Source organism: Abramis brama (genome assembly GCF_963993115.1).
Source record: "Abramis brama genome assembly, chromosome: 20".
Lineage (NCBI taxonomy): Eukaryota > Metazoa > Chordata > Actinopteri > Cypriniformes > Leuciscidae > Abramis > Abramis brama.
Window position 1 is genome coordinate 6,068,979 of NC_139982.1, and position 72,089 is coordinate 6,141,067.

The 72,089-nt window shown below is 41.1% G+C and overlaps 1 protein-coding gene and 1 gene segment (V, D, J or C); one reads left to right on the top strand and one right to left on the bottom strand.

The window, feature by feature from the left end:
• The first annotated feature begins 17,982 nt into the window (after positions 1 to 17,982).
• On the top strand, positions 17,983 to 18,656 carry LOC311071468 (immunoglobulin kappa variable 4-1-like). The segment is given in 2 exons: positions 17,983 to 18,084; positions 18,219 to 18,656.
• A 19,129-nt stretch (positions 18,657 to 37,785) lies between these two features.
• On the bottom strand, positions 37,786 to 38,659 carry LOC311070521 (uncharacterized protein). The gene is made up of 3 exons (XM_084094431.1): positions 38,402 to 38,659; positions 38,222 to 38,287; positions 37,786 to 37,980 (listed from the first exon to the last, which is right to left on the bottom strand). The coding sequence occupies exons 1-3, from the start codon at positions 38,577 to 38,579 to the stop codon at positions 37,844 to 37,846; spliced, it is 381 nt and encodes a 126-aa protein (XP_083950557.1). The 5' UTR covers positions 38,580 to 38,659; the 3' UTR covers positions 37,786 to 37,843.
• Positions 38,660 to 72,089: the final 33,430 nt, after the last annotated feature.

The following is a 72,089-nucleotide window of genomic DNA, read 5'->3' on the forward strand; positions in this document are numbered from 1 at the left end:
TCGCGCTTGTAGCGTTCGAGGCGGGGGGCGCGCTGATCACAGCGGGCAGCCTGCCCGCGCTCGACTCTCTTACGGTGGGTTGCCGAGGGAGAGCGAGCGGGGGGAACCCCGTGGGGCTTGTCATGTCCGTGAGTGAATGTGGGCGCGGGACAGCGGGCACATTTACTGCACTGAAAACACCATCGGCGTGAGCTGACTGTATGTGTGTTGGTTTCGTTTTTACAGAAACCGTGGGACATGCAGTGTGTAGTGTTTGTGGGCACAGGGTCGTGGGCACATACACTACGTTAAATGCACAATTGACATGAGTCGATTTTATGTGTGCGAGCCCTGTATTTTGGCGGGCTGTGCTTGTGTGTAGGAATGAACACTGGGTTGTGGGCATTTTTACTACACTCATAACACCATCGGCCGTGGCCGGATCTTGAGTGAATGTGGGCGCGGGACAGTGGGCACCCTCATAACACTGAAAACACCGTCTGCTTGAGCTGACTGTATGTGCGTTGGTTACGTTTTTACAGAAACCGTGAGACATGCAATGTGCAGTGTTTGTGGGCACTGGGTCGTGGGCACATTCACTACATCTAATGCACAATCGACATGAGTCGATTTTATTTGTGCGAGCCGTGTGTGGCAGGCTGTGCTTGTGTGTAGGAATGAGCACTGGGCTGTGGGCATTTTGCTACACTCATAACACCATCGGCCGTGGCCGGAATACCAGAAAATACACTCTTTATGGGATTTATCTGGGTTTGTGTGCAGGCAAACGGGCTGTGAAACCGGCTTGTTTTCTGCTGAATACACTGGAACAGTCACATTTTCTGGAACTGAACGAGCGAGAAGTTTTGGTGGAAGTTCGGCCGCAGCGGGACTTGAACACCGTCGTTTCCCTAGACTGGCTAGGAAAACTTTGAGTTGCCATAGAAACAGTGTTTGGGTGCAGGCGAGCGGGTTCTACAATATGCTCGTTGGCTGCAAAATACATCTGCAGTCGCCTTTTTAAGGGAACTGAAAGAACGAAAGCATTGACGGCATAATTTTATGTGCCGGCAGACACAGGATTCGAACATGGGTCTCTGGCGCGAAAGCCTAAGATTCCGCCACTGAGCCACAGGCGGGAATACACAAGCTTTCAGTTAGCGCGAGCATATAAGAGAGCGTCAACGTGTCTTGTGACGGTGTTTGTTTGCAGGCGTGCATGTATTACAACAGGCTCGTTTACTGCAATATTGACATTTCCAGTCGCCTGAACTTCAGAGGGGAATGAGAAATGTGTGAGAAATGGAGGCTGGTCCGGCCTCAGCGGGACTAAAAACACTCTCTTTTCTCCTTTCGCCAGCGACGCACGCGACGAGAGAGAGCGTCATCATGTTTTGCTTCGACATTTGTTTGCAGGCGTGCGTGTATAATAACAGGCTCGTTTGCTGCAATATTGATATTGCCAGTCGCCTGAACTTAAGAGGGAACTGAGAAATGTGTGGGAAATGGAGGATAGTCCAGCCTCGACGGGACTAAAACACTATCTTTTCTCCTTTCGCCGGTGAGTGACGCGTGAATGGGCGGGGGTAGCTTTCTTGTAACGTAAAGAAAAAACTAACCCCGTGACCGTCTGCTCCTGACATCCCCTGTGAACGCCGCAGTTTGCGCGGCTCGAACAGAGGGAGAGCAGGTATCATCCCCCACAGACACGGCTTCTTGGTCGATATCCATGACGGAAGCGGCGGCAGACGGCGGCCACTGTCCATCAGGAAGAGACTCTAGCGAAGCAGGTGAAGTCCTCAGAGTCACCGTAGGCATTAGCTTGCTGAGGGCAGCCACCGTCAGCGAGCGCGAGAGCTGCGTGATCCTCACCAGGAAAAGGGGCGTCTTGTTGCTCTTTTAGTGCAATGAGAGTGTGTGTCGCGGCGGCGAACACACACACGCACACAAAACACAGTAGCAGAGAAAGGATATAACGCCGGATAGCGCAGCAGGAACGGTGACTGAAGGCGGCGCGGCCAGCGGCTTCAGGTGCAGTGGCTCGTCCCGCTGAAAGGCTTTCTCAAACGGCGCGGCTTCTTCTCTCAGGATCCAGCGATGCGTGAGCTCCGCTGAAGAGATGAAAAATCAGTGAGCTAGCCTTTCGATGCTATATTTATAGCTCTAGGCCACGCCCGTCTCGGCGGGACGTGACGTATTGGGCGCGAAGCGCCCCCATTGGAGCTGACGTCACGATAGGGCCTTATCGATAGGCTGCTGCAGTTGCCGCAGGGCAGCCAATAGGCACGCGAGCCGTCTCGCCTGTGTCTGCATGCTGCCGCAACGCATTTTACATTATTTCAAAATTAAGGATAATTTTTTGGCTTCAATATCTCGCGGAAAAGAGATTTTTCCCCATAGCGTAAGACTTACGCAGTACGAGAGAACCTCTCGTAAGAGAACTGATTTATTTAGTTCTTGATTTCTCGTTGTTAACATGCTTTTAAAGGTGTAGCACAGAACTGAACTCAGAGAAACTGCTGCGTATGACATATGTTTAAAATGATCTACATTCATGATTCTCCAGACAAAACCTAGTGTCTTATCAGCCTGACAAACATAAACGAAAATATTTCACAATTAATAAATATGTACAATTAATCACTAAATGGTTCAATAACATTATTCTGAAAGTAAAATCTTCTATGTAGAGTTTATGAGTTTGTTATCAGCACAAGCTGTTGTAACTCCTGCCCACTTCTTTGCATTGTCAGCACATGCTTCAGTGCTCTGAGAGTGTTTATAGTGCTGTGAGTTTAACACTTCATGACTGAGAGCAGAACAGAACACACTCTTCATCATCACACAAGACTAAACTACAGCAATGAACACAATCAACATCTTCATCTGGACCATTGCACTGTTTATTCAAGGTTTGTGTAATACAGTTTTTACAATAATTATTAATTCTCCTAAAATGTGAAATATATATTAATAATTTTTATTTCTGTTTTCTTCCAGAGTGTAGAGGACAGATCACTGTAACTCAGAGTCCATCAATAACAGCAGTTCAACCAGGAGAAGAAGTCAGAATAAACTGTAAAACCAGCAGTAGAGTGAACGCCTGCTGTTGTGGAGGGACTGGATGTATTAGCTGGTATCTACAAAAACCCAGAGAAGCTCCTAAACTCCTGATTTATGGACTGAATAAACTCCAGTCTGGAACTCCATCTAGATTCAGTGGCAGTGGATCTGGCAGTGATTTTACTCTGACCATCAGTGGAGTCCAGACTGAAGATACAGGAGATTATTACTGTCAGAGTTTACACACCATCAACAGTCAGTATGTGTTCACACAGTGATAAAGAGTCGTACAAAAACCTCTGTCAGTCAGACGTCACAGTGACTGCACTGATACAGCTGAGAGAAACTGCAGCTGCTGATGGAGGATCACAAACTACACAATATCAATGTTTAGTTCAAAGTTTCTAAAGACCTTAAAAATAAATGTATCAGTAGCAATATATTTGATATGAAATAAGAGTTAGTGCTGATATTGATTATGGCACTGGGATGTTTTATTGTCAGTGTTTCAGATCACAGTATGAGAGCGATGCGGAGTGAAGCAGAAACACCAGTTGTTTTTAATGTGTTTTCTCTCACTCCAGGATTGATCTCAGTACTTTCTTTCATCAGTGGTCGTGGAAATAATATACATACTAACTAATCAGATTTGGTCTGAAAGGAAAGTTAGAAAGTTCGGTAACACTTTACAATAATAGTACATGAATAATCATGTACTAATTCCTGAATTAATAATTACTTTACTATGAACTAATGATGAGTTAAGACATGTATTAATGAGGTACTAACCTTAATTACGACATGAGTATCATGAATTCCTACATGAATATACCTGTCATGGGTAGTCAAAGGGAAGCGAGGATTCAATTGCAGGTAAGGAATTTATTTAAAATAATAAACAAGAACAGAACATAAACAAGAACAGAACATAAACAAGAACTCCCTCGTGGGGGAAAACAAGACAGGCCAAAACTCCAGAACATAACATGGGGGAAACAGAGACAACGATCCACACAGACTGCAAACAAGAGGGAACTAATAAAGGGAAACTAATCAGGGGGAACAGGTGGGAGAACTCAAACAATAATCAGATAACAAGTAGGGCGGGGCTAACAATAACACAAGCACATGGCTCAACATAACAGACACCCAAGTGCAGAACAAGACAGGACAGACATGTGACATAACCCCCTCCTTAAGGAGTGGCTTCCAGACACTCCACTAGAACGGGGGGGACAGACCAGGGCGGGACGGAGGGGACAGACCAGGGCGGGACGGGAGGGACAGACCAGGGCGGGACTGGAGGAACAGACCAGGGCGGGACTGGAGGAACAGACCAGGGCGGGACGAGAGGAACAGAACAGGGCGGGACGGAAGAGACAAACCAGGGCGGGACGGGAGAAACAAACTGTCGGGCGGCCAGGGTGGAGCAGATTGTCCATCGGGCGGCCAGGGCGGAGACTTTCCCTCGGGCGGCCAGTGCGGAGACTTTCCCTCGGGCGGCCAGGGCGGAGACTTTCCCTCGGGCGGCCAGGGCGGAGACTTTCCCTCGGGCGGCCAGGGCGGAGACTTTCCCTCGGGCGGCCAGGGCGGAGACTTTCCCTCGGGCGGCCAGGGCGGAGACTCTCCTTCGGGCGGCCAGGGCGGAGACTTTCCCTCGGGCGGCCAGGGCGGAGAAGACCCCTCGGGCGGCCACGGTGGTGAAGACCCCTCGGGCGGCCAGGGCGGAGAAGACCCCTCGGGCGGCCACGGCGGTGAAGACCCCTCGGGCGGCCAGGGCGGAGAAGACCCCTCGGGCGGCCAGGGCGGAGAAGACCCCTCGGGCGGCCAGGGCGGAGAAGACCCCTCGGACGGCCACGGCGCAGGAACTGGAACAAACACCACCGGCTCAGGCACTGGGACTGGCACCACCGGCTCAGGCCCTGGAACTGGCACCACCGGCTCAGGCACTGGAATTGGCACCACCGGCTCAGGCACTGGAACTAGTCCCACCGGCCCAGGAACAGACATAGGCACAGGAACAGACACAAGAACAGGCACAGGAACAGACACAGGCACAGGAACAGACACAGGCACAGGAACAGACACAGGCACAGGAACAGACACAGGCACAGGAACAGACACAGGCACAGGAACAGACACAGGCACAGGAACAGGAACAGACACAGGCACAGGAACAGACACAGGCACAGGAACAGACACAGGCACAGACACAGGAACAGACACTGGAACAGACACTGGAACAGACACTGGAACAGACACTGGAACAGACACTGGAACAGACACTGGAACAGACACTGGCTCCGGCTCAGGAACAGACACTGGCTCCGGCTCAGGAACAGACACTGGCTCCGGCTCAGGAACAGACACTGGCTCCGGCTCAGGAACAGACACTGGCTCCGGCTCAGGAACAGACACTGGCTCCGGCTCAGGAACAGACACTGGCTCCGGCTCAGGAACAGACACTGGCTCCGGCTCAGGGACAGACACGGGCTCCGGCTCAGGGACAGACACGGGCTCCGGCTCAGGGACAGACACGGGCTCCGGCTCAGGGACAGACACGGGCTCCGGCTCAGGGACAGACACGGGCTCCGGCTCAGGAACAGACACTGGCTCCGGCTCAGGAACAGGAACAGACATCACCGGCTCAGGAACAGACACCACCGGCTCAGGAACAGACACCACCGGCTCAAGTGTGTGTGTAGCCCACACACACCACATGGCTGTGGCCATAATGGCCAGTGTCGCGGTCACTGAGGGCTCAGGCTCAGGAACAGACACGGGCTCCGACTCAGGGACAGACACGGGCTCCGGCTCAGGGACATACACTGGCTCTGGAATAGGAACAGACATCACCGGCTCAGGAACAGACACCACCGGCTCAGGAACAGACACCACCGGCTCCGGAACAGACGCCACCGGCTCAAGCGTGTGTGTAGCCCACACACACCACATGGCTGTGGCTATAATGGCCAGTGTCGCGGTCACTGAGGGCTCAGGCTCAGGAACAGACACCACCGGCCCAGACACAGGCTCGACGGCGGCCATCTTGTCCGAAGACCCAGTCTTGGTAGTGACCTTCTTGTCCGAAGACACAGGCTTGACAGGCGTAACGTGAACAGGTTCAGTGGTGGCCATCTTGTCCGAAGACACAGGCTCAGCAGACGTGACGGGAACACTCTCGGCGGCGACCATCTTGTCCGAAGACACAGGCTCAACAGGCGTAACGTGAACAGGTTCAGTGGTGGCCATCTTGTCCGAAGACACAGGCTTGGCAGACGTGACGGGAACACTCTCGGCGGCGGCCATCTTGTCCGAAGACACAGGCTCGACAGGCGTAACGTGAACAGGTTCAGCGGTGGCCATCTTGTCCGAAGACACAGGCTCAGCAGATGTGATGGGAACACCCTCGGCGGCGGCCATCCTGTCCGAAGACACCGGCTCGGCAGACTTGACATGAACAGTCTCTGACTGGGCAGACGTGACGTGAACAGTCTCTGGCTGGGCAGACGTGACGTGAACAGTCTCTGGCTGGGCAGACGTGACGTGAACCGTCTCTGGCTGGGCAGACGTGACGTGAACAGTCTCTGGCTGGGCAGACGTGACGTGAACAGTCTCTGGCTGGGCAGACGTGACGTGAACCGTCTCTGGCTGGGCAGACGTGACGTGAACAGTCTCTGGCTGGGCAGACGTGACGTGAACAGTCTCTGGCTGGGCAGACGTAACGTGAACAGTCTCTGGCTGGGCAGACGTGACGTGAACAGTCTCTGGCTCCTCCGCAACGGAATCCTCCGGGACATTGGGGAGGCCGGAGGTCTTCCTCCTCCTCCGCCGTCTTCGATGGTGAGGTGCAGGTTCAGGTCTGGACGGAGTTAATGGTGGATGGAGCTCTGGGCTGGGCAGCGGCGATGCATTCTCTGGGCTGGGCAGCGGCGATGCATTCTCTGGGCTGGGCAGCGGCGATGCATTCTCTGGGCTGGGCAGCGGCGATGCATTCTCTGGGCTGGGCAGCGGCGATGCATTCTCTGGGCTGGGCAGCGGCGATGCATTCTCTGGGCTGGGCAGCGGCGATGCATTCTCTGGGCTGGGCAGCGGCGATGCATTCTCTGGGCTGGGCAGCGGCGATGCAGGCGGGTCCGATGTATCCCACCGAGCACGATGGTGGAGATACTTAGTGAAACCCGGAAAGTCTAAAATTTCCAGCCCCTTCATCTCCCACCGAGGCAAGGGATCATCCAAACAAACATTAAATAAGTCCTTAAGGACTATATCCCCAAGCCCGAGTCCCTCTGCTGCCGCGCTGAACCTCAGGGCGAAATCCTTCATCCTGGTCCCCTGCTGTCGGAGAGAAACCAAGTTGCTGATTCTCATGATGCGCTTAAGGTGAGGGCAGGAATCCTTCTGCTGAATCCTCATGGTGGTGGATCGTTCTGTCATGGGTAGTCAAAGGGAAGCGAGGATTCAATTGCAGGTAAGGAATTTATTTAAAATAATAAACAAGAACAGAACATAAACAAGAACAGAACATAAACAAGAACTCCCTCGTGGGGGAAAACAAGACAGGCCAAAACTCCAGAACATAACATGGGGGAAACAGAGACAACGATCCACACAGACTGCAAACAAGAGGGAACTAATAAAGGGAAACTAATCAGGGGGAACAGGTGGGAGAACTCAAACAATAATCAGATAACAAGTAGGGCGGGGCTAACAATAACACAAGCACATGGCTCAACATAACAGACACCCAAGTGCAGAACAAGACAGGACAGACATGTGACAATACCATCTTAACTACGCGTTAGTACATGCTTGTTAATTAATGTATTAATTAACATTTCGAGGTAAAGTAAATCAAACATGCTCTAGATCAGAAGAAAGATGTACTAAAAGGGCACAATGTTAAATTGTTCATAAATTTAACACCATCAATTGTCACATACATCAGTGAATGACACAAGATGTCTTGAAATATTTATATTAAACCTACTCATTGAACACACATTCCGTTTTAAGTGATTCCACTGCTGCCTTCAAGTGTGAAATACCTACTACACTAGCATATTCATTAAACAGATGCAATTTTCAAAATTAAAATCAGTGTTAGCACAGATGATGGTTATTTTCTGGATTTGTTTACTGTCTTTATATCATAATGCAGTCGGATGTTAGTCTTGTTTGCTGGCTCTTCTTTGGGGCCACTATTGCCCCTTCAAAATTTGTCCACTTTTTTCCTACCGTTCAGTTCCTTCTCCATCTAAATTCAGGCACAGCACCTCTGCTCTTCCACTTCTTTACAAACCACCGACAAGCACCAAATGATATCTGATTTAGAAGAGCTGAATATGTATAAAACATGTGTAATTGATACATTTTTGAAGATTTACTCTTGGATTTTCCAAGTAATTAATGATGAGTTAGTAATGATGTGCCCCCCCAAGTAAAGTCATGACATTATGATACATTAACAAATCATGAATTCATGTTACTTTCCAAGTAATTAATGATGAGTTAGTAATGATGTGCCCCCCCAAGTAAAGTCATGACATTATGATACATTAACAAGTCATGAATTCATGTTACTTTCCAAGTAAATGTGAAGCTGTTTCATAAAACACATAGGCCTAATATAAATTCTTCATATTGGAAACTCAATAATTCCCTTCTGCTGCATAAGGAGGTCCAAAAGAAATTTAAAGATTTGATTTCTAGTCATTGGTCTAAAGCCAAGATGGAAAATGCCTTCAGTACAAATTGGGAACTTCTAAAATTTGAAATTGGCAAATATATGAGAAAATATGGTTCATTGATGGCCAAAAGTAAAAGATCTGAAGAAACTAAAATAATAACGAGAATAACAAATTTGTCTCAGAAACATCCAGATTCTCTTCTAGAGGGCGAAAAATTAGAATTGGTCGACTTAACAAGTAAATTAGATGACATGTATAAGAAAAAAGTAGAGGGTGCCTTTATTCGTTCTAAAAGAAAGTGGCTTGAGGAAGGGGAACAAAACTCACATTATTTTTTCAATTTAGAAAGGCGGAATTTTGTTAATAACACCATTAATAAGTTAAACATTAATGGGGTTACAACGGATGATCATACAGTAATTTCTCAGTACTGTAGTGAATTCTATAAGAATTTGTATACCTCTAGTTACTCTCAGGTGAGTGCTGATGCCTTCTTGAATTCGTTGCAAATTAAACCCATTGGTAAACCTGAAAAGGACTCTTGTGATAAACCTATTACAATATCTGAATTGTCTGAAGCAATTAGTCATCTGAAAAATTCCAAATCACCAGGTACTGATGGTTTGACATCTGAATTATATAAATTATTTTCCAAAGAATTGGCTCCTTTTCTTGTAGAAGTATTTGCTGAAAGCATTGAGAGACAGTATCTTCCACCAACTCTAACACAAGGTTTAATTACATTGCTCCCCAAACCAAAAAAAGACAAGCTATATATTGATAATTGGCGCCCTATCTGTTTATTAAACAATGATTATAAACTGCTGGCCCTAATTTTAGCTAGAAGATTGAAAAAAGTTTTGGATTCCGTAATTGATGAATCACAATCAGGATTCATGAAAAATCGACATATAACGAATAATATAAGATTAGTGTTGGATGTCCTGGACTATTCAGAATTGATTAATGATAATGGGTTTATATTATTTTTAGATTTTTATAAAGCATTCGACTCGGTTGAGCATCAGTTCATCTTTGACACGCTTAAGAAATTTGATTTTGGTATTTTTTTTTCTGCAGCAATTAAAACCCTTTATAAAAGAGGCAACTGTTCTATTAAATTATTAAATGGTACTTCCCCTAGATTCGATATTACTAGAGGAATTAGGCAAGGGTGCCCTGTCTCTCCAAACCTCTTTCTATTAGTGAGTCAGCTTCTCTCTTCTCATATTAAATCAAGTCCAATGAAAGGCATCACTATCTTTGATAGAGAGATCAAAATAACCCAATTAGCAGATGACACTACGCTCTTCATTCAAAACGAAGACCAGATTTCAGTGGCTACTGAATTAATCTGCGAATTTTCAAGGGCATCTGGTGTATACTTAAATTTGGCTAAATGTGAGCTTATGGCCATCAAGGAATGTTCTGAAGCATCTTATAATGGTATTCCCTTAAAAACTGAGGTTCAGTATTTGGGAATAAGCATTACTAAAGATCAGCACAGAAGGTGTTTATTAAATTTTAATCCTATTGTTGAAAAAACTAAAAGGAAATTAAATCACTGGCTTATGAGAGATCTTTCTTTAAGGGGCAGAGTTTTACTTGCAAAGGCAGAGGGAATTTCTAGACTGACTTATGCAGCAATGGCTTTGCATCTTAATAAAAAAATATGCAAAGAAATAGATAAAATACTGTTTGACTTTATATGGAAAAACAAAATACATTACATAAAGAAAACAATTATAATTAATTCATATGAAAATGGTGGCCTAAATGTTTTGGATTTTGAAATGTTAAATAATACATTTAAAGTTAATTGGCTTCGTCAGATTGTCAGAAATCCTTACTCAATCTGGAACTTTATACCCTCCCATATTCTTTCTAACCTTGGTAATATACATTTTCTTCTTAGTTGTAATTATAATATTGATAAAGTACCAGTGAAACTTTCGGAATTTCATCGCCAGGCCTTTTTATCATGGTCATTGATTTTCAAGCATAATTTTTCACCACATAAGTATTATATATGGAACAATAGGGATATATTATATAAGCGCAAATCGTTATTTTTGAAACATTGGTTTGATAATGGCATCATGTTGGTGGATCAGTTATTTAATTCAGATGGTTTTCTTTTCACTTATAATGAGTTTTTGGCGCATTATAAGATTCCTGTAACACCAGGGGAATATGCAAAAGTTTTTGGTGCAATTTCTCCTGAAATCTGTATGCTGTTTAGACATCAAAAAAGAATTAATACTCAACAAATGTCCCCACCTACTATAGTAAGTACTTATGTAGGTAATATATGTTTTTCCCTTAACGCAAAGAACAGATCTATAAGAGAGTTATTTCAGAGAAATTCTGTGTCTTTGCCTTATATTTACTCATATTGGAATCGTTTTACAGAAGATATTGTGTGGAAAAAGGTTTGGCTTATACCTAATCAATATTTAATTACAAACAAAGTTAAGGAGGTATCATTCAAATTGATACATAGAATATACCCTGTAAAACATTACTTTATAAAATTTAAAAGTGATATTGATGTTAATTGCACCTTTTGTGACAGTTGCCCTGAAACTGTGGTTCATTTATTTTGGCACTGCCCATTTGTAAGACCATTTTGGCAAAATGTCTGTGATTTTATCACAAGAAACATTGATGACCAATTTATGTTGTTTTGGAAACATATTTTATTTGGTCTTTGGGAGAACAGTAGAATCAAGCACAGTCAGGTTTATATAATTAATTTTATTCTTTTAATGGCAAAATTTTATGTTCACAAATGTAAATTCTCCTGTAAAAAACCTTGTTTTATATCATTCAGGAAAGAAATTGAGCTTTATATTGATTCACTCCGATTTTCTATGAAGCAAAAAGCAATTAAAACATTGAAAATTTGTAAATGCTTTAATATCTTCATGTAAATTAGCAATAGCCCCCTAGTATGTATCTATATTGTATTTCAATGTATATACAAATGTTTGTAAAAAATTTTGTTGATAATAAAAAAAAAAAAAAAAACTTTCCAAGTAATTAATGATGAGTTAGTAATAATGTGCCCCGCCATGAAGTAAAAGTAACATTAATTCATGACTTGTTAATGTATCATAATGTCATGACTTTACTTGGGGGGGCACATCATTACTAACTCATCATTAATTACTTGGAAAGTAACATGAATTCATGATTTGTTAATGTATCATGTAATTTCTTGTCTTGGCCCTCCAAGAGTAAATCTTCAAAAATGTATCAATTACACATGTTTTATACATATTCAGCTCTTCTAAATCAGATATCATTTGGTGCTTGTCGGTGGTTTGTAAAGAAGTGGAAGAGCAGAGGTGCTGTGCCTGAATTTAGATGTAGAAGGAACTGAACGGTAGGAAAAAAGTGGACAAATTTTGAAGGGGCAATAGTGGCCCCAAAGAAGAGCCAGCAAACAAGACTAACATCCGACTGCATTATGATATAAAGACAGTAAACAAATCCAGAAAATAACCATCATCTGTGCTAACACTGATTTTAATTTTGAAAATTGCATCTGTTTAATGAATATGCTAGTGTAGTAGGTATTTCACACTTGAAGGCAGCAGTGGAATCACTTAAAACGGAATGTGTGTTCAATGAGTAGGTTTAATATAAATATTTCAAGACATCTTGTGTCATTCACTGATGTATGTGACAATTGATGGTGTTAAATTTATGAACAATTTAACATTGTGCCCTTTTAGTACATCTTTCTTCTGATCTAGAGCATGTTTGATTTACTTTACCTTGAAATGTTAATTAATACATTAATTAACAAGCATGTACTAACGCATAGTTAAGATGGTATATTCATGTAGGAATTCATGATACTCATGTCGTAATTAAGGTTAGTACCTCATTAATACATGTCTTAACTCATCATTAGTTCATAGTAAAGTAATTATTAATTCAGGTATTAGTACATGATTATTCATGTACTATTATTGTAAAGTGTTACCGAAAGTTCTTGCTTATAGAACTGTTATATAAAGTAATATCACATTCACAATCGTGCTGCTCTTCATGTCTATGGTAGAATCACAGGCGTGCTAATATTCAGTATAACTGCACTCTTGATCAAAGACTTCCAAATATTTCTTTCACTACTGGTCCCATCACACTCATCACCTCTGGCAATCACATTGAAATAACTATTAACATGCCTGAACTCCTGTAGTGAACATGAAACGTCTTCATTGATAACTGAGTACCAACAGACTTGGTCAGCGGTTTTGCGTCCGTCTGGCAAGCAACATCTCTGGTCTGGCTGCTCTGTGCTGATGTGCTGTCCTTTACAAATAAAGATTCCACTATCAGCGTGATAAAAAAATAACAACATAGCTGGACTCATGGTGCGATCACATGCTATCACAAACTTTATAAGTCTAACATGTTATTATGAACTTGACAAATTCAAAGGCAATTTGGAAAACAAACGCGTAATACTTACTTCTATGTGTAGCTGGATCACGAACAGTTGGCACTGCTACATCCTTCAGGAGCAACTTTTCTGCAAAACCTGCTTTATACTGAACCTCGTTCAAAAAGCTGTCCAGTGTAAAATGATTGAGCAGACATAAACGAATTTTAGTAGAGTTGAGGGAGCATTTTCTTCAAAAACAAAATAATTCCACCTCGTCTTCAGCGGCTCAGATTTCGGGAGTAAATATATAGAGCTATGTGGATTAATACATCCAGCTACACAACACCTACAACGCTTGGGAGACATTCTCGTCAGTGCAGCAATGGCGGATGTGTACAACTCGCTGTGAACTCGATCAGGGGGGTCTATGTTAAAATGGCAGTGTCTGTTCGAATATCAGCAAAATGTTCAGTGTAACCAAACACATAGATTCAATTGAATTAATGTCCAAAAACATTGTTGCAAGTAAAATGGACAAAATACAAATAAGCAGAAATCAAATCAGTTTCAGAAATGTTTCAAATGCATTAATGAGAATACAAATATTTGTACTTGGGTAAAAATGAGAAATACTAACATACATTTTAAAATTTAACTTGGTGAGAAATGATAACTTAAGTGATAAAGTAAATCCAAAGAAAAACAAAACAAACAGTCACTGGATACAATTTACAGTTATAATTCAGTCTAGATGTAAAGACTTAATTAAAATTGCATCATATTTTGTGAGGCAGAATCAGATAGATGCAGATTTGACTGTGTGTGAAGATCAGATGATGTGGCTGATTTAGCAGTGGCTGTGTGTAAATTCATCATCCCCCAACCACAGGTGAGGAGGTTTTACAATTGTGATGCACATTTGGTCCTGTTGTTGTAACAGAGCCAGCATGAGAGTGTGAGTATGAGGCGTGATCTGCCTCAAAATCTCTCAACACCAATGTTTCTGTTAAGGAGCATGAGGAAAGTGCAAAGTTCAGAGTTACTCAATCCTGTTGTGAGGAAAGCATTTTCATGGTTAATGCAAATTGTGATTAACATTGTAGCCACATGGCGATTCTTTGCTCCTGTAAATGGTTTTACTGCAGTTATATGGAAAATAGCAGAGTTTTCCACTAAGGAGACAAACAAATTCACCATAGTCACACATGCAGCTTGAAATTGCTATGCAATTCCAGTACAATTATTCAGTTTACACAAGATACATGGCCTAGATTCTTAGCATCTACAACCTTTAACCTAAGTGTTTCATACAACACTTACAGTAAAGCAATCATGTGTTTTAAAGAATAAACTCGATTAGCCTATGTGCACATTGTAGCACAAACAACTATAAAGTGTGTTCTTTGAGCACAATGTGTTACGCACAATTACACATTTGAAATAAACAGGATCATTGCCATTTGGATATTAAACTTGTTGCTATTGGGCTGCTAACCCACTAGCAAGTGAAGTTAAAAGCTGGAGGCCTTGCATGAACAATGTAGTTAACTCACTAAGAGTTTTACCTGTACGTGCAGATCACAGATTTTTGCCCTTAGAAAGTGGTTTTGTATTTTTCTGAATATAAGGTGGAGGTCTGCCCCTTCCCAGAGACCAGCATTTTTCCTCTGTATGGCCTATTTTCTGACAGGAACTGCAAAACCTGCTTTCTTCACCATAGGGATGTTTGCTACGTTCTCCTGGAGTTTGAGGGTTTTCGCGTCTCTATAATGCTTGTACACCATGCGTTCTGGTACATGACTCTGCGCTATTACGGTGTTGCATCACCTTAAGAACTGAAACAGACACACTTTCTTGGTCAGTTGCACATGCCTTTTCTGAACTAAATGTTTCAGATTCATCAGAGCAAGTCACTCCTCTAAAGCCTTGTTTATACTTTTGTCTGGCTCCGCAGCACGAGTCTCCGCAGACTGCGCGCGCACCTCCCCAAACGGAGGAGGCGTTTATACTTGACGCGCTCGCCGGTGTACTATTCTTTGACACGACAGGGGGCGACTCGAGTAATTGTCCTCTAAACCATCAGGAATCAGAGGTGAGAAGAAGAAAGCTACACACGTGACAATGTTTATTTTAGTACACCACTACCAATACCACACTACAAAAAGAATCGTGTAAAACCCAGTAAACCCTGAGATTATTACTCGTGACAATAAAACAAAATATATGGATATGAGAATGTGTATAAAACATAACTAAATTAACGATCTCTTACATATTTTCTAATTTCACTAAACATTTCATTAAGTTTCGTGAACATTTTTATTAAACATGGACCTTATGTTCATTAAAAATAATTTTTATGCTATTGTATGCTCATTTTTTAAATGTAAGCAACTCATTTAGACGTGCAAACTGGGTGCCGGTGTGGTGAGAAGTTCGAGCTCGGCCAGATTCGGCTCGAAGTCGTTCATCTTCGGATGCGGCGCCGCGCGCGTTGTTACAAAAAATGTCGCGCACACCGCCAGGCGAAATTGGGTCTTGTGAACCCAACGCGCACGACCGCCCACACCGCAATGACGTCATTTTTGCCGCACGCACCTTCGCGCTCGTGCGGACGCATCGAGTATAAACCAGGCTTAAGAAGCAAAAATGCTTTTTAGTCCCATCGCTGTTTAGCATTTTGAGAGACAATTTAGCATTTAGCTTAGCCTTGAGTTCTGCAATGGTCTCTTTGTGATTTTTACACTTTTCAGTCAGGGCTAACTGCTCAGCTAGTAATTTATCTAGCTGTATTTGAAGATCTTGAATCTTTGCCTCAGACTTTTGTGCCTCTGCATTTTTAGATTGCACTTCTTTACATTTAGCATCTATACTTGAAGATAGACACGTTGTTAACTCACGCAGCCGTATAAAACTTATGAAGTTTAAAGCCTCAATTATTTCATCATGTTTTGATTTATTTTGATGTTTGCCAATTGTGTCCCACCATTGGAGCATTTCCTCATCTGGACATTTAATCCCAATGTACTCTTTCTTGAGTTTACACAAGGTAGAAGGCTCAACTTCTTTGCTTCATAAAGCAAACAATACATCACTATTATCAGAATTTTTCCCTTCCATCCCTGAGGAGATCTGAATATTCACAATATTTACAAATTATACAGTAATGGGACTGTTAAAGCTATTCAACACCTTCTAAATTCTGTTTCATTCAATTCATGCAAATGGAGACTTTTCCTATCATACCATTAAACAATGAAAACAGACTTACCCATTCCATCAGCTTTAATCCATTCACAAAATCAGCTGTGAAAAAAATATCCTCATTCTGATGACCGATCAAAGTGAATTTCAGAAAACTCACTGCAAGGGATCCCGGGTTTCGGCATCATCTGTAAGGGTGGATTCCTACAGCTGTTCAGTCTGCAAGAAACGCCGAATGACTAAAGAAACGTTATTAGCAAGATGGTAGAAAACTGTACATTTCTTGTCTATTCCACCCACTTCCACTTATACCAACGACGGAAATAAGCGCAGTTACAATAGCTTAATATTTGTGGGAGAGCGTTGCTATTGTAACGTCAACGGATGGATGAAGAAGATGAAGGTAGGCGAAGATACAAAATAGTAAAGGCTTTATTCCAACAAGCAAGAATCCAAACAGACACGAAACAGTGAGGGTATGCTCAAACAATAACCAGCAAAGAAAAGGAGTGTGAGGGGAGTTTTAAATACACAGATAATGACAAGGACAACAGGTGATGGTGATAATGATGATGAGGGTGATGAGGAACAGGTGCAGGTGATGATGCCAAGGAGGATTCTGGGGAGTGTAGTGCAGAGACAGATGAGGAAGACAGATGGTGAATGTGACAGCTATAGAGAGCGACGATATTGTATTGCAATATGTAGCACTTCAAAGTCAATACAAAATCAAAACTAGTTAGCACATTAGTTGTAATTGAAAATGTTTAATGACAAAATATGGTTATGGTTACACTTAAAATAGTTACAAAATAGATGTATGAGATGATGATGATAACTTATATTAATTGTACCCAGCATATATGAAAAATGTTACCTGAGAGAGAGAGAGAGTAAGAGGAAAGATGAGGTAAAGAGAGAGAGCCCCAAGAAAGGGACCCAGAGAAGAAGAGAGCCAGAGCATCAAAGAGCCAGAGCAACAGTTACAATCTTCTTTTATCCTTTCCTTGACCATGTGACTAAAACCCAGAAGTGAGACATTCAAACTGACCAATCAGATAATTACAACTTCCCCCGCCATACTAAAGCTGTGACAATTCATCGACCCCCAAAGTACACACATCTTGGCCTACAGGCCTAGATCACTATCAGCCCCTCTGTGCCTTTAGGAACTCCAAACGGTCATTGTGGTAGGAAGAGGGGTGGAAAAACAGTCAAGATAATTTTCAATTCTACAATGTATTGTATGTTTGTATTAACTAACATGAACAAATAATGGTCAATACATTTGTTACTGTGTTTGTTCATCTTTGTTAACGTTAGTTAATAAAATTACAGCTGTTCATTGTTTGTTCAACAATGTTGTTAAGATTTTAATAAAGTATTAATGTTGAAATTAACATTAACAAAGATTAATAAATGCTGTATAAGTGCAGTTCATTATTATGTAATAATAAGTTAATTACTAACCAATGTAATTAACTAATTTTAACTAATGAACCTTATTGTAAAGTGTAACCGAAATGTGTTTGTGACTGATCTACAGTCTTCAGGATAATGATTTAAATAGAGAGAGTCACTTTGCATTGTCAGCACATGCTTCAGTGCTCTGAGAGTGTTTATAGTGCTGTGAGTTTAACACTTCATGACTGAGAGCAGAACAGAACACACTCTTCATCATCACACAAGACTAAACTACAGCAATGAACACAATCAACATCTTCATCTGGATATTGCTCTGTATATCAGGTATACAATAAGACACTGACATGCTTATAACTACATAAATAAAGTTGGTTCATATTTTATAAATATTGAACATCTATTTCTATTTCTAATATGACACATTGTTTTTATATTGTCTTTATGCATTTCTCTTCCAGGCTCCAGTGGACAGATCACAGTAACTCAAACTCCTGTAGCTCATACAGTTTCATCAGGAGAGAATGTTGTGATGAGATGCAGCGCCAGCACTCCTTTAACAAGCTGTAATCCACCCTGTCTGTCCTGGTACTCACAGAAACCTGGAGAAGCTCCTAAACCCCTCATATATGTGACATCAACCCGTAATACTGGAACTCCATCTAGATTCAGTGGCAGTGGATCTGGCAGTGATTTTACTCTGACCATCAGTGGAGTCCAGACTGAAGATACAGGAGATTATTACTGTCAGAGTGCACACTGGATCAACAGTAAATGGGTGTTCACACAGTGATAAAGAGTCGTACAAAAACCTCTGTCAGTCAGACGTCACAGTGACTGCACTGATACAGCTGAGAGAAACTGCAGCTGCTGATGGAGGATCACAAACTACACAATATCAATGTTTACTTCAAAGTTTCTAAAGAATTAAAAATGAATTAATTGATATGAAATAAGAGTTAGAGCTGATATTGATTATGGCACTGGGATGTTTTATTGTCAGTGTTTCAGATCACAGTATGAGAGCGATGCGGAGTGAAGCAGAAACACCAGCTGTTTTTAATGTGTTTTCTCTCACTCCAGGATTGATCTCAGTGGTTTCTTTCATCAGTAGTCGTGGAAATAATATACATACTAATCAGATTTTGTCTGAAAGGAAAGTTAGAAAGTTATTGCTTATAGAACGTATATAATAGATCAGTAAGTCAGTGGTCTTCACTATTTTTTCATGACAGCCACACTGATGGGAGATATTCAATAGGAGAGACACTTTTACCGCAAAGTATCAAAAGTTACATCCGGTCATAAATTACCATGTCTAAATATCATTCTTTATCATTTACCAGTCAAATTTGTAACAGAGATGATTTCCCGTAATGACAAAAAAGCAGGATTAGATTATATTCATCCCAGAATATATTTTTAATGACCTTAAGTTATTTATTTTCTACATTAGTCCATCAAGCATCTAACCATCCAAGAGCACATTCAGCGTTAAGAGCTGGACAGAAACTCTGCAGATGCGTTTACATGAACAACTTGTGTTTCATTCGGACTGAATTCACTCCGATTGATGAATCTGAATGTAGTTGTCATGGGCCGGAACGCGTCCCTATTGAATGTACCACCTCGAGGAGTTTACCCAGAGACACCACAGACGGACAACAAGGTAAGTAATAAAAGTTCAGTTTTATTGAAATAAAATCCTCATTACTAAAACATGTAGTGGAAGAGTTCTAACTCTGTTCTCCTCTGTCCAGCAGCGGTGGGAGCCCTTGGTGCAACAGTCGCAACCCAGCGGATGACAGAACGGGAGGTCGACTCAATCGTTCCTCTTCGGACAGAACTGGTAAGTAGTCTTTTAGGCGATGGTAAAGGGGGGTAAGTGGGGGGGGAGTGTCCCTCAGTAGGTCTTCCTCGGAGCAGACGACGGTAAGGGATCGGACAGATAGTGCTACGAGATCTCCACTTAGCAGTTCCTCTCCGGACCAGTCGCTGGTGGGTATAGTAATTCCTCTTCAGGACAGCCGATGGTCAATACCTGCATAGACAATGGCAAGGGATTCTCACAGCGGTTCCTCTCCAGGGCAGTGAATGATACGCATCCGTACAGGCGATAGTAAGGGTCGAGCACACAACGGTTCCTCTTCGAACAGGGCAGGTGATCGTGCAGACAGTGGTAAAAGGATCTTCACCCAGCGGCTTCTCTTCAGAGCAGGCAGCGGCCGGTAATGGGACAGACGATGGTAAGAGACAGGATAGACGATGGTCAAGAAGTCTTTACAGCAGTTCCTATACAACACACACTGGATAACAACGGTTAGAGAGCTCTCTTCAGCTCGAGCCTCACAGATCTGCCCACTGGGGCCAACGGGTGGAAGCAGAATTATACACCCACACTTGTGCATGCAGTAAATCACTTCAAAGAGTCACACGTGTTCACTTCACACTAAGCACTGCAGTCCACAACAAACTCAGTGAATAAGGCTCCCACTCGCGGTCCCGGCCGGCGTCCTCTCCCATTGATAGATCTGAATATCCAACGCTGTGAGGAGTATACTACAAAAAGATTTCAGTCAATATCTTGACTAATTTAGAGCCACTGTCTACTGACTGATACACCCAAACAAATATTGAAGATAAAGGGCTTCACAGAAGAATACCAAAGAGGCACTTAACTGCTGCATAGATGATGTGGATGCTCAGCCACTCTTCAATCCTTATCGCTTTCACTTCATAGATCCAATCTTCCAGTTCCCTGAGACGCTGAAAATAAAGTTCCGCCTTCACGCCGCGTTAATCCTTCCCGCTCCGTATACACCGCTCTTCACGCCAGAATGGCCCGGACGCAATACATGGGGGAAACCCCGGAACCGGCTAAAACCGGCTAGTATCCCACTAAAACTGCTCCCACCCGGAAACATTTCCCGGAATTATTGTTCCTCTTTGTCCATCACCCCGTGACATAGTGTTTACATGAACGCTAAACAAGTGATCGGGTTAATGTGGACGTTTATTGTGCATACTTAAAATTAATATGATGTTCACTTTTACTTGTTTGTACTTGTAAAAGGCTTTCTAAAAGGCTGTTGTCCATTATACGTTTGTACTACTGAAATTCCCACATGGTTTCCAACATCATATTATTTGAAATGCATCATTAATACATTTTCCAAAGATGCTTAAAAAAGTTTTTACTTGTTTAAATTCAAACAACACGTGTAACACACGACTAAAGCTGATTGGTTCCAGAGCCGTTGAACGGCTGTGATTGGTTGTTATGATAATGAGCTCGAACCTCAGAGCTTCTGTTTATCAGATGTGTGTGTGTGCGTCATCTCTGCGTATGTTACTGGAGTGTGATTAGATCTAGAAGTAAACATTTAAACCGTTAGATTATATAGAGCGATCGTGTCTCTTTAGAGGACTTGGAGGAAACCACACGATTCATATGATTACGCCTGTTTCACACATAGGCTGCTCCATTTGCAGTGTGTATGCGTCGCAGGAGCAGCACTATTGTGTGTTCACATTTTTACCACAAACACAAGATTTATTCACTATTTTTTACAAGAAATATTGTGGGTCACAAAGAACCTTTTTCCACCTCCACGAAGTGCCGTCCATTATGTCGTGTTGTTGAGGATCGACTGTGTAGTTTTCTATTAATTAGTTCCCCAAAAAACCCTTCAGTAGATCCAGACTATAACTAAAAGCGGTTTGAGTTTTTCTTTGTTCAGTTTGCACAATAAATATGGGTTGGAGCTCTTCATTTTGAACTCTCAAAGTGCACCAGATTGATAATTTTAACATTATAATGCACAACATTTTCTTCCGGAGGAGGGCATGCCCCCGAACCCCCTGGAGGACCCGAGGTCACCCACCACAGTTTTACTAGAAATCCTGTGAGAAACACTGGCACTGCTCTGCAATAGAAACGTTCATAGGAAATACCCTAGGTTTAAATAAACCACAATTATCAATATACAACATATACAACATACCCTCTAATACTCACAGGTCGCTTTATTGCTGCAAATAACTATATCAGTGTAGCCTGGGTGCCAGCCTGAACCCCGCCCACAACATTTTTTGGTCGGGAAGTTCGGTCTGGACTCGATCCGTTGAGGAGTAATTATGCTCGGCTCCCAGAAGGCCGAGCCAATCAAATTGCCAGGACGGGCTTTAATCGATGATGGACAGATGATCTGCGGTTACGTAATCACCCACGTCACCAAAGAGCGCTTGGGTTGAATTGGTTTTCAACAAAGACGACTGCAGCAGGAGAATTGAGATGTTTAGATTTCGCTATCGCATCTGTTATAAAAGAAATCGACAGCGCATTAATTTTAAAAGACGAACAGAGAACCACAATCAAGGCATTTGTCGATCGGAAAGATGTGTTTGCCGTCCTTCCTACGGGATTCGGCAAAGGTTTAATTTATCAGCTGACACCGATGGTCGCTAAGAAGATGGGACGCAATGAAAACCCTGTGGTCATTGTGCTTTCTCCTTTGGTCGCACTCATGGAGTGCTTTATTATTACTTTACTCATTACTTTACTACTTCTTCCTGCGTGTGTGCAGTTGAGCTCTGTTGACAACTATGCCTTGCTCAACATACGTCACTTACTGCGTTGCTCTGATTGGTTGTAGGTCTATCCAAATGAGTGCAGAGTTTTTTTTTCCTGGTTCGGTTAAGACACGCCTCATAATCACAGCCCTATGGAGCAGTATCAGACTCATTCTGCCTAGAATATGAGTATGACGAAGTCAGGCTAATATCAGTGAGTTTCTGACTGAACTCTGCTCACTGTAAGTTGTGTTGGGCTTCTTCTAATCTCATGTTCAGTCTAACTCATATTCAAACTCTTCTGTTTCTCCGTTTGTAGGCCTGAGTTTGTAAATCATGCATTATTCACTTCTGCACATTGCTTTTCCGTAACTTTTGTGATGTTTATTTATTTAGTGATGTAATATTCATAGTGTACATTTCGGTAATACAAGTATAACAGAAATGTTCTACAGAAATGTATAAATATAGCTCTGCCATAGCATTTCACTGATCTTTTTCATGTATTATAATGATGTATTTCATGTATTTGTCCATGTTGTTCACAATCATGTATTTTGTTCAAAAGATTATACATGCTGCTGTTCTTGTTTAACGTACTCTAGATATGTATTTTGCAATGTACACAACAATATAGAATATATTAACCTGTTTTTTATTTCAAAGTGTGTAACATTTATGTTAATTATTTTTGCACTTTTAATATACCATTTTGAATACTGAAAAAAAAACAGCTTTATAATAAGCTAGTAGTGTAATGCTAATGTATTTTAAATGAACTTAAATGCTATTGAAATGTTCTTGAAGCACATTAAAATGAAGCTTCAAATATATTCTAACTGTAGTTTAAGAAATATGAAAGTATATTTTAAATGAACTGTACAGAAATACACTTAAATTGCACTAAATGCACAATTTAATATATTAAAATATATTGTGTATAGCTTAAAATTGATCTTAAGCATAACTTGAAATACACTTAATATTCTTGAAGTTCTTTCACAATAATACATTTAATATGCACTTAGTATAGTATAATTTAAATATATTTCCTTTTCACCTGGGTGACGCAGTGAAAGGAGGATTTTAGGATGACGGGACACTCATTTATATGAGACTTTATTCAGCAGGAAGAACAGCTCGTTCAGCACGTCATACGTCATTACACCAGTGGGTTTCAAACTTTTTTAAGAGCGACCCTTTTTTTTTTTTTTTTATTGATGTGACCCACATACTGTAGACCTACAACCATTTACATGCAAACAAGTCAAGCCAAGCATAAGAATACTCATGCAATGGGGTTAAATGCGCATTTGTCACTAAATGGCAAAAAAAAAAAAAAATCAGCTTAGCACTTTTAGTTCACTCAAAAATGGAAATTCTGTCAGTAATCACTCTCCCTCATGTTGTTCAACCCCGTAAGACTTTCATTCATCTTCGGAACACAAATCAAGATATTTTTGATTAAATCTGAGAGCTGGATCACTCCTTCATAGGCTTCAAGGTAATTGCATCTGCCCAGAAAGTTAGTAAAGACATCGTTAAAATAGTCCAAGTGACTACAGTGGCTCAACCTTAAGTTTATCAAGCGATGAGAAGCGATACTTTTTGTGCGCAAAAAACAACAAAAATAACTTTAGTCAACTCTTCATTTTCTTCTGTGTTTCTCTGAGTGAGTTCACGAGTGTAACAGCGCAGCGCTTCTGGGTCGTACGTCAGAACAGAGGATCACTATTTCATATTGTCTGCAGGTAGAACTGAAACACTAGTAATGCAGTTTTCATAATGCAGTTTTTGGGTTAGACTATTGGTCTTTTTATTTAAAGGAATGAAACATTTAAAGGATTAAAAGGGGTTAAAGGCAATCTAGAAAAATAAATGAAGTATTGGGTTGCTCTGTGTACCGGTACTGGGAAAATACCAGTATTTATATATATTATTTGAAACGGTGCAATGTCATGATTTTGCTCATTTCGGTACTTATGCTGCTTTTCTGAAGTGTGCTTCCCAAACTGACCCGAACCCGGCAAATGTGACAACATAGAACAAAATGTATAAGGCAGTTGAATCTCACTCAACATGCCCAAAACTATTTAATACACAGGGCAGTAGAAGTAAAATCTGGAAATACTTTGTTTATAAAACTGATACAGAACCATTAAACCTTGCCAAGCATCTGTCACTTGCCTATCCGGACTTGTACAAGACATTAAGAGATCGACAGGTGAGTTCATCATTCAAACGATCTGATTTAGACATTTATTTTCTTCTAACACTGATCAACGCACATACATATGATCATATCGTTTAAATTACACAATGTTACAGCGTGCGTTTTACACACTAGAACCAAAGATGTCTCTATCTCATAATATTTCCACTTAAGTTTAGGCAGGTCTAACAGAATAAAAGTAATCAAATGTAAAAACACTGGATAGTCTTCACTGTTAATACATTAAACGGGAAAATCCTTACAATTAAAGTTAGAAAAATTATGTAGTGACAGAAAGGAGCATGTGTTAGGCTGCTGTCACAGATCCGATATACACTACATGCAATGACGCACACTACACCATTTACATTCACATAAGACATAACCGACTGCGTTTATGTGAATACTCAACAAGACGGGCATTTTGACATAATTGTGTGTGTATTTGACCGTTTGAGGAAAACATACTCAGTTTTGAATGCGCAAGCTCTTTACAGACGGCTTGTGTGTGCGTTGCTGGTATGAGAGCAAACAAAAGCGTCTCTAAAACAGCTCCAACGTACTATTAAATAATATTAAATCCCTTGGATGTTCAAATTGGCAAGGTTTAAAATGATGTGGGCAAGTGATATCCGTCAGCTGTCCCGAAACGCAAGCGAAAGTGTTGTATTGCAGCACACAGCTCATTTATAGTGAAGGCACGATGTCCTTTTAATTTGATCATGTAACCCAGACTAATTTAGGATTATAACCAGTGTTCGAATTGAGGGGGGGCTGGGGGGGTCCGGGACCCCCCATAAGCATCAAGGGACCCCCCATAAGGCCCAAAAAAATTACCTAGGGGGGTCCCCTGGTTTTTCATTAAAACTAAAATAATAGAAACATAATTTATTAGATAATATATATATATATTTTTAAATCAAAGTATTGCGCTGCTGCTCCCATTAGAAAGTAATTCAAATTAGATTTGCGTCTGAAAAGACGCTCAAGTGCGCCACACGCTGTTTTCTGAAGGAATTTACAGACTGTTGAATTTATAAATATTTTTTGCGTGTAAATGATACGCACTGCAACCCCCTTGGGTAGGATTAGGGGTGTGGAGTATGTGCGTATTACACGCCATAAAGTGCGTATCATATGCACGCAAAAACTATTTTTGGCGAATAAATGGTACGAGAAATAAATTTCGTGCTATAGATAAGCACTTTCACGAGAGTCTGGCAGAGTGGATCCTCATTTTCACCTCACGATGACGGTAAGATAATATTTCTTTCTTTTATGATTGTTTGGTAATTTACTGATCTGTGTAGAATTTCGACATTAACGCTTGTCCGGGACACGTGCCAAAAAGAGAATTGTACTTGCCCAACCGGACAAATGCCCTGATTAAAACAACTTTCAATATCAAAAAAATAAAATAAGAAATAACGTACTTGGTTACTAACGTAACCTCAGTTCCCTGAGAGTAGGGAAAGAGTATAGAGAGTAAAAATTAGGGAAAGAAATGCCCTTTATAAAGCTAAAAAAATATTCTGATAAGAGTGTTTTCCAACAGCGATGTAATGAAACATTGACAATTTAAGTTTGATGGGAGTAAAGTCTCTGTTTAGGCTGGAAATGTAATTTTGACAAAAGAAGAACTTTTATTTTAAATAAATCTTAATTTTAAATCAGCCTACTTCAGTGTGATATGTTATCATATTATCATGCTTAACACTGAGAATTTGAATAATTGAAATGTGATGATCAGATGCAGATATCTAAATCAGAGAATATCATATAGGTTCAGGAGGTTGGCGGGTGGATTATTTATTTTTAACAGCAGATTCGGGGGACTCAAAGTGCAAAAAGGGAAATTCATTGTGGTAATTAATGCATTAATTTACAATATTAGTTAATAAAATATGTTATTAAGGAATTAATACATAACCACTGATCTATATAGAATGACTGGATAGCTCATGACGTCATAAACAGTGAAGCCGCCGCGCCGCCATATTGGTGAGCTCACGCTTTCTGTTGAATCAATAGGAAATGTTATGATTTGACTGAGAAAACATTGCCTAGCGAGACACCGTTTTTAAATCTAAAGTCTCCCTGTACATTCTTACAACACAAACACCCTAAGCATTTAAATGGGTATTTGTTTAAAGTCGGAAATTTTTCCTGCTTATTAAAAATCGCTTTGATACTGTAGTCCAGGCAAAGTGGCGTTTTAGGACAGACTAATTGTACATACTTTTACTATGTAAAGTTTTATTGTGGTAGGAGTAAAGGAAAAAATTAAGCCTATTTGGGTGTATTTTGGGCATATTCAATTAGTGTATAGCTCATTTGCATATTCAAATTAATTTTCAAAAAAAACTTGTAATTCAAAAATTGTTACTTTTCATGGGTACTAACATTGTGTAAAGTTTCATTTTGAAAGGAGTAAAGGAAAAAAATAGCCCCATTGGGGTGTATTGTTGCCTGGCCTTACTGGCACACATCTCGGATTCATGAGAATTTAACATATTTCCTCATCTAGGATTTCTTAGAACTTCTAGTATGTTGGTCTGGACACCTCATAGAAATGATCTATGCCGAAAAAAAATCTTTTACAATTAGTTATATTATTGGCTCCAAAATGAGTTACTTTGCCTGGACTACTGGGTAGAGGAGCTTGGAGAGAGTCTGTCTAGGCTAACAGCTGGTGGCAGTAATGAAGAAGTGCTTTATTTTGTGATTTGCCTTTTGAATGAAGAAGAAGCAGCTTAACTCCTTGTTAAAATACATGTTTAAAATATAATATTTAATTTTTAAGTGTCCAGTGTTCGTTATTCACTTATCTGACTTCCGTGTAGCTTAAGATCAGTGGTATAGCTAGTTAAAACCCCAAAACGTTAGCTAAAACGGCAATTTCTTTGCAAAAGGAATAAAAAGCTGTACGAGGTAAGAAAAACAGGTAAGAAAAACAGTTTGATACTATTAATAAAATAGTGAATGCTAAAGACCTATATTTTTGTGAATTGGTGAATATTTAAGTGAATATTGTTTTGTGGCCACAAATTAATAATACCTCTGCACGTTTTACTAATTTGTTCCCTCGTTTTACTATATTGTGGCCACGTTGTAATTCATTAAATCAAAATGAGGGATGGAATTAATTAAACATGTCCACGATTTATTAAAACGAGGGAACAAATAAGTCGTTGTACTCGTAACAACAAATTATTTAGATCAGTGGACAGGGCGCATATAAGAGAGAGAGAGAGACTCACCATCTTCAATATATTACTTAATCTATTAATCATTTAGAAACGTTATTAGTTGCTGATATAATAATCCTTAAAGGTCCCGTTTTTCGTGTGTTTTTGAAGCTTTGATTGTGTTTACAGTGTGCAATATAACATGTGTTCATGTTTCGCGTGTAAAAAAACACGTGTTTTTCACACAATTGACTTATCTGTATACCGCTGTTTTCACTGTCCTAAGAACGGGCTGATGACTTCCTTGTTCTATGAAGTCTCTCCTTCAGAAATACGTAACGAGATCTGATTGACTGATTGTTCCGGTTCCTGTGTTGTGATTCGACAGCAGCTTAGCGCACGTTGCCCGGAAAGGTCACGCCTCTTACCATAACGTGGAGATGCATGCGCTCAGTGTTATTGTAAACATGTCTTTAATATTACCTTCAAGAATCAGACCCGGAGAACATTGATGAAGAGGATCGAGTAGACTTGGACTCCGGGATGAAAATAACAGCGTCTCGACGACATGGCGACAAACACACTCTACAAACGCGACAAACACACTCTACAAACGCGACAAACACACTCTACAAACGCGACAAACACACTCTACAAACGCAACGCTTCCTCTTCTCCGTGGGAGCGCAACAAGACCACGCCCCCTTTTTTGTGTATCCCTGTGGGCGGAGGTTAGTCCAAAAACTGTTCTAGTGACGTCATTAAAGCAGGAAGTAGAGGGATGTAGTCCAAACCGGCCGTTCGCTGTAGGCTTTGAAAGGGGACTTCTGTTAAATAAAATATCTCGCTTGGCATTGAACTTTGAGCTTTATAATTTTACAGATTTATACTCTAACAACAACATTACACACTAACTAAAGTTTGAAACATGGGATCACGAAGAATGGGACCTTTAATTAATGGTTTAGTTCTTCATGAGTCATACACATGATTATCTGTGCATTAGTTAAGCATGAATTATTGGTATTGTAAAGTGTTACCAGTTAAACTTCACAGAGCACATTTCTAGAACGGCCCAGTCTTGCAGATCTGCCTTATACAACATTAGGAGAATCAGGCCCTTCCTATCAGAGCTACACAACTCTTGTTCTCTCCAGACTGGACTATTGTAATGCTCTCTTGGCCTTCCAGCATCAACTGTCAAACCTCTGATCCAAACACTAATAACACTATATCATTACAATCAACATCACTCTTGTGTTTATGAAGAGAACGAGTCAGTGTTTCAATATGATCATCATGTTTTAGGTGTAATATATGATCCTGTCAATCAAACTGAACAGACTGCATTCAGTCACTTCTGCTGTCTGGACGTGATGCTTTCCATTTGAGACACAGAAACTTTTACATTCTTACACAATTATACATATTACACAATGGCTGATTCTTGATTTGTGGTCATGTATGAGTTATGATTTTCATAACATTTTCATATATATTTACACCATCGCCTATAAATGTAATGATTATGTAACAATTACTGTCAGAACGGCTGATTCTTGATCTTGATCTTTTTATGATATTTTTATGTAATAAAGTTTTTAATCTCCTATGAATGATCAGTTTGTCTGCGCTGCTTCACTAAAGCAGAAGTGAAAGTGTTCCAGTCCAGATCATGTAACCAATCAAAGAGTGAGACTGAAAAGCCCATTTGCATTGTCAGGGTGGAGTGATTGTGATCCTCTCAGAATAGAGCAGCTCTGTCTCCAGAGACCATGTTCAAACCCCAAGAGCTTTATTTGACATTTACTGCTACATCAACCTTCTGAAAAGCACCTGCATCTTCATCTGTTAGTTGAATGATGTTGTCAGACACAAAGTGAACTTGTTGAGAAGCTTTATTGAATGTTGCAGCAAACACAGCAGATTGAAAGATCACACACACACACACACACACACACACACACACTCAGTTTCAGTATGGAGTTGTAAATCACTACAGCTGCAGCACTAGACTCATGTGAATCCTGCCTGACACAGGACACTCAGATACGGCTCATCTTCAGGAGAGAAACATCAGCACTCAGAGCTCTTGTGGAACGAGACCTCATGAGGAGCTCCATCATGTGTTACTCTGCAGACGTACAGCTCTCCCTCTTCCCAGCGTGCTTTGCTGAGGGTCAGGACGCTACTGCGGCTGTAGCGGCCGTCCTGCTGGCTCTCTGCGCTGGTCAGAACCCCCTCGGTGACCTCTGACCCGTCCAGTGTCCAGCTCACCAGCGCCCCCTGTGGAGAGTAAGAGCTGAGCAGGCAGAGCAGTGCGGCTGAGTCTCCAGAGATCTGCAGAGAAGAGGGCGGCAGCAGAGACACTGAGGGCTTCACTGTGGGACCAGCTGCAGGAGACAAACACAACACAGTCACACACACACACACACACACACACTGCACTGCACATTCACAACATAGGAATAATGCTGCTCTAGTTTTAGATTAAATCATTATAAAACAATATCAGTAACACTTTATTTAAAGCTTTCATACATATTGCATTATAAAAGTATTTTTAATGCATTAATTATGCACTGCTATATACATTAAAATGCATGTATGATCTCATCAATAAGTGTAACAGCAGTTATAACACATATTATCTATTATCAGGCCGATCTGACTGCTTTAATTCCAGCAATTATTCACTCTGAACATAAATATCTTAAATTTTGAGTTTTAACACATTATAATATTATCTATTCATTGTTACACCTTGAGAAATTATAATACACTAAAACTCATGACAAACAACCAAATTCAGATGTAACAAGGAATTTGCAAATATTATTATGCATTTTAACTTTGGTTACAGTTATTTATGAAAATATATAAGGCATTATAATCTTCATTATTGATACCTTTATAATGCATTATACATAAAGGCTTTAAGTAAAGTTTTCACCACAATATCTAATAATCATTTTTATTAATAAATGTTTTTTTTTTTTTTTCAACTGTAAAACACTTTCTGAAATCTAAATTGTATTTTTTTATTAGGTGATTAAATAGACAGACTTACCGATCACCAGTTTAGTTCCTCCACCGAAAGTCCACCACAGTGATACAATCTAATGAAACGCTCGTACAAAAACCTCTATTCCACTCGAGTGAACACACACTCCAGCAGAGAGAGAGAAACAACACTTCAACACACTGATATTAGAAGATCCTCAGCTCTTCTCAACACTCACTCATTCAGATTTGACTAAATGCTTTCTGATATAACACTGTTTAAAGAAATATATTTGATGAGCTGTGACCTCTGAGGTGACCTTTGACCTCTTTGATCATGGATGATGTTGTGGAGTTTCTCATAATGATGCTTCTGTTCTTCATATGCAGATCAATCATCATGATTCACAGAAAAACCTGCAGCTTCAGACTTCAATCTTCAGTGAAAATCTCTTCAAATAATGAGTTTATTGAATATTAGAGCCAAAGTCAATAGAAAGTGTCAACAATGAAAATATAAAAGGTATTTTGCATGTTCTACACAGTCAAGCATGTTTTCATATTCAAGGTCTGTTCTAAAAGTATCTGGACTGGTTATGAATCTCCACACAAGATCATGAAACGTGAACAAGCTCTAATATGTCTCCATCTTTAACAGCCTGTTTCTTCTCCATTTGATGATTTCAGACACACATGAGGCTTCATGATAGATGGAGTGACACCATGAACTCTGATTAGAGATTCACAATCAGTCCTGATACTTTCTGAACAGACTCATGATTCATGATCTTACTTTAGTGATGGCGGTTCATCTAGTGGAAGTGTAGCAGTGATGATGGTCACATGACTGAATATGGACACAGAGATGGACGTTCATCTGCACATCCTCAGTGTCTCAGGAGTCACAATAAAAATACAAAATAAAGTCATGATTCTGTAACTCTAGTGTATATTAGTTTGTTATCAGCACAAGCTGTTGTAAATCCTGCCCACTTCTTTGCATTGTCAGCACATGCTTCAGTGCTCTGAGAGTGTTTATAGTGCTGTGAGTTTAACACTTCATGACTGAGAGCAGAACAGAACACACTCTTCATCATCACACAAGACTAAACTACAGCAATGAACACAATCGACATCTTCATCTGGACCATTGCACTGTTTATTCAAGGTTTGTGTAATACAGTTTTTATAATGATTATTAGTTCTCCTAAAATGTGAAGTATATATTAATCATTTTTGTTTGTGTTTTCTTTCAGAGTGTAGAGGACAGATCACTGTAACTCAGAGTCCATCAATACCAGCAGTTCAACCAGGAGAAGAAGTCAGAATAAACTGTAAAACCAGCAGTGATGTGTATTTGTATAGTGGTGTTTATCATGAGTTAGCCTGGTACTCACAGAAACCTGGAGAAGCTCCTAAACTCCTCATATATGCAGCAACATACCGTTTTACTGGAACTCCATCTAGATTCAGTGGCAGTGGATCTGGCAGTGATTTTACTCTGACCATCAGTGGAGTCCAGACTGAAGATACAGGAGATTATTACTGTCAGAGTTATCACAGCAGTGGTGATGTGATCACACAGTGATAAAGAGTCGTACAAAAACCTCTGTCAGTCAGACGTCACAGTGACTGCACTGATACAGCTGAGAGAAACTGCAGCTGCTGATGGAGGATCACAAACTACACAATATCAAACCTTTCACAGACTTTATTCTTTTATTATGATGTACTAAGTAAACATATACTCTTATTTCTCTTACTAAACTGGACTAAAATGTGTAGAAAATGTGAGTGGTGCTTGTTGTTGTAAAACTTCTTGTTCTTGTAAAGCCACTGTAATAATTGCACTTCCATCCTTCACATCTTTATATTACTGAGTTCCCTATCTGTCAGCGAGAGAGTTTTCCTGCACTTCAACTAGCATCTAGAAAGAGACATTTCACACTTCACATCAGAAGGCCTACTCTCTCATCCCTGCATAGAAAGACACACGTACGAATGAGACAATTAAAATAATTAAAAGCACCATTTTTAAGGAAAATCACACTGATGCACATTTATGACAGAAACACTTAACAATGTTCTAAAACCATAAATGCAGTGATTAAGATACAAATTGAGAAAAATATAATGAGTGTTAATATAATGAAAAAATGTTCTTATAATAATGATAAACTTTCTCATAATAATGACTTAACATCTAATATGATGGACAGGAGTCATAGTCCCATACTCCATTTCAATGAAGTCATTCAGCTTGTTCTGAGAGATTGATGATGATATATGGGGATTATAAAAAAAAAGTATTGGGTGGATTTTTACCATTATAGGCTGTTTTTTTGTTGTTGTTTTTTACACACACTGTGTTCAAACACCTTATACAAGTGAATTTTGAATAATAGGTCCCATTTAACATAAGGATTGCGCATATTTATGTATAATTTGAATAACTGTGCATAGTTTCAGACTCATACATTCATACAAACACACCTGCTCACAGACATGACCTGTTAAAATCCAGCGTATCATTAATAGTTTTGTGGATTGAACTCTTCGAGCTCTTTCTCTCTAACCGAGTCAAAGGCCTTGTTTACACTGCAGGTCTTGATGCCCAATTCTGATTTGTTGCCTATATCCAATTTTTTTGACCGTCCGTTTACACAGTCTTTCAATTGCGACCCATATCCGATTCATGTGTTTACACTAGCCATACTATCTGAAACATCGCGCATACGTTCTTGCACCATACACTATCCGAGATGGACGAAAACGCAATTTTGATGGTAGCTCTGGGATATATGCAAAGTTCGCCTAACATCCCCATGATTCTGAGGCAGAGGAGGAAAAGGACCATAACTGCAGCTTGTGCATATGTTTCAGCTATTGTTTCCACAACCATTCAGAGGAATGTCTGGGTGCGAGAGAGGTCTCAGGATTGGTAGGGGCATATTGTGGCGGGCTTTAATGAGGAGCAGTGGATCCGAAATTTTATGATGAGCAAGCCAACATTTGATATGCTGTCTCAACGTTTGTCCACATTCCTCTCCTACGAAGACACAACGTTTCATTGGGCCATCCCTTTGCCAGATGCGCGTCGGGGTTGCTCTCTGGTGGCTTGCAACAGGAGCGGGCTATCGCACATATATATTGAAATATATTGTCATCTGTTAAGCATCCTAATTTCCTTTGCATCTTTAGCATAGCATATCCAGGTACATAATATGTGCTTTAAAAGGCTAGTAGCAAGTCATAATGTAATAACTGTACATAATATAATAAGTATTACATTATTTTAATAAACTGTTCATAATGTAGTAAGTTTCTCAAAATTGTATAAAATATTGAGCTCATAATGTAATAACATTTTTTACATTATGATATATTCATTACATTATAAACTCACAAAAAACATTTAATATTTTCATAATTGTATTAGCTTTTAAAAGTATTAGAAATATTAGTATTTCCTTACAGTACATTTTTAAAAATCTAAATCCAGTTTAAAAATTTCTGCGAAATGCAACAGATTGAATAAAATATGAAATATGAAATACATTATGTGCAGTTTTTACATTATGTGTAGTTATTACATTAAGAGTTACTACAAGGCTCAAAATGATACAGGCTTTTCATCTCAATAGTTTCACAAACATCAATGTTGGATGGCCTGGAAGTGTACATGACTCCAGAGTTCCTGAGAACTCTGACATTTATGACAAGGCAGAAAGAGGAGTGCTCTTTCCCAACGTGAGTATTTTTATGATTTTTATATGACATTTCACATTTCTGCTATTAGGATTTATAATCATGATCTTCATATGCTATAGATATCATAATGTAATTTTGTTGTTAATGTGCTTCGATATACTAAAAACATTGACCTGAATTGTAAATACTCATGAAGCAGACCTGTACTTTTGATCTGTAAATTGACTGCAGTTACACATTTTCTAATATTTTCACTCAGATCACAGATGAGATCCAAGGCACACAGGTGCCCATCATGCTGCTGGGAGATCCGGCCCACCCACTTAGGCCACGGCTCATGAAGGGTTACCCTGATACGGGAAACCTTACTGAAGACCAGCGCTACTTCAACCAGAGGCTAAGCAGTGCTGTGTATAGTGGTTATCGTTCAATGTATCAATGTTTTACACTGGTACTTACAGAAACCTGGAGAAGCTCCTACACTCCTCATATAATGAGCAACAACCCGTAATACTGGAACTCCATCTAGATTCAGTGGCAGTGGATCTGGCAGTGATTTTACTCTGACCATCAGTGGAGTCCAGACTGAAGATACAGGAGATTATTACTGTCATAAAAATAAGTTTTGATTACATTTCTAGCGAGAAATATATATTTTATTTTCATAATATTCACTCAGTGAATGTACATAATCACTTGCTTGCTCGTTGTTGCGAAGATTTTTCAGATCTCGTCAGAATAATGTGAAACTGAAACATTTTGGTTGCTATGGACGCTGCTATCGCCTAGCATACTGTAGCTGTGGCCCCAGATTCCACATAAGACTCTCCGTCTGACGGATCAAACCCTCGCCCACTACATGCGTTGCGTCTGAGGTTGATTTGCTGATCAACACATTATTCCGTGGCAGCGGGAGAAACTAATGTTGACAAAGTGACGAGTTACGATCGGTCCGCTGTGTTTAATTTTGAAATCTACCGGATCCTCTGTGCATTTAACTTCCTGTGTGGTGCAATCTCATTGATGGGGTTTGACGTGTCATGGCCCCACGAAGAAGAAGAAGAAGAAGAAGAAGAAGAAAGAAACGAGGGAAAAGAAGCAGGAAAAGGTAAACAAGGAGGAAAAGGAAGCGTGGAAAAATAACTTGACCAAGCTGAACAAATGAATCACCTTGACCCCGGAGATGCCATATTCCTGGTTGATGCGTTCCTAGATGAGTGCAAGGTAAATAACATTATCTCAGTGGTGGAAAAAGCATACTAATTACATGCTTATTACAAGGTCTAATAGACTCTGAGGTATAGCAGGGAAGAAGTATCAAGGTGCAAAACTGAAAACACTCCAAACAAAGTGCAACTATACAGTAGTTCAATGTCTTTATTCAAATGCAAGCTATAGTGCTGAGCTGAGTTCACATGTTAGAGCCAGTGAGAGTTTAATTCAAAATTCTGTCAAAATGTTTCACTTTATTTTTTTTAATGTAGAAAGGGTTTTCTAGATCTGTCAGTACAGGACAGGACCACAACCGTTAGACTGAATTTTTACAATGTAATATTATAACATTGGTTTTATAATGAGATGTTTGTAGGTGGTGGTTTATTCTGTGGCTCAATTGTTTATTTAGGTGGATCAGCATGGACACACTAAAGGAGGGTCAAAACAATCCACAAAGCTGTGTGTCTGGCTTGATGAGGACAAAGATGGTCAACCTCTGCCAAAAAGATGTAGAGCTGGGGAGAAACGAAAGCGAGATTCAGCTACTGTTTTTTTTTGTTTTTTTTCATCAGTAGTTGCATTCATTATTCATTGAATAAGTTCTAAATGGATATTCATATTTTTGCAGTTTCTTCAGCAAGCGTTACACCCTCCTGTGCTCCGTCTACCAGCACAACTTTTTCTCCTTAAAGGTGCCCTAGAATGTGTTGAAATAATATTTTAATTTTGTCTCTGATATCTACATAGAGGGTATGGCTTATTTAAGGGCATTTAAAATGTCCAGATATGGTTTTACAGGTCCATTTTCAACCCTAGAAATTGGCCCTAGAATGAAATGGTCAGTTTTTACCTTATTTGGAAGGGTCATGAATAGTAATGAGGAGTTCTGCTCTGATTGGCTGTTTCACTGCGGGCTCATAACAGTAGCTCAGACTAGTGACAGCAAACAGGTCCCTGATGTCCAGCGTGACAATGGAGAGATTAGGCATTCAACCGTTCAACCGTACATCAGAGTCCTGCACGGGTCCGATTTTGTAAATCCGCACCCGCCCGTACCCGCAGTGCTTCAAACCGCATCCGACCCGTTTTCCGACAGCAGCACTAATTCAAATCCGCACCCGACCCGCTTAAAATAGAACCGACACCCGACCCGCACCCAAAATAAAATAAGTTTAGCCAATCACATTATAGACACAATTACAAAAATGTTTATTGCCAGGTCATCCAGAAGTTATTACACGACAATTAACACAAGGACTTCAGCCGAAGCTGTAAAAAGGCCGGTACATGAAGAACTGCTTTGTTACCACAGTTATCTGCGTGCTTCCTCGGCGATGAAGTTCCACATTTGCGGCTATCCAACACGAAAATGCATGCAGCAAATAAGCCTTTCACAATATTTCCTTAAGATAACTCCAAATTTATCCCACACACATGCATCCATCTCGACGACTGCAAGCAGATCACGCGCGCGCGGTTATGATGAATTTTTAAAAGTGAAAGTAGCCTAGGCAGAGAATGTCTAATAAGGCAACGTTAGATCCTGGGAGGGCGCAGTTCCGCCTGGTATTGAACATGATCAGCCATTTGCCCTACGATGCTCGCTTGATTCTTCACCTGCGCAGCGCAGTTCCGTGTAGCACCGTAGCTCTGAAAGGGCTTGGCTTATGCAAATTTTGGAGGCGTACATATTAATGATCCCATCGGTTACGTCACAGTTGGTGTTATGTGGAGATTCGCCCGTTTTTCAGGGGTGTTTTTCAAAAACGAGATTTAAACAAGAAGGAGAAAACAATGGTGTTTGAAACTCACTGTATGTCATGTCCATGTACTAAACTATTGTTATTTAACTATGGCAAGTTAAATTCAATTTCACATTCTAGGGCACCTTTAATACTCGTTTCCTCATTTGTTATGTGGTAATTGCCCAGATTTACCATTGCCTTCTTCCATTTTCATTTTCAGACTGCCCCCTTCAAGATGTCCGAGACCTCTTGGGAAGTGGTGCTGAACAACCTCTCCCCTCACACTGGAGGAACAGGCAAACTTCCTCTCTGGATAATTGGACAGTATGAGGCCCTTCATGGTGAGCAATATGTTGTCATCTGAGAAGCCGAAGGAGGGGGTTTGCCATCATTGTGGACACAAGGCTGCAGTAGTGATGTGTAGGGACTGTTTACCGCGATCACTCTACTGCACAACCTGTGACCTTTGCACACATGAGGCCCTGGTGCTTCATAACAGAGCATCCATGGTGGAGGGGTTCTTCAGACACCTGCCGCCATCCACTTTTGTTCAGCAGCATGAGGGAGGGAAATTCTCCTATCATGAAAAAGGTAGTTTTTAAGTCTCAGGTTATATAGGCTGTTTTACATTTTACACAAACCCTGGTTTACTCTAACAAATATGCTGGATGAAGTTTTGTTTGATAGAAACAACACCCTCATTGATCAGTTTTTGGTTTAATTTACTCTAATCAGTCCTTTCAGGAAAATGCAGCGTTTTTTGTGATTGTTGCGGGCAAAAATCCTTGATTATACGGCACATTCATGCACGTTCATACCTTCATGTTGATGTAGGTCAGCAATGGTTTCTTCACTGGAATCATCATCACTCGTGCCTTCTTCATCTGGTTGGGTAAAAAAAAAAACATTTTGGATCAAGTATTTAAATCAAAGACTAAATACAATTATAAATGTGATATGAGAAGTACTTATAAACTACATTTAAAACTGAATTTCACCTTCAGGATTGATCTCAATGTCATCCAGCCCTTTCCCTTGCAGGTCAGACAGTCTTCCTTTTTCCACTGCTATCAACAGTTTGCTAACTTTTGCAAGCTGCAGGGTACTCTCTGGAAGCCGATAGAATTCCCTGTGGACCCGTGTATCATGTCCTAGAAAGGTAGCAAGTTGATCCATTTCATTTTCTTTTAAGTTTAGTACTGTTGACAAAGTGGTAACTTGTTTCCTCAATCTTGCTGAGGTGAGTGACTCTGGGTTTTTTGCACCACATCATTTTGAATACTTGCGGAAGCAGTCAGAGCCTCTGTAATGGGAAAGCACACATGGCCGTGCAAACAAGTATACATTCTCTGTGTGGACTTGACACTCATTCCTGTTTTTAATGAGGAGGTCCATTGCAGTGATCATGTCAGGTGTGAGAAGCACGGGCACCATTCGTGACCTTTTACCTCGAAACTCAACTCTGTCAAAGTTATTTTTTACAACCTTCCTCTCAAACTCAGTAAGGCCCATCATAATGTCAGGATTCAACTCTGTACGATTTCTGGATGTGAAAGCCTGGAGTTCCATTTTTGAAACTTCCCCTTGCCTTCTTCTGTTAAATAGTACCACCTGCGTCAAAGTCACTTGTGCAAGATTCCCAAAGCTTTTGATGTCGGGGTCTTCCTCAAGGTCCTTCATGCACTTAGCACGCTCAGTAGCAAGAAACTTGTGCAGCAGGTACACATCCCGTGTAAAGGGCAAAACATGTGGTTTATTCCATTTGGCTTGTAAATGGATTCTGCCCATCTTTTCTCACACAGAGTGGCGAATTGCTTGACAGACTCTGCGACGGCATTGCGATTTGCAATGATGGCATTGCATTGCACAGTGCCTACAACCTTAGCAAAACTGTGACCCAATGTTAAAGCCAATGATGGGATTTTATATGAGTTGCTAACCAAGTCATAACCAGCAACAGATCTCACTGCTTGTATCACGTGGGGGAAATTACTGGGCATAACAAGGTCTTCAGTGCTCTTCAAAGGTGTTGTAGCTCTTGCAGTTATCAAGAGTCTTGCCATCTCTCTCATGTTTTGACGTATGTAATCATTTCTTTTCTCATTTGGTTTCCTGCCATTGTAAATTGACTCGCCAAGACTAAGGATGTCTCTTTCACTCCTTAAGTTACAACTAAAGAAATGTCATCCTGGTTCATTTCACAAACAATCTTCCAAACAGCTTCATGAACTGTATCAGCTTTTGGCAGGTCAGTGTGGATCCGTTTTCACCCAACTCTAGTCTCCACCTCAACAGACTTCTGAGGGCAGTTTCTGACATGTCTCCATAGACAATCTCTTGCATAGTCCTTGACAAAACTTGCAGTGACTGAAGACATTAGATTGTCTGAGTCTAGTGGGTCTTCGACAAGCAACCATTTCTCCATCACCACTGCTTGCCACAGTGGCATTATGGTTAAAGTTTATTTTTCTTCTTCTTAAGAGAGCGTAACAAATCTTTTCTTTCGAAAGATCTTTTCTTAAAACTGAAAGCCTTTGCAACATCAGGCTGTGTACTGTGAGCAGATTCGAGGTGTCTTGCCAATTTAGAAATGGCCCTATTACAATAAAGACAATATTGTTTCTTGTTGTACTTGCTTCGTTTTGCTGTGTTTGGCAACAAAGTGACATTTATGGAGCTGTGCGATGTCTTCTCTGATGAACTGTCACTGCAACTTATCACTGAACTACAATGGCCGCCGCTCATCTTTGAGGAACTAAAACTTCTCTGCTCCTTGGAACTGTTGGTACTATCCAAACTGTGGGCTGTAGCGATCCCCAATGATAATTCCTTTAACACTTTGTGGGGAAGATGATTGTCTATGATTTTTAGATCTCTACTATTAGAACTTGTGTCAGAGGAGCTGCCACTTGAATCTGGAACATAGTTGGCATCATCATAGTCCGTAGCATCCGAAGATTCATCAGTCATGTCATTAGAGATCGAAAGGAAAATGGAGAGAAAAGCATCTCATTCCATCAATAAGTTAAACATTTAATAATAGCTAGAGTATTGTTCTCCTAGTACCATCACATTGTGCATAACACAGCATTTAAACATATTGATAAAAACATAAAATTTAAAGTAACATTTGAGTTTCTTAATATGATTTGTGTTTTACTATTTCATTATTGTTGTCTATTAGTATTTATTACCTGGTCATTTGGGCTTGTTGAGTTTCCATCATGAAATCCACCATCATCAACTGAGGGAGGTCCAACCTTTGAAATGATTAATAATTTTCATCAAACAGAAATGTTCACCCCAAGTTATATCCACTTAATGCTGATTGTCGCAAATTCACATCACACCGCTTCCATTCAGACTGCAGCCGAGATAGCGTATGTTTTCCCCCAATGCCAGTTTGTGCATATTTGATACGTACCTAGGAACCTGTTGTCAATCATTTGCATCATATCTTTTCTACATGTTATAGACAAATTAATAATCTCCACTTAATTTAGCATCAGATGGAAAGCAAATATATATTTTTAAATATAATTGTAAATACATTTAGATGTCAATGTTTTTCAGATTAACCATCTGAGAAACATTTCTCTTAAGTCTTTGGAGTAACAATTTAAACTACTCTTAAAAGGCTAGGCTAATTTATGTTATAGAAATAATGTTTTTGTAACACTCCGCACAACGTATATTTTTGTGCCAAATACTAGGGGGGGTTCGGGGGACCCCGGATGACTTTTATGGGAACTATTGATACTTTGAGATACATATATTTCACTGTTAACATTATAGCATATTACAATACAGCCTATAAGGTCAAAAGAAAACTAATTTATAATGACAAAAGTAGCCTAAATCTACACAAGACTAAACCAGATATGGCTGAAATATATAGGCTATCATGATCATTTTGCCAACAATGATGTAGAACCAATGTTGACTACATTATTTAGTATAGGCCTACTTGATGATAATATGTATCCTGCCCCCTAACAGTCCTCTGGGCATATGTACAAAATAGTGAATTATGTGATACGCCTACTGATATTGATGCTGATTGAAGAGGTTGCAACTTGAAGGTTGTTGATATTTCAGTTCCAAAGAGAATCAAATTGCATCTCTCCCTCTCCTCCCAAAGTAACACTGTAGGCTCTACACCTCTCCTCCTAAAATAAATGGTAGGTCCTAACTGTTATAGGCTACTGTGCCAGGATTGTGTAGGCTAGGCTATATCACTAGTTTTACAAGTGCACACACTAAATGGAGAGCTAGGATTAAAATCATAGAAATAAAATAAATAGAAACAGCATTGAACTGTTTGGTTTGGTCATTCCATTGGGACACAAGAAAATGGCGACTGTTGTTATTTGTAATGGTGACATCAAGCGTTAGTTGAATGTGGAAGTAGGTCGCTAGCTCTTTGCAATACGGACTACCGGCACATCCGGGAACTGAACTGTAAATTTCGTCACCGCCCCTTTTTTGGGGAAAATAACGACTTCAATACATAATAGTGGCATAAAACAATGTCTGTACACAACCGGCAGGCGTGAATAACTTAAAGGTCACATATTGTCAAAACCGAAATTTCCTGGCTTTTATGATCATAACGAAGGTCTAGGCGCTATGTACTTACGGTCTAAGTGTCAACACTGTGGATCGTCAGACAAACGCACACTGCCTGCATTTAGATCAGATTTAGAAGATGTGGCTGAAAACGAGCCGTTTTGACTTCCTGCATTTTGTGACGCCACAAACGGCTGAGCTCCTCCTTCAGTCACTGCACACACACTACAGCTTGTTACCTGTGGCTGCCCTGCTCATGCGTCTTTCCAATCGGCAAATCAGAAGAAAGGTTCGTGAACATTAATTAGATTAATTAGATGTTTTTAGCAGAGCTGCTGAGAGAGGAGCTGCAAAACGATATTTATCTGGTGTTTGATACTTACAACTGCAAATACCCCTAGCATTTGATAGATCTAACTACCCCTCAAAACATTAAAATGTATCTTAATTTTCACAAAATTCAATGTTTTTATCTACTTCAAACACATTTATTGCCCATGTCAGCTTCTGCTTATCAGTTTACATGGTTTAACTTCTAGGGAAGTAGATCCCTGTCCATTACTGTGGAGATTTTAGCTTTCTTTTACTACAACAGTATAACTTAGAAGACAGGAACGCTGACTCTTTGTGTGTTCAGTCGTCATGTCCTGTGAAAGATTGAACTGTGTTTCAGATGACGTCCTGATATTGTATGTTTCAGTTTAGAGTGTGTGTGTTTAACAATGTCCTCATATTGTGGGTAACAGATATTGTACAGTTCTAGATATTTCCATAGAGTCTTGAATGAAAAGCCCAGGTCCACATTAGCTATTTTTACTACAATTTGTGTTCCTTAAATGCAAAGTTGACGCAGCCCTTGACTTCAGCAATGAGTCTCAGCCCAAAGGTGATTATGATAGAGTGGGGGTGGGAGTTCTTTGAACTGAAATAGGTCGGATCATTAGTTTGTTATAGTATATATGTTTCAATATGATCATCATGTTTTAGGTGTGATATATGATCCTGTCAATCAAACTGAACAGACTGCATTCAGTCACTTCTGCTGTCTGGACGTGATGCTTTCCATTTGAGCCTCAGAAACTTTTACATTCTTGATTTGTGATCATGTTTTTATATGATTTATGATGCCATTTTAATATATAAATTAATTACATAAAGAAATGTAATGATCAGTTTGTCTGCACTGCTTCACTAAAGCAGAAGTGAAAGTGTTCCAGTCCAGATCATGTAACCAATCAAAGAGTGAGACTGAAAACCCCATTTGCATTGTCAGGGTGGAGTGATTGTGATCCTCTCAGAATAGAGCAGCTCTGTCTCCAGAGACCATGTTCAAACCCCAAGAGCTTTATTTGACATTTACTGCTACATCAACCTTCTGAAAAGCACCTGCATCTTCATCTGTTAGTTGAATGATGTTGTCAGACACAAAGTGAACTTGTTGAGAAGCTTTATTGAATGTTGCAGCAAACACAGCAGATTGAAAGATCACACACACACACACACACACTCAGTTTCAGTATTGAGTTGTAAATCACTACAGCTGCAGCACTAGACTCATGTGAATCCTGCCTGACACAGGACACTCAGATACGGCTCATCTTCAGGAGAGAAACATCAGCACTCAGAGCTCTTGTGGAACGAGACCTCATGAGGAGCTCCATCATGTGTTACTCTGCAGACGTACAGCTCTCCCTCTTCCCAGCGTGCTTTGCTGAGGGTCAGGACGCTACTGCGGCTGTAGCGGCCGTCCTGCTGGCTCTCTGCGCTGGTCAGAACCCCCTCGGTGACCTCTGACCCGTCCAGTGTCCAGCTCACCAGCGCCCCCTGTGGAGAGTAAGAGCTGAGCAGGCAGAGCAGTGCGGCTGAGTCTCCAGAGATCTGCAGAGAAGAGGGCGGCAGCAGAGACACTGAGGGCTTCACTGTGGGACCAGCTGCAGGAGACAAACACAACACATTCACACACACACACACACACACAACACACACACACAACACTGCATTATAAATCATTATAAAACAATATCAGTAACACTTTATTTAAAGCTTTCATACATATTGCATTATAAAAGTATTTTAATGCATTAATTATGCACTGCTATATACATTAAAATGCATGTATGATCTCATTAAAATTAGAATTAAATAGACAGACTTACTGAACACTAATTATAACTGCAGTTATAACACATTATAATATTATCTATTCATTGTTACACCTTCAAAAAATTATAATACACCAAAACTCATGACAAACAACCAATTTTAGATGTAACAAGGAATTTGAAAATATTATAAAACATTTTAACTTTGGTTACAGTTATTTATGAAAACATATATGACATTTTAACATACGTTATTGAAACCTTTATAATGCATTATACATAAAGGCTTCAAGTAAAGTGTCGCCACAATATCTAATAATCATTATTATTAATAAATGTTGTTCTTGTTTCAGCTGTAAAACACTTTCTGAAATTAAAATTGTATTTTTTTATTAGGTGATTAAATAGACAGACTTACCGATCACCAGTTTAGTTCCTCCACCGAATGTGAGCCACAGTGATACAATCTAATGAAACGCTCGTACAAAAACCTCTATTCCACTCGAGTGAACACACACTCCAGCAGAGAGAGAGAAACAACACTTCAACACACTGATATTAGAAGATCCTCAGCTCTTCTCAACACTCACTCATTCAGATTTGACTAAATGCTTTCTGATATAACACTGTTTAAAGAAATATATTTGATGAGCTGTGACCTCTGAGGTGACCTTTGACCTCTTTGATCATGGATGATGTTGTGGAGTTTCTCATAATGATGCTTCTGTTCTTCATATGCAGATCAATCATCATGATTCACAGAAAAACCTGCAGCTTCAGACTTCAATCTTCAGTGAAAATCTCTTCAAATAATGAGTTTATTGAATATTAGAGCCAAAGTCAATAGAAAGTGTCAACAATGAAAATATAAAAGGTATTTTGCATGTTCTACACAGTCAAGCATGTTTTCATATTCAAGGTCTGTTCTAAAAGTATCTGGACTGGTTATGAATCTCCACACAAGATCATGAAACGTGAACAAGCTCTAATATGTCTCCATCTTTAACCCTCAGGGGACCACAAACGCGCCCGCGCGTTTTGCTCGTTTTTTTTTTTTTAGCAATGAAAATAAACACCAAATGCTCTGTTAATTTTGATCTTTCATTTTCGTGTAATACATCAATCGATCCTGTTCAGTTTCTATTTTTTTTCTGTATACTCACAATAAAAATAAAGTGTTTTGCTTTTTGACAAATAAAGAAAAATTAACATGATGCGATTTCTGCCTTCCCTCTGTCCGTGAACTCCCATTTGAAACGCGTTCGAAAATGATCAATAACTCCGCGAAAATTTAGTCAAACAGGCAAACAGACCCACGGGCATAAAGCTTGAGATCGCATCTGTTAAAAGAAGTAACTTATATAAAAAACAAATATTCTCAGTTTCTGTAATCTGTATAAAAAGAGAGCGACTCCTGTCGAGCTCATTAGGAGTTCATTCACAGTAATGTGACCACTCCCCGGAGAGCGCGTGCTATTCAAACGCAAATTCTGAGGGGTGTGAAACGCCCATCAGCTGTAAACACAGCGCGTCGCGATCGAGTGAGGCATAATATAGCCTACCTTATGGAGAAACGATTCCTCAGAACAGTGCTGATATGAGGAGCAATATCTCCTGATATGAGGAGCAGATCCCGCTGCGCTGAGGAGTGAGGTAGGCTGTTTTCTTTTCTCACGTGTGGAATAACGTTATGGAATAACGTTAGTGTAGGCCTATGCAAACCGCAAAAAGATGAATCGCATTTCTATAATATGACTCGCCTTTCTGTGAGATGAATGAAGGGTACATATTTGTAAAGACTGTTTAGCCTGAATATGAATCGCGTGTCTGTGTGTGAAAGAATAAACTGCTTTGCTATAGCCTACTGAGATGAGTAAAAATCCACTGGAATATGTTGAAAAAAATGTATTTGTATAAGCAACGTATTAAACTGCAAAAAAAAAAAAAATACTATTTTTGTCAAAAATAAAGTCATAGACTAAGATGTTAGATGTTCCAATGTTGGCTATATTCAAACTAATGAATACATATGATAAAATTTAGGCCTATAATCTTTTTTCTTTTTTTTTTTTTACAAAGAAAGAGTACACTTGAAATATTGTTGAAATTGTAATTAAGTTGGCTTGAGAAAGCCAACATATTGAAATCCTATTTAAACTTATTAAGTTGGCTTGAGAGAGCCAACATATTGAAATCCTATTTAAACTTATTATTATTAGTGGTGCTTGCTGAAAGCATCACTATTGTTATTGCTCATACTTATTATTATTAGTGGTGCTTGCTGAAAGCAAGGCATCACTATTGTTCTCTTGCATACTTATTATTATTAGTGGTGCTTTTTTGAAAGCATCAATATTGTTATTGCTCATACTTATTATTATTAGTGGTGCTTGCTGAAAGCAAGGCATCACTATTGTTATTGCTCATACTTATTATTCTTATTAGTGGTGCTTGCTGAAAGCAAGGCATCACTATTGTTATTGCTCATACTTATTATTAGTGGTGCTTGCTGAAAGCAAGGCATCACTATTGTTATTGCTCATACTTATTATTATTATTCTTCTTTTTATTATTATTCCACACAAAGTTTGGCGCGTAACTCGTCCCGCACCGTTTGTCACAGATCCATGAATGAGGTGTCAAATCGACCGGCTCATTGAGGAGAGGTGTGCTATGACTTTTATAAGTGATCGGGGGGGCGGTGTTCGCCCCAGGGGCGAAAAAGCGGCCCAAAAAGTCCCAATGACTTAACATTGCGACGAACTTTGAGCACTCGTAGCTCGGAGCGAGGATTTCGCAGAAACGTGTGATTTGCCACATTTGAAGAGGCTAACAGGCTCTGTAAGAACATACCTCACAATGGGGTGAAAGTTGCACCCCTGGGGGGCAGGAGCTGCCCAAAGTTGCCCCATTGACTTACTATGGGGAAGGAACGTCCCGTGAAACACACATGCTTTTCCTACTATGGTAAATTGCATAGGGATTTTCTATTGAACGTAGCTCTGGATCACAGTGTCATAGAGACAAGGGGGCGGGCTTATTTTACTCAGACGACCAATCCGTCTCTCAGGCTCATTGTGAAGCTATCAAGCCACGCCCTAGCAACCATTTAGAGAAACTTAGCAACAAGTCCCATAGACTTCCATTGAAATAGATCAAAGGGATATCTCCAGACTGAATTGTCATACAAACACGAGGGTGGTCTCATTTGACTCGGGGCAGCAAACGGCCAATCATGAATCACCTCAACACTTCCTAGCCCCTCCATAGCAACCATTGTCGAGCACCTTAGCAACCAAAATCCATAGAGGGATATCTTCCATTCTGAATGTCACAGAGGCATGGGAGTTGGTTTATATCATTCAAAGTGTCAAGAAGCCTTTGCAGTTTCATCATTGGCCGCTGTCAAGCAACTCCATAACAACCAAAAAGAGTACCCTAGCAACCGTTTAGCAAAACGTATATCTCTGCATCAAAACATAGTATAGAGATGGGACTTGGCTCTTTTGACTAAATCATGGTAAACTATGGTAAATCATCATAGAATCATAGTAAATCATACTAAAACATGGTAAATCATGGTATACTATAGTAAATCATAGTAAACTATGGTAAATCGTGGTAAATCATGGTAAACTATGGTGAATCATGCTAGAATCATAGTAAATCATACTTGAACATGGTAAATCATGGTATACTATAGTAAATCATGGTAAACTATGGTAAACTATGGTAAATCATGGTAAACTATGGTAAATCATGGTAAACTATGATAAATCATGCTAGAATCAGTAAATCATACTTGAACATGGTATATCATGGTATACTATAGTAAATCATGGTAAACTATGGTAAATCGTGGTAAATCATGGTAAATTATGGTAAATCATGGTAAACTATGGTAAATCATGCTAGAATCAGGAAATCATACTTGAACATGGTAAATCATGGTATACTATAGTAAATCATGGTAAACTATGGTAAATCATGGTAAATCGTGGTAAACTATGGTAAATCATGTTAAACTATGATAAATCATGCTAGAATCAGTAAATCATACTTGAACATGGTATATCATGGTATACTATAGTAAATCATGGTAAACTATGGTAAATCGTGGTAAATCATGGTAAACTATGGTAAATCATGGTAAACTATGATAAATCATGCTAGAATCAGTAAATCATACTTGAACATGGTAAATCATGGTATACTATAGTAAATCATGGTAAACTATGGTAAATCATGGTAAATCGTGGTAAACTATGGTAAATCATGGTAAACTATGATAAATCATGCTAGAATCAGTAAATCATACTTGAACATGGTATATCATGGTATACTATAGTAAATCATGGTAAACTATGGTAAATCGTGGTAAATCATGGTAAACTATGGTAAATCATGGTAAACTATGATAAATCATGCTAGAATCAGTAAATCATACTTGAACATGGTAAATCATGGTATACTATAGTAAATCATGGTAAACTATAGTAAATCATGGTAAATCGTGGTAAACTATGGTAAATCATGGTAAACTATAGTAAATCATGCTACAATCAGTAAATCATACTTGAACATGGTAAATCATGGTATACTATAGTAAATCATGGTAAACTATGGTAAATCATGGTAAACTATGGTAAATCATGCTAGAATCAGTAAATCATACCTGAACATGGTAAATCATGGTATACTATAGTAAATCGTGGTAAATTATGGTAAACTATGGTAAATCATGCTAGAATCATAGTAAATCATACTTTAACATGGTAAATCATGGTATACTATAGTAAATCATGGTAAACTATGGTAAATTGTGGTAAATCATGGTAAACTATGGTAAATCATGGTAAACCATGCTAGCAACGTGGTAAAACAAGCTAGCATCATGCTAGCTACATGCTAATCATGCTAACATGATGCTAGCATGATACTAGCTACATGCTAATCATGCTATCTTCTTGCTACAAACATGCTAGCAAACATGCTATTCATGTTAGCATCTTGTTAAAAAATGCTAGCATCATGCTAACAACATGCTAATCATGCTAGCTACATTCACGTTAGCTTTTGCTAAAAACATGCTAGCATGATGCTAGCAACATGCTAATCATTTTAACATCATGCTAGCAACATGCTAGCATTATGTTAGTCACATGCTTATAATGCTAGCATGATGATAATTTTGTTATAATCTTGCTAAAAACTAGCTAAACGCACTTTAGCAACCGAGTGGTGAGTTTTGCCACTGCAAGCACCACTTCACATTTTCTTCAGGAAATGTACATTCTAGTTCTTTTTATTATTATTCTTCCACACAAAAGTTTGGCGCGTAACTCGCCCCGCACCGTTTGTCACAGACCCCTGAGTGAGGTGTCAAATCGATCGGCTCATTGAGGAGAGGTGTGCTATGACTTTTATAAGCGATCGGGGGTGCGGTGTTCACCCCAGGGGCGAAAAAGCGGCCAAAAAAGTCCCATTGACTTAACATTGCAACAAACTTTGACCACTCGTAGCTCTGAGCGAGGATTTCGCAGAAACATGTGATTTGCCACATTTGAAGAGGCTGACAGGCTCTGTAGGAACATACCTCACAATGGGGTAAAAGTTGCACCCCTGGGGTGCAGGAGCATCCCAAAGTTTCCCATTGACTTACAATGGTGTAGGACGGCCCATGAAATGGGCCGTCCTACACATTGCATAGGGATTTTGTATTGAACGTAGCTCTGGATCACAGTGTCATAGAGACAAGGGGGTGGGCTCATTTTACTCAGATGACCAATCAGTCTCTCAGGATCATTGTGAAGCTATCAAGCCACGCCCTAGCAACAATTTAGAGCACCTTAGCAACAAGTCCCATAGACTTTCATTGAAAGAGTTCAAAGGGATATCTCCAGACTGAATTGTCATAGAAACATGAGGGTGGTCTCATTTGACTCGGGGCAGCAAAAAGCCAATCATGAATCACCTCAACACCTCCTAGCCCCTCCATAGCAACCATTATCGAGCACCTTAGCAACCAAAATCCAAAGAGGGATATCTTCCATTCTGAATGTCACAGAGGCATGGGAGTTTGTTTATATCATTCATAGTGACAAGAAGCCTTTGCAGTTTCATCATTGGCAGCTGTCAAGCAACTCCATAGCAACCAAACAGATTACCCTAGCAACCAAAATTCAAAGAGGCATATCTTCCATTCTGAATGTCTCAGAGGCATGGGAGTTGGTTTATCTCATTCATACTGACAAGCAGCATTTGGAGTTTCATGATTGGTGTCTGCCAAGCTACTCCATAGCAACCAAACAGAGTACACTAGCAACCAAAATCCAAAGAGGGATATCTGCCATTCTGAATGTCACAGAGAAATGGGAGTTGGTTTATATCATTCATAGTGACAAGAAGCCTTTGCAGTTTCATGATTGGCAGCTGCCAAGCCACTCCCTAGCAACCAAACAGAGTACCCTAACAACCGTTTAGCAAAACAAATATCTCTGTATCAGAACATCGTATAGAGATGGGAGTTGGTTTATATCATTCATACTGACAAGCAGCCTTTGGAGTTTCATGATTGGCAGCTGCCAAGCCACTTCCTAGCAACCAAACAGAGTACCCTAGCAACCAAAATCCAAAGAGGGATATCTTCCATTCTGAATGTCACAGAGGCATGGGAGTTGGTTTATATCATTTATAGTGGCAAGCAGCCTTTGCAGTTTCATCATTGGCAGCTGCCAAGCAACTCCATAGCAACCAAACAGAGTACCCTAGCAACCAAAACCATAGAGGGATATCTTCCATTCTGAATGTCACAGAGGCATGGGAGTTGGTTTATATCATTCATACTGACAAGCAGCCTTTGGAGTTTTATGACTGGCAGCTGCCAAACCACTCCCTAGCAACCAAACAGAGTACCCTAGCAACTATTTTGCAAGACTTATATCTCTGCATTAGAACATCATAAAGAGATGGGGTTAACACAAGTTTGACTCAGGGCAGCAAACAGCCATTCAAGAGACACCACACCACTTGCTAGCCCCTCCCTAGCAACCATTGTCGAGCACCTTAGCAACCAAAATCCAAAGAGGGATATCCTCCATTCTGAATGTCACAGAGGCATGGGAGTTGGTTTATATCATTCATAGTGACAAGAAGCCATTTCAGTTTCATCATTTGCAGCTGCCAAGCAACTCCATAGCAACCAAACAGAGTACCCTATCAACCAAAATTCAAAGAGGTATATCTTCCATTCTGAATGTCACAGAGAAATGGGAGTTGGTTTATATAATTCATAGTGACAAGAAGCCTTTGCAGTTTCATCATTGGCAGCTGCCAAGCCACTCCCTAGCAACCAAATAGAGTACCCTAGCAACCGTTTAGCAAAACGTATATCTCTGTATCAGAACATCGTATAGAGATGGGAGTTGGTTTATATAATTTATACTAACAAGAAGCCTTTGGAGTTTCATCATTAGCAGCTGCCAAGTAACCCCATAGCAACCAAACAGAGTACCCTAGCAACCAAAATCCAAAGAGGTATATCTTTCATTCTGAATGTCGCAGAGGCATGGGAGTTGGTTTATATCATTCATACTGACAAGCAGCCTTTGGAGTTTCATGATTGGCAGCTGACAAGACACTCCCTAGCAAACAAACAGAGTACCCTAGCAACCAAAATCCAAAGAGGGATATCTTCCATTCTGAATGTCACAGAGGCATGGGAGTTGGTTTATATCATTCATACTGACAAGAAGCCTTTGGAATTTCATCATTTGCAGCTGCCAAGTAACTCCATAGCAACCAAACAGAGTACCCTAGCAACCAATATCCAAAGAGGCATATCTTCCATTCTGAATGTCACAGAGACATGGGAGTTGGTTTATATCATTCATACTGACAAGCAGCCTTTGGAGTTTCATGATTAGCAGCTGCCAAGCCACTCCCTAGCAACCAAACAGAGTACCCTAGCAACCAAAATCCAAAGAGGGATATCTTCCATTCTGAATGTCACAGAAGCATGGGAGTTGGTTTATATCATTCATAATAACAAGAAGCCTTTGCAGTTTCATCATTGGCAGCTGTCAAGCAACTCCATAGCAACCAAATAGAGTACCCTAGCAACCAAAATCCAAAGAGGGATATCTTCCATTCTGAATGTCACAGAGGCATGGGAGTTGGTTTATATCATTCATAGTGACAAGAAGCCTTTGGAATTGCATCATTGGCAGCTGCCAAGTAACTACATAGCAACCAAACAGAGTACCCTAGCAACCAAAATCCAAATAGGCATATCTTCCATTCTGAATGTCGCAGAGACATGGGAGTTGGTTTATATCATTCATAGTGACAAGAAGCCTTTAGAGTTTCATGATTGGCAGCTGACAAGCCACTCGCTAGCAACCAAATAGAGTACCCTAGCAACCGTTTAGCAAAACGTATATCTCTGCATCAGAACATCGTATAGAGATGGGAGTTGGTTTATATCATTCATACTGACAAGAAGCCTTTGTAGATTCATCATTAGCAGCTGCCAAGCAACTCCATAGCAACCAAACAGAGTACCCTAGCAACCATTTTACAAGACCTACATCTCTGCATCAAAATATTGTATAGAGATGGGGGTTGGCTCATTAGTTTCGGTTGGAAAACAGTCTGTAAATATCACCATGGTAACTGTGTATTCACACCCTAGCAACCATTTAGAGCCACCTAGCAACCATATTGCAACATATAGAAGCCATATTTCAGCTCCACAACATCGTACAGACATGGTTGTTGGCTCGTATGCAATCAAGTACAACACCCTAGCAACCGAGTGGCGAGTTTTGCCACTGCAAGCACCACTTCACATTTTCTTCAGGAAATGTACATTCTAGTTCTTTTTATTATTCTGGACAAAAGTTTGGCGCGTAACTCGCCCCGCACCATTTGTCACAGACCCCTGAGTGAGGTGTCAAATCGACCGGCTCATTGAGGAGAGGTGTGCTATGACTTTTCTAAGCGATCAGGTGTACGATGTTCGCACAGCGGACGAAAAAGCGGCCAAAAAAGTCCCATTGACTTTACATTGGGAGTTCTAAAAATATTTGAATCCCAACCGACGTTTTCACACACACACCACTCCAAAGGGCCTGACACCCCTGCATCTCTCCCTCTCTCTCTCCCTCAGAGGATTTATATTATAGCAGCCAATAAGTAATGGCCTAAAATCTTCATAGCCACACCCTAGCAACCAGTTTCAGCACCCTAGCAACCACTAAGAGCTCCATAGCAACCACCCTAAACAAAAAAAAAAACATTTTTTAATTTTTTTTTATTTTTTAAAGCAATTTTACTCTCGTGGCCTTGCGATATCGCTCCATGCTGGTGCCTATTCGGCCATAGGCACGAGGCCGCAGGCCGAGTGCCGTACAGAAGGCACTCGTTATTAAAGATTTTAAGAACTCTCTAAAAACTCCATAGTAACCATCTTTGACAACTACCAACCACCTAGTAACACCATAGCAACTAACAAAAACACCTTAGCAACCACCCTGAACACCATAGCAACGTCTAGAAATGCTCTAGTAACCACAAAAAACTCTAGCAAGCACCCAAAACACCCTAGCAACTGCCTAGCAACTGCCTAGCAACCACCCAAAACACCTAGCAACCACCCAGAACACCCTAGCAACTGCCTAGCAATGCCCTAGCATCCACCCAGAATACCATAGCAACTGCCTAGCAACACCATAGCAACCACCCAGAACACCCTAGCAACCACCTAGCAACGCCCTAGCAACCACCAAGAATACCCTAGCAACTGCCTAGCAACCACCCAGAACACCTTAGCAACTGCCGAGCAACACCATAGCAACCACCCAGAACACCCTAGCAACCACCTGGCAACATGCTAATCAAGCTGGCAACATGTTAATCAAGCTAGCATCATGCTAGCAACATGCTAATCAAGCTAGCATCATGCTAGCAACATGGTAATCATGCTAAAATCATGCTAGCAACATGCTAATCAAGCTAGCCTCATGCTAGCAACATGCTAATCATGCTAGCATTATGCTACCAACATGCTAATAAAGCTAGCATAATGCTAGCATCATGCTAGCAACATGCTAATCATGCTAGCATAATGCTAGCAACATGCTAATCAAACTAGCATCATGTTAGCAACATGCTAATCATGCTAGCAACATGCTAATCAAGCTAGCATAATGCTAACAACATGCTAATCATGTTAACATCTAGCTAAAAACATGCTAGCAAAATGCTAGCAACATGCTAATCAAGCTAGCCTCATGCTAGCAACATGCTAATCATGCTAGCATTATGCTACCAACATGCTAATAAAGCTAGCATAATGCTAGCATCATGCTAATCAAGCTAGCATCATGCTAGCAACATGCTAATCATGCTAGCATAATGCTAGCAACATGCTAATCAAACTAGCATCATGTTAGCGACATGCTAATCATGCTAGCAACATGCTAATCAAGCTAGCATAATGCTAACAACATGCTAATCATGTTAACATCTAGCTAAAAACATGCTAGCAAAATGCTAATCATGCTAGCATCTTGTTAAAAGCATGCTAGCAACATGCTAATCATGCTAGCATCTAGCTAAAAACATGCTAGCAAAATGCTAATCATGCTAGCATCTTGTTAAAAGCATGCTAGCAACATGCTAATCATGCTAGCATCATCCAACCAACATGCTAATCCTGCTAGCATCATTCTAACAACATGTTAATCATAGTAAATCATGCTGGAATGTGGTAAATCGTAGTACATCATCTTAGAAACATGGTAAATCGTGGTAAATAATGCTAAAATGTGGTATATCATGGTATCACAACATGAAAATTGTGTTAGCATCTGCCCAGTGGCGAATTTTGCCACTGCAAGCACCACTTCACATTTTCTTCAGGAAATGTACATTCTAGTTAGTGGTGCTTGCTGAAAGCAAGGCATCACTATTGTTATTGCTCATACTTATTATTATTCTTTTTATTATTCTGGACAAAAGTTTGGCGCGTAACTCGCCCCGCACCGTTTGTCACAGACCCCTGAGTGAGGTGTCAAATTGACCGGTTCATTAAGGAGAGGTGTGCTATGACTTTTATAAGCAATCGGGGGTGCGGTGTTCGCCCCAGGGGTGAAAAAGCGGCCAAAAAAGTCCCATTGACTTAACATTGCGACGAACTTTGACCACACGTAGCTCTGAGCGAGGATTTCGCAGAAACGTGTGATTTGCCACATTTGAAGTGGCTGACAGGCTCTGTAAGGACATACCTCACAATGGGGTAAAAGTTGCACCCCTGGGGGGCAGGAGATGCCCAAAGTTGCCCCATTGACTTACTATGGGGAAGGAACGTCCTGTGAAACACACATGCTTTTCCTACTATGGTAAATTGCATAGGGACTTTGTATTGAACGTAGCTCTGGATCACAGTGTCATAGAGACAAGGGGGAGGGCTCATTTTACTCAGACGACCAATCAGTCTCTCAGGATCATTGTGAAGCTATCAAGCCACGCCCTAGCAACCATTTACAGCCCCTTAGCAACAAGTTCCATAGACTTCCATTGAAAGAGTTCAAAGAGATATCTCCAGACTGAATTGTCATAGAAACATGGGGGTGGTCTCAGTTGACTCAGGGCAGCAAACAAGCCAATCATGAATCACCTCAACACTTCCAAGCCCCTCCCTAGCAACCATTGTCGAGCACCTTAGCAACCAAAATCCAAAGAGGGATATCTTCCATTCTGAATGTCACAGAGGCATGGGAGTTGGTTTATATCATTCATAGTGACAAGAAGCCTTTGGAGTTTAATGATTGGCAGCTGACAAGCCACTCCCTAGCAACCAAACAGAGTACCCTAGCAACCAAAATCCAAAGAGGCATATCTTCCATTCTGAATGTCGCAGAGGCATGGGAGTTGGTTTATATCATTCATAGTGACAAGAAACCTTTGGAGTTTCATGATTGGCAGCTGACAAGCCACTCCCTAGCAACCAAACAGAGTACCCTAGCAACCAAAATCCAAAGAGGGATATCTTCCATTCTGAATGTCACAGAGACATGGGAGTTGGTTTATATCATTCATAGTGACAAGCAGCCTTTGGAATTGCATCATTGGCAGCTGCCAAGTAACTCCATAGAAACCAAACAGAGTACCCTAGCAACCAAAATCCAAAGAGGCATATCTTCCATTCTGAATGTCACAGAGGCATAGGAGTTGGATTATATCACTCATACTGACAAGAAGCCTTTGGAATTTCATGATTGGCAGCTGCCAAGCCACTTCCTAGCAACCAAATAGAGTACCCTAGCAACCAAAATCCAAAGAGGGATATCTTCCATTCTGTATGTCACAGAGGCATGGGAGTTGGATTATTTCATTCATACTGACAAGCAGCCTTTGGAGTTTCATGATTGCCAGCTGCCAAGCCACTCCCTAGCAACCAAATAGAGTACACTAGCAACCAAAATCCAAAGAGGGATATCTTCCATTCTGTATGTCACAGAGGCATGGGAGTTGGATTATATCATTCATACTGACAAGCAGCCTTTGGAGTTTCATGATTGGCAGCTGCCAAGCTACTCCCTAGCAACCTAACAGAGTACCCTAGCAACCGTTTAGCAAAACGTATATCTCTGCATCAGAACATTGTATAGAGATGGAAGTTGGTTTATAGCATTCATACTGACAAGAAGCCTTTGTAGTTTCATCATTAGCAGCTGCCAAGCAACTCCATAGCAACCAAACAGAGTACCCTAGCAACCATTTTACAAGACCTACATCTCTGCATCAGAATATTGTATAGAGATGGGGGTTGGCTCATTAGTTTCGGTTGGAAAACAGTCTGTAAATATCACCATGGTAACTGTGTATTCACACCCTAGCAACCGTTTAGAGCCACCTAGCAACCCTATTGCAACATATAGAAGCCATATTTTAGCTCCACAAACATCGTACAGACATGGTTGTTGGCTCGTATGCAATCATGTACAACACCCAAGCAACCGAGTGGCGAGTTTTGCCACTGCAAGCACCACTTCACATTTTCTTCAGGAAATGTACATTCTAGTTAGTGGTGCTTTTTTGAAAGCATCACTATTGTTATTGCTCATACTTATTATTATTCTTTTTCTTATTATTATTCCGGACAAAAGTTTGGCGCGTAACTCGCCCCGCACCGTTTGTCACAGACCCCTGAATGAGGTGTCAAATCGACCGGCTCATTGAGGAGAGGTGTGCTATGACTTTTCTAAGCGATCGGGTGTACGATGTTCGCACAGCGGACGAAAAAGCGGCCAAAAAAGTCCCATTGACTTTACATTGGGAGTTCTAAAAATATTTGAATCCCAACCGACGTTTTCACACACACACCACTCCAAAGGGCCTGACACCCCTGCATCTCTCCCTCTCTCTCTCCCTCAGAGGATTTATATTATCAAGCAGCCAATAAGTTATGGCCTAAAATCTTCATAGCCACACCCTAGCAACCAGTTTCAGCACCCTAGCAACCACTAAGAGCTCCCTAGCAACCACCCTAAACCAAAAAAAAACATTTTTTAATTTTTTTTATATTTTTTAAAGCAATTTTACTATTGTGGCCTTGCGATATTGCTCCATGCTTGTGCCTATTCGGCCATAGGCACGAGGCCGCAGGCCGAGTGCCGTACAGAAGGCACTCGTTATTAAAGATTTTAAGAACTCTATAAAAACTCCATAGTAACCATATTTGACAACTACCAACCACCTAGTAACACCATAGCAACTAACAAAAACACCTTAGCAACCACCCTGAACACCCTAGCAACGTCTAGAAATGCTCTAGTAACCACAAAAAACTCTAGCAAGCACCCAGAACACCCTAGCAACTGCCTAGCAACCACCTAGAACACCTAGCAACTGCCTAGCAACCACCCAGAACACCTAGCAACCAACCAGAACACCCTAGCAACTGCCTAGCAATGCCCTAGTATCCACCCAGAATACCATAGCAACTGCCTAGCAACACCATAGCAACCACCCAGAACACCCTAGCAACCACCTAGCAACGCCCTAGCAACCACCAAGAATACCCTAGCAACTGCCTAGCAACCACCCAGAACACCTTAGCAACTGCCTAGCAACACCATAGCAACCACCCAGAACACCATAGCAACCACCTGGCAACAGCATCTTGCTAAAAACATGCTGGCAACATGCTAATCAAGCTAGCAACATGCTAATCAAGCTAGCATCATGTTAGCAACATGCTAATCAAGCTAGCATCATGCTAGCAACATGCTAATCATGCTAGCATTATGCTACCAACATGCTAATAAAGCTAACATAATGCTAACAACATGCTAATCAAGCTAGCATAATGCTAACATCATGCTAATCAAGCTAGCATCATGCTAGCAACATGCTAATCAAGCTAGCATTATGCTAGCAACATGCTAATCAAGCTAGCATCATGCTAGCAACATGCTAATCATGCTAACATTATGCTAGCAACATGCTAATCATGCTAGCATTATGCTAGCAACATGCTAATCAAGCTAGCATCGTGCTAGCAAAATGCTAATCATGCTAGCAACATGCTAATCAAGCTAGCATAATGCTAATCAAGCTAGCATCATGCTAGCAACATGCTAATCATGCTAGCAACATGCTAATCAAGCTAGCATAATGCTAATCAAGCTAGCATCATGCTAGCAACATGCTAATCATGTTAGCATTAGGCTACCAACATGCTAATAAAGCTAGCATCATGCTAACAACATGTTAATCAAGCTAGCATAATGCTAGCATCATGCTAATCAAGCTAGCATCATGCTAGCAACATGCGAATCATGCTAACATTATGCTAGCAACATGCTAATCAAGCTAGCATCATGCTAGCACCATGCTAATCATGCTAGCAACATGCTAATCATGTTAGCATCTAGCTAAAAACATGCTAGCAACATGCTAATCATGCTAGCATCATCCAACCAACATGCTAATCATGCTAACAACATGCTAATCCTGCTAACATCATTCTAACAACATGTTAATCATAGTAAATCATGCTGGAATATGTTAAATCGTAATAAATCATCTTAGAAACATGGTAAATCGTGGTAAATAATGCTAAAATGTGGTATATCATGGTATCACTACATGTCAATTGTGTTAGCATCTGCCCAGTGGCGAATTTTGCCACTGCAAGCACCACTTCACATTTTCTTCAGGAAATGTACATTCTAGTTATTCTTCTTATTATTCTGGACAAAGTTTGGCGCGTAACTCGCCCCGCACCGTTTGTCTCAGACCCCTGAGTGAGGTGTCAAATCGACCGGCTCATTGAGGAGAGGTGTGGTATGACTTTTCTAAGCGATCGGGTGTACGATGTTCGCACAGCGGACGAAAAAGCGGCCAAAAAAGTCCCATTGACTTTACATTGGGAGTTCTAAAAATATTTGAATCCCAACCGACGTTTTCACACACATACCACTCCAAAGGGCCTGACACCCCTGCGTCTCTCCCTCTCTCTCTCCCTCAGAGGATTTATATTATCAAGCAGCCAATAAGTAATGGCCTAAAATCTTCATAGCCACACCCTAGCAACCAGTTACAGCACCCTAGCAACCACTAAGAGCTCCCTAGCAACCACCCTAAAACAAAAAAAAAAAATTTTTTAATTTTTTTTTATTTTTTAAAGCAATTTTACTCTCATGGCATTGCGATATCGCTCCATGCTTGAGCCTATTCGGCCGTACTGAAGGCACTCGTTATTAAAGATTTTAAGAACTCTATAAAAACTCCATAGTAACCATATTTGACAACTACCAACCACCTAGTAACACCATAGCAACTAACAAAAATACCTTAGCAACCACCCTGAACACCCTAGCAACGTCTAGAAATGCTCTAGTAACCACCAAAAAACTCTAGCAACCACCCAGAACACCCTAGCAACTGCCTAGCAACCACCCAGAACACCTAGCAACTGCCTAGCAACCACCCAGAACACCTAGCAACCACGTAGAACACCCTAGCAACTGCCTAGCAACGCCCTAGCATCCACCCAGAATACCATAGCAACTGCCTAGCAACCCCATAGCAACCACCCAGAACACCCTAGCAACTGCCTAGCAACGCCCTAGCAACCATCCAGAATACCCTAGCAACACCATAGCAACCACCCAGAATACCCTAGCAACGCCCTAGCAACCACCCAGAATACCCTAGCAACCGCCTAGCAACACCATAGCAACCACCCAGAACACCCTAGCAACCGCCTAGCAACTGCCTAGCAACCACTAAGAATACCCTAGCAACCACCCAGAATACCCTAGCAACCGCCTAGCAACACAATAGCAACCACCCAGAATACCCTAGCAACCGCCTAGCAACACCATAACAACCACCCAGAACACCCTAGCAACTGCCTAGCAATGCCCTAGCAACCATCCAGAATACCCTAGCAACCACCTAGCAACATCATAGCAACCACCCAGAATACCCTAGCAACTGCCTAGCAACGCCCTAGCAACCATCCAGAATACCCTAGCAACACCATAGCAACCACCCAGAATACCCTAGCAACTGCCTAGCAACGCCCTAGCAACTACCCAGAATACCCTAGCAACCGCCTAGCAACACCATAGCAACCACCCAGAACACCCTAGCAACCGCCTAGCAACTGCCTAGCAACCACTAAGAATACCCTAGCAACCACCCAGAATACCCTAGCAACCGCCTAGCAACACCATAGCAACCACCCAGAATACCCTAGCAACTGCCTAGCAACCGCCTAGCAACCACCCAGAATACCCAAGCAAACGCCTAGCAACACCATAGCAACCACCCAGAACACCATAGCAACCACCCAGAACAACATGAATGAGCCATATCTCAGCACCAGAACATCGTACAGACATGGTTGTTGGCTCGTATGCAATCATGTATAACACCCTAGCAACCGAGTGGCGAGTTTTGCCACTGCAAGCACCACTTCACATTTTCTTCAGGAAATGTACATTCTAGTTATTATTATTTTTCTTATTATTCCGGACAAAAGTTTGGCGCGTAACTCGCCCCGCACCGTTTGTCACAGACCCCTGAGTGAGGTGTCAAATCGACCGGCTCATTAAGGAGAGGTGTGCTATGACTTTTATAAGCGATCGGGGGTGCGGTGTTCGCCCCAGGGGCGAAAAAGCGGCCAAAAAAGTCCCATTGACTTAACATTGCGACGAACTTTGACCACTCGTAGCTCTGAGCGAGGATTTCGGAGAAACGTGTGATTTGCCACATTTGAAGAGGCTGACAGGCTCTGTAAGAACATACCTCACAATGGGGTAAAAGTTGCACCCCTGGGGGGCAGGAGCGTCCCAAAGGTTCCCCATTGAAATTTTTCTAGTATTACATTCTTACTATTCCGGGAAAAATTTTGGGGCACTCCTCCTCCCGCAGCTTTTGTCACAGACCCATGAATGAGGCGTCAAATCGTGCGGCCTATTGAGGAGAAGTGTCCACTGACTTTTCTAAGAGATCGGGGGTACAGTGTTCGCCCCAGGTGCGAACGAAAAGCCAAAAAAGTCCCATTGACTTAACATTGCAACGAACTTTGACCATTCGTAGCTCTGAGCGAGGATTTCGGAGAAACGTGTGATTTGCCACAATTGAAGAGGCTGACAGGCTCTGTAAAAACATGCCTCACAATGGGGTAAAAGTTGCACCCCTGGGGGGCAGGAGCGTCCCAAAGTTTCCCATTGACTTACAATGGTGTAGGCCCATGTACATTTCATGGGCCGTCCTACACATTGCATAGGGATTTTGTATTGAACGTAGCTCTGGATCACAGTGTCATAGAGACAAGGGGGCGGGCTCATTTTACTCAGACGACCAATCAGTCTCTCAGGATCATGGTGAAGCTATCAAGCCACGCCCTAGCAACCATTTAGAGCACCTTAGCAACAAGTCCTATAGACTTCCATTGAAAGAGATCAAAGGGATATCTCCGGACTGAATTGTCATAGAAACATGGGGGTGGTCTCAGTTGACTCGGGGCAGCAAACAGCCAATCATGAATCACCTCAACACTTCCTAGCCCCTCCCTAGCAACCAATGTCGAGCACCTTAACAACCAAAATCCAAAGAGGGATATCTTCCATTCTGAATGTCACAGAGGCATGGGAGTTGGTTTATATCATTCATAGTGACAAGAAGCCTTTGCAGTTTCATCATTGGCAGCTGTCAAGCAACTCCATAGCAACCAAACAGATTACGCTAGCAACCAAAATCCAAAGAGGCATATCTTCCATTCTGAATGTCTCAGAGGCATGGGAGTTGGTTTATTTCATTCATACTGACAAGCAGCATTTGGAGTTTCATGATTGGTGTCTGCCAAGCTACTCCATAGCAACCAAACAGAGTACACTAGCAACCAAAATCCAAAGAGGTATATCTTCTATTCTGAATGTCACAGAGAAATGGGAGTTGGTTTATATAATTCATAGTGACAAGAAGCCTTTGCAGTTTCATCATTGGCAGCTGCCAAGCCACTCCCTAGCAACCAAACAGAGTACCCTAGCAACCGTTTAGCAAAACGTATATCTCTGTATCAGAACATCGTATAGAGATGGGAGTTGGTTTATATCATTTATACTAACAAGAAGCCTTTGCAGTTTCATCATTAGCAGCTGCCAAGTAACCCCATAGCAACCAAACAGAGTACCCTAGCAACCAAAATCCAAAGAGGTATATCTTTCATTCTGAATGTCGCAGAGGCATGGGAGTTGGTTTATATCATTCATACTGACAAGCAGCCTTTGGAGTTTCATGATTGGCAGCTTACAAGACACTCCCTAGCAAACAAACAGAGTACCCTAGCAACCAAAATCCAAAGAGGCATATCTTCCATTCTGAATGTCACAGAGACATGGGAGTTGGTTTATATCATTCATACTGACAAGCAGCCTTTGGAGTTTCATGATTAGCAGCTGCCAAGCCACTCCCTAGCAACCAAACAGAGTACCCTAGCAACCAAAATCCAAAGAGGGATATCTTCCATTCTGAATGTCACAGAAGCATGGGAGTTGGTTTATATCATTCATAATAACAAGAAGCCTTTGCAGTTTCATCATTGGCAGCTGTCAAGCAACTCCATAGCAACCAAATAGAGTACCCTAGCAACCAAAATCCAAAGAGGGATATCTTCCATTCTGAATGTCACAGAGGCATGGGAGTTGGTTTATATCATTCATAGTGACAAGAAGCCTTTGGAATTGCATCATTGGCAGCTGCCAAGTAACTACATAGCAACCAAACAGAGTACCCTAGCAACCAAAATCCAAAGAGGCATATCTTCCATTCTGAATGTCGCAGAGACATGGGAGTTGGTTTATATCATTCATAGTGACAAGAAGCCTTTAGAGTTTCATGATTGGCAGCTGACAAGCCACTCGCTAGCAACCAAATAGAGTACCCTAGCAACCGTTTAGCAAAACGTATATCTCTGCATCAGAACATCGTATAGAGATGGGAGTTGGTTTATATCATTCATACTGACAAGAAGCCTTTGTAGTTTCATCATTAGCAGCTGCCAAGCACCTCCATAGCAACCAAACAGAGTACCCTAGCAACCATTTTACAAGACCTACATCTCTGCATCAGAATATTGTATAGAGATGGGGGTTGGCTCATTAGTTTCGGTTGGAAAACAGTCTGTAAATATCACCATGGTAACTGTGTATTCACACCCTAGCAACCATTTAGAGCCACCTAGCAACCATATTGCAACATATAGAAGCCATATTTCAGCTCCACAACATCGTACAGACGTGGTTGTTGGCTCGTATGCAATCAAGTACAACACCCTAGCAACCGAGTGGCGAGTTTTGCCACTGCAAGCACCACTTCACATTTTCTTCAGGAAATGTACATTCTAGTTAGTGGTGCTTTTTTAAAAGCATCACTATTGTTATTGCTCATACTTATTATTAGTGGTGCTTGCTGAAAGCAAGGCATCACTATTGTTCTCTTGCATACTTATTATTATTAGTGGTGCTTTTTTAAAAGCATCACTATTGTTATTGCTCATACTTATTATTATTCTTCTTCTTTTTATTATTCTGGACAAAGTTTGGCGCGAAACTCGCCCCGCACCGTTTGTCACAGACCCCTGAGTGAGGCGTCAAATCGAGCGGCTCATTGAGGAGAGGTGTGCTATGACTTTTCTAAGCGATCGGGTGTACGATGTTCGCACAGCGGACGAAAAAGCGGCCAAAAAAGTCCCATTGACTTTACATTGGGAGTTCTAAAAATATTTGAATCCCAACCGACGTTTTCACACACACACCACTCCAAAGGGCCTGACACCCCTGCGTCTCTCCCTCTCTCTCTCCCTCAGAGGATTTATATTATCAAGCAGCCAATAAGTTATGGCCCAAAATCTTCATAGCCACACCCTAGCAACCAGTTTCAGCACCCTAGCAACCACTAAGAGCTCCCTAGCAACCACCCTAAACCAAAAAAAAACATTTTTTTATTTTTTTAATATTTTTTAAAGCAATTTTACTCTCGTGGCCTTGCGATATCGCTCCATGCTTGTGCCTATTCGGCCACAGGCACGAGGCCGCAGGCCGAGTGCCGTACAGAAGGCACTCGTTATTATAGATTTTAAGAACTCTATAAAAACTCCATAGTAACCATATTTGACAACTACCAACCACCTAGTAACACCATAGCAACTAACAAAAACACCTCAGCAACCACCCTGAACACCCTAGCAACGTCTAGAAATGCTCTAGTAACCACAAAAAACTCTAGCAAGCACCCAGAACACCCTAGCAACTGCCTAGCAACCACCTAGAACACCTAGCAACTGCATAGCAACCACCCAGAACACCTAGCAACCAACCAGAACACCCTAGCAACTGCCTAGCAATGCCCTAGTATCCACCCAGAATACCATAGCAACTGCCTAGCAACACCATAGCAACCACCCAGAACACCCTAGCAACCACCTAGCAACGCCCTAGCAACCACCAAGAATACCCTAGCAACTGCCTAGCAACCACCAAGAATACCCTAGCAACTGCCTAGCAACCACCCAGAACACCTTAGCAACTGCCTAGCAACACTATAGCAACCACCCAGAACACCCTAGCAACCACCTGGCAACAGCATCTAGCTAAAAACATGCTGGCAACATGCTAATCAAGCTAGCATCATGCTAGCAACATGCTAGCAACATGCTAATCATGCTAGCAAACATGCTAATCAAGCTAGCATCATGCTAATCATGCTAACATTATGCTACCAACATGCTAATAAAGCTAGCATCATGCTAACAACATGCTAATCAAGCTAGCATAATGCTAGCATCATGCTAATCAAGCTAGCATCATGCTAGCAACATGCTAATCATGCTAGCATTATGCTAGCAACATGCTAATCAAGCTAGCATCATGCTAGCAACATGCTAATCATGCTAGCAACATGCTAATCAAGCTAGCATAATGCTAATCAAGCTAGCATCATGCTAGCAACATGCTAATCATGCTAGCATTAGGCTACCAACATGCTAATAAAGCTAGCATAATGCTAACAACATGCTAATCAAGCTAGCATAATGCTAGCATCATGCTAATCAAGCTAGCATCATGTTAGCAACATGCTAATCATGCTAGCATTATGCTAGCAACATGCTAATCAAGCTAGCATCATGCTAACAACATGCTAATCATGTTAGCATCTAGCTAAAAACATGCTAGCAACATGCTAATCATGCTAGCATCTTGTTAAAAGCATGCTAGCAACATGCTAATCATGCTAGCATCATCCAACCAACATGCTAATCATGCTAACAACATGCTAATCCTGCTAGCATCATTCTAACAACATGTTAATCATAGTAAATCATGCTGGAATATGTTAAATCGTAATAAATCATCTTAGAAACATGGTAAATCGTGGTAAATAATGCTAAAATATGATGGTATCACAACATGTCAATTGTGTTAGCATCTGCCCAGTGGCGAATTTTGCCACTGCAAGCACCACTTCACATTTTCTTTAGGAAATGTACATTCTAGTTATTCTTCTTATTATTCTGGACAAAGTTTGGCGCGTAACTCGCCCCGCACCGTTTGTCTCAGACCCCTGAGTGAGGTGTCAAATCGACCGGCTCATTGAGGAGAGGTGTGGTATGACTTTTATAAGCGATCGGGGGTGCGGTGTTCACCCCAGGGGCGAAAAAGCGGCCGAAAAAGTCCCATTGACTTAACATTGCGACGAACTTTGACCACACGTAGCTCTGAGCGAGGATTTCGCAGAAACGTGTGATTTGCCACATTTGAAGAGGCTGACAGGCTCTGTAAGAACATACCTCACAATGGGGTAAAAGTTGCACCCCTGGGGGGCAGGAGATGCCCAAAGTTGCCCCATTGACTTACTATGGGGAAGGAACGTCCTGTGAAACACACATGCTTTTCCTACTATGGTAAATTGCATAGGGACTTTGTATTGAACATAGCTCTGGATCACAGTGTCATAGAGACAAGGGGGAGGGCTCATTTTACTCAGATGACCAATCAGTCTCTCAGGATCATTGTGAAGCTATCAAGCCACGCCCTAGCAACCATTTAGAGCCCCTTAGCAACAAGTTCCATAGACTTCCATTGAAAGAGTTCAAAGAGATATCTCCGGACTGAATTGTCATAGAAACATGGGGGTGGTCTCATTTGACTCGGGGCAGCAAACAGCCAATCATGAATCACCTCAACACTTCCAAACCCCTCCCTAGCAACCATTGTCGAGCACCTTAGCAACCAAAATCCAAAGAGGGATATCTTCCATTCTGAATGTCACAGAGGCATGGGAGTTGGTTTATATCATTCATAGTGACAAGAAGCCTTTGGAGTTTCATGATTGGCAGCTGACAAGCCACTCCCTAGCAACCAAACAGAGTACCCTAGCAACCAAAATCCAAAGAGGGATATCTTCCATTCTGAATGTCGCAGAGACATGGGAGTTGGTTTATATCATTCATAGTGACAAGAAGCCTTTGGAGTTTCATGATTGGGAGCTGACAAGCCACTCCCTAGCAACCAAACAGAGTACCCTAGCAACCAAAATCCAAAGAGGCATATCTTCCATTCTGAATGTCGCAGAGGCATGGGAGTTGGTTTATATCATTCATACTGACAAGCAGCCTTTGGAGTTTCATGATTGGCAGCTGCCAAGCTACTCCCTAGCAACCAAACAGAGTACCCTAGCAACCGTTTAGCAAAACGTATATCTCTGCATCAGAACATCATATAGAGATGGGAGTTGGTTTATATCATTCATACTGACAAGAAGCCTTTGCAGTTTCATCATTAGTAGCTGCCAATCAACTCCATAGCAACCAAACAGTGTACCCTAGCAACCAAAATCCAAAGAGGGATATCTTCCATTCTGAATGTCCCAGAGGCATGGGAGTTGGTTTATATCATTCATATTGACAAGCAGCCTTTGAGTTTCATCATTGGCAGCTGCCAAGCAACTCCATAGCAACCAAACAGAGTACCCTAGCAACCAAAATCCAAAGAGGGATATCTTCCATTCTGAATGTCACAGAGGCATGGGAGTTGGTTTATATCATTCATAGTGACAAGAAGCGTTTGGAATTGCATCATTGGCAGCTGCCAAGTAACTCCATAGCAACCAAACAGAGTACCCTAGCAACCAAAATCCAAAGAGGCATATCTTCCATTCTGAATGTCACAGAAGCATGGGAGTTGGTTTATATCATTCATAATAACAAGAAGCCTTTGCAGTTTCATCATTGGCAGCTGTCAAGCAACTCCATAGCAACCAAATAGAGTACCCTAGCAACCAAAATCCAAAGAGGGATATCTTCCATTCTGAATGTCACAGAGGCATGGGAGTTGGTTTATATCATTCATAGTGACAAGAAGCCTTTGGAATTGCATCATTGGCAGCTGCCAAGTAACTACATAGCAACCAAACAGAGTACCCTAGCAACCAAAATCCAAAGAGGCATATCTTCCATTCTGAATGTCGCAGAGACATGGGAGTTGGTTTATATCATTCATAGTGACAAGAAGCCTTTAGAGTTTCATGATTGGCAGCTGACAAGCCACTCGCTAGCAACCAAATAGAGTACCCTAGCAACCGTTTAGCAAAACGTATATCTCTGCATCAGAACATCGTATAGAGATGGGAGTTGGTTTATATCATTCATACTGACAAGAAGCCTTTGTAGTTTCATCATTAGCAGCTGCCAAGCAACTCCATAGCAACCAAACAGAGTACCCTAGCAACCATTTTACAAGACCTACATCTCTGCATCAGAATATTGTATAGAGATGGGGGTTGGCTCATTAGTTTCAGTTGGAAAACAGTCTGTAAATATCAACCTGGTAACTGTGTATTCACACCCTAGCAACCATTTAGAGCCACCTAGCAACCATATTGCAACATATAGAAGCCATATTTCAGCTCCACAACATCGTACAGACATGGTTGTTGGCTCGTATGCAATCAAGTATAACACCCTAGCAACCGAGTGGCGAGTTTTGCCACTGCAAGCACCACTTCACATTTTCTTCAGGAAATGTACATTCTAGTTATTCTTCTTCTTTTTATTATTCTGGACAAAGTTTGGCGCGAAACTCGCCCCGCACCGTTTGTCACAGACCCCTGAGTGAGGCGTCAAATCGAGCAGCTCATTGAGGAGAGGTGTGCTATGACTTTTCTAAGCGATCGGGTGTACGATGTTCGCACAGCGGACGAAAAAGCGGCCAAAAAAGTCCCATTGACTTTACATTGGGAGTTCTAAAAATATTTGAATCCCAACCGACGTTTTCACACACACACCACTCCAAAGGGCCTGACACCCCTGCGTCTCTCCCTCTCTCTCTCCCTCAGAGGATTTATATTATCAAGCAGCCAATAAGTTATGGCCCAAAATCTTCATAGCCACACCCTAGCAACCAGTTTCAGCACCCTAGCAACCACTAAGAGCTCCCTAGCAACCACCCTAAACCAAAAAAAAACATTTTTTTATTTTTTTAATATTTTTTAAAGCAATTTCTCGTGGCCTTGCGATATCGCTCCATGCTTGTGCCTATTCGGCCATAGGCACGAGGCCGCAGGCCGAGTGCCGTACAGAAGGCACTCGTTATTAAAGATTTTAAGAACTCTATAAAAACTCCATAGTAACCATATTTGACAACTACCAACCACCTAGTAACACCATAGCAACTAACAAAAACACCTTAGCAACCACCCTGAACACCCTAGCAATGTCTAGAAATGCTCTAGTAACCACAAAAAACTCTAGCAAGCACCCAGAACACCCTAGCAACTGCCTAGCAACCACCTAGAACACCTAGCAACTGCCTAGCAACCACCCAGAACACCTAGCAACCAACCAGAACACCCTAGCAACTGCCTAGCAATGCCCTAGTATCCACCCAGAATACCATAGCAACTGCCTAGCAACACCATAGCAACCACCCAGAACACCCTAGCAACCACCTAGCAACGCCCTAGCAACCACCAAGAATACCCTAGCAACTGCCTAGCAACCACCAAGAATACCCTAGCAACTGCCTAGCAACCACCCAGAACACCTTAGCAACTGCCTAGCAACACTATAGCAACCACCCAGAACACCCTAGCAACCACCTGGCAACAGCATCTAGCTAAAAACATGCTGGCAACATGCTAATCAAGCTAGCATCATGCTAGCAACATGCTAATCATGCTAACATTATGCTACCAACATGCTAATAAAGCTAGCATCATGCTAACAACATGCTAATCAAGCTAGCATAATGCTAGCATCATGCTAATCAAGCTAGCATCATGCTAACAACATGCTAATCATGCTAGCAACATGCTAATCAAGCTAGCATAATGATAATCAAGCTAGCATCATGCTAGCAACATGCTAATAATGCTAGCATTAGGCTACCAACATGCTAATAAAGCTAGCATCATGCTAACAACATGCTAATCAAGCTAGCATAATGCTAGCATCATGCTAATCAAGCTAGCATCATGCTAGCAACATGCTAATAATGCTAGCATTATGCTAGCAACATGCTAATCAAGCTAGCATCATGCTAGCAACATGCTAATCATGTTAGCAACATGCTAATCATGTTAGCATCTAGCTAAAAACATGCTAGCAACATGCTAATCATGCTAGCATCTTGTTAAAAGCATGCTAGCAACATGCTAATCATGCTAGCATCATCCAACCAACATGCTAATCATGCTAACAACATGCTAATCCTGCTAGCATCATTCTAACAACATGTTAATCATAGTAAATCATGCTGGAATATGTTAAATCGTAATAAATCATCTTAGAAACATGGTAAATTGTGGTAAATAATGCTAAAATATGGTATATCATGGTATCACAACATGTCAATTGTGTTAGCATCTGCCCAGTGGCGAATTTTGCCACTGCAAGCACCACTTCACATTTTCTTCAGGAAATGTACATTCTAGTTATTATTATTATTCTTCTTACCAAAAAATTACACTCAATCTCCTCCTAGAGCTTTAACTCTACATACTCCAAACTCGGCTCAGACCTTCAAACTGATCTGACTCGAGTTGCTATATCTTTTCAGACTGATCGGACTTACGGTTTTCCTAAAAATGACGATCAAAACTCGGAAAAACTCCCATTGACTTACATTGGGGAGTTCTAAAAACATTTGAATCCAAACTGCCGTTTTCACACACACAGACTCCAAAGGGCCTGACACCCCTGCATCTCTCCCTCTCTCTCTCCCTCAGAGGATTTATATTATCAAGCAACCAATAAGTAATGGCCTAAAATCTTCATAGCCACACCCTAGCAACCAGTTACAGCACCCTAGCAACCACTAAGAGCTCCCTAGCAACCACCATAAACCCAAAAAAAACCTTTTTTTATATTTTTTTTATTTTTTAAAGCAATATTGCACTCGTGGCCTTGCGATATTGCTCCATGCTTGTGCCTATTCGGCCATAGGCACGAGGCCGCAGGCCGAGTGCCGTACTGAAGGCACTCGTTATTAACTCCATATAAACCATCTTTGACAACTACCAACCGCCTAGCAACACCATAGCAACCACCCAGAATACCCTAGCAACCGCCTAGCAACACCATAGCAACCACTCAGAACACCCTAGCAACTGCCTAACAACCACCCAGAACACCCTAGCAACCACCCAAAATACCTTAGAACACCCTAGCAACACCATAGCAACCACTCAGAACACCCTATCAACCACCCAAAATACCTTAGAACACCATAGCAACCACCCAGAACACCCTAGCAACCACCCAAAATACCCTAGCAACCGCCTAGCAACCACCCAAAATACCCTAGCAACCATCCAAAATATCCTAGCAACCGCCTAGCAACCACCCAGAACACCCTAGCAACCACCTAGCAACCACCCAGAACACCCTAGCAACCACCCAAAATACCCTAGCAACCGCCTAGCAACCACCCAGAACACCCTAGCAACCACCGAAAATATCTTAGAAACCGCCTAGCAACTACCCAAAAGACCCTAGCAACCACCCAAAATACCCTAGCAACCGCCTAGCAACCACCCAGAATACCCTAGCAACCACCTAAAATACCCTAGCAACCACCTAAAATACCCTAGCAACCGCCTATCAACCACCCAAAAGACCCTAGCAACCACCCAAAATATCCTAGCAACCGCCTAGCAACCACCCAGAACACCCTAGCAACCGCCTAGCAACCACCCAGAACACCCTAGCAACCACCCAAAATACCCTAGCAACCACCCAAAATACCCTAGCAACCGCCTAGCAACCACCCAAAAGACCCTAGCAACCACCAGAAATATCCTAGCAACTGCCTGGCAACCACTCAGAATACCCTAGCAACCGCCTAGCAAAAAACTTTCTGGTCCAAACTTTCTCAAGCCAACTTAAAGTTTGTCTCGACGAACTTTCGCATCTAGTTAAGTTGGCTTGAGAGAGCCA

Excerpts from the sequence above, each read along its gene's own strand:
- LOC311070521 (XM_084094431.1), bottom strand. The coding sequence starts at position 38,579 with ATGGATCAACTTGCTACCTTTCTAGGACATGATACACGGGTCCACAGG. Across the intron at positions 38,288-38,401 it reads CATTGAGATCAATCCTGAAG|ATGAAGAAGGCACGAGTGAT; the intron begins GTGAAATTCAGT and ends TTACCCAACCAG. Across the intron at positions 37,981-38,221 it reads TGACCTACATCAACATGAAG|GAGAATTTCCCTCCCTCATG; the intron begins GTATGAACGTGC and ends TTTTCATGATAG.